Source organism: Protopterus annectens, chromosome 1.part1 (assembly GCF_019279795.1).
Source record: "Protopterus annectens isolate FY-2018-M chromosome 1.part1, PAN1.0, whole genome shotgun sequence".
NCBI classification, from domain to species: domain Eukaryota; kingdom Metazoa; phylum Chordata; order Ceratodontiformes; family Protopteridae; genus Protopterus; species Protopterus annectens.
In genome coordinates this window covers 828,946,998-829,019,086 of record NC_056726.1, presented here as the reverse complement: position 1 = coordinate 829,019,086, position 72,089 = coordinate 828,946,998, and positions in this window count along the sequence as shown.

The window sequence follows — 72,089 nt, the reverse complement described above, 5'->3', positions numbered from 1 at the left end:
TTTTCAAACCACTTTTCTGCTCCCTCCTGTTCATTTACCAATTATGTCATTCACTGATTACCTGTACCAGCACTTCTAGCAAATGCTATAGTAACATAATCTGTGAGGTGAGGGATGTTCTGAGCATTTACACTCCCGTTTACTTTCTCTAGGTGACAGCACGTCTCAGCATAAGATATGTCAGTATCAAATAACATGTGTGTGTGTGTGTGTGTGTGTGTGTGTCTGCATCATAGTAGTCAGCTTCTTTTCCCAAAAATCAAGGACAAACCAAAAGCAATGAGGGAAATGGTCCAAAATCAGGGGCATTCCTAAATATTACTATAATTCACTTAGAAAGCTGATAAAACAACATATTTTAACCAACATGCATTTTCTCAAAAATACGAAGTATGAGACTAATTTCTTGCATTGCTGACTGACTGTAATCCTTAGCGATTTACTAGAAAATAAAAAAATATATAGAGAGAGAGAGAGAGACGTCGATATATAGATAGTATTTGTTACTTATTTTATCTTTTTAGTTAAATTATTTTAAGTAACTTTAAATAGTTAGAATTGATCTATTTTGCCAGTAGTACCATATTTCAACTGGGTATTTGTACTTAGTATTTTATTTTTTGCTCATTTATTTTAGCCTCTTTTTCTTTCAAATGTGAATGGACTTTGTTTCAAAGGGATTGATTTATGCAGACAGTATTCTTGGAGGGTTTGTGCACATATTTTACATATACAATGTGTGAAGTTATTTATTTATTTTATTGTGAAAGGGAAATGCAGTCATGGTATGACTTGCTTTTCCTTTGCTTTTATCTTTAAGTTTAGATTTGCATTTTGGGAGTTGTTTAGGTATTTAAGTATAGCTTTAGGTTTGAGGGAGTCGTTTCACATATTTTAGGTTTGCTGTAGTGTTTTCTGATTCTGTATGCATTTATGTTTTACGCGTGCAGTATGAGAACTTTTATTCTTTTTACACTGTAATGAATGAGAAATGCAGTTTGTTTATTTATTTTAGTTTAATATAAGTGTAAATTGGAGTTTATATACATTGAAGTATGCTAGGGTATTTGAAGATTGTATATATATATATATATATATATATATATATATATATATGTCTGTGTTATTGTGTGTACAGTATGTGAACTTTTATGTCTTTAGTAAGTGGCATAAATATGGCAGGTCTAGAGGAATCTTAGTAGCTTTGATGTGTGCAGGCGCTGTATTTAAACTTAAGATGCTGCAACAAGAGTATAGTCGTATAGACAAACCTTTTATGATGCATGAAGAGTATAAATAAGCAAAAGATATGCATACAGTGAATCAGATATATGATGTGATCAGGCTCTTTATCTTATCTGCTATTATGAAAACTAATTATTTTAGTTTTGATTGTTTGCGGTTGTCAGTCTGTTTGTTTGCATGTATGTATGCACTTTGTTAACCAGGAAGAAGTGATTTGGTCCAATGATCCTTTTCAACCATGACCTTTGCAGTTGTTCATACACACACACACACACACACACACACACACACACACACACACACACTCACACACACACACACACACACACACACACACACACACACACACACACACACACACACACACACACATTCATGCACTTGGCATATGTGTCGACATTGTCATGAAAGCCAGCTCAACTACAGAATATAGCCTTGATTGGCCCCAGCTAACTCAAGTTCTAGCAGGGGGACTCAAGTGATGGAGGGGTTCACTGCAAAGGCATGGAAATGAATGTCTGAAACTTGAGTGCCCACACAAGACAGAGGGCTCTGTTTTAAGATCTACTGTTCAAGTTCTACCAGGCAGATGTTTTGAAGTTGCAGGAATGAGACAGACACAGAGTACCAAGAAAATATTTTAGTCAGGGGATAAGAACAGGCAGTAGCAGTCATCATCATTTGGGCCAACAATAGGCTAATACATCAGCTTGAGAAGATCTGGAAATGAAGTGGTTATGTAGAACTATTAACTGTGGACATAACTGAAATAGGGGAGATTTGCTTGGAAGTTGTGTCTTACACAGTGGTCATGTTTAATATGTATGTGTTTATCCTTTATGGACAAGATTAAACCTACTAGATTTAAAAGAAGGCAGGACTTAATTGAATAATGTTTGACTGAAAATGATTGGGTAGATTATAAGTGATGTATAATGTTTGTAACTGGGAGTGTGTCAGTATGGTTTGTGATGTAAAATGCTTGCAACTGGGATTGTGTCTGTGTGGTTTGCTTTCATTTATATAAATGCATGATTCCTTATGTCGTAAGTGATGGTTTACTAAAGATGTTTCTTGTTTAAAAAAAGGGTCAGGAATTGAATAATTTATTTAATGTTGCTTAGATTATAATATAGTAATATATGTGAAGTATAATGTTTGTTAATGTTAATTTGTTAATACAGTTTGATTACTTTTGTATAAATGTAAAATTGTTTATGTCACAACTGATAATGCAACAAACATCTGTTTTTCAAAACAAAGATTAATCCTACTAGCTCAGTGTCTGCTTTTCAGGGAAGACTCACAGTGGTATTCCTACTGACTAGTAGAAATTTGGTCATTGGGTTGGGTGGGTGTTCGAAAGACGTGCGTAAATGGGCGTGCCTTTGTTTAAGGTTGAACGTCGAACTGGCACCTCAGCGTTCGTCAAAATCTACTGCCAATCATTAGCGGACCGGAGTTCCGCTGTGGCGACCCCTAACCGTGAAAAGCCGAAAGACAACAACAACTGGGGAACTCGCCCTACTCATTGCCAGTAGGTGGCGACATATAGCATTATGGTGGCTTTAGAAGTGATTATTGGAAATAATGGTAGCCAAAGTACTGAGCAGAATGAAGATATTCTTGTGGCCACTATGCAAGAAGCTAGTCTCAGTATAGAAGTTATTGTAACTGAATGGATGAAGTGTGAATGTTGACAGAAATGAGGGGTTGTGGTCAAATACTTTAGAAAATATGTAAGATACTTTCAAAATCACCAAAATACACAACATTTTGGAAAAAAAATCCCTCACTGTGTTCTATTGTTCCCTTGTCTAGCACATTGGATATTTCTAAAAAAGGGTGATACAACTGCCAAGAGTTCATCTCTTTCTAAGAATCCTTGACACACAGAATTAGAAAGGTGGGTGAGATGAAAAGGATTTAATTTACTGATGTAGTGCTCAGTTGAAAAACTACAATGGAGTATAAGAAGCAAGGATCTCCATTGAAATAGTAGAGATAGTAATTACAATTTTGATTTATGGGTAAAGGGAACCCCATGAACAGGTACACATTCTGGACAGAGGTAATTGTTCTTGCTTGGGATCAAGATCTCTAACATATGAACTTTATTTTATTTTTCAAATGGTTGAAGGCAGTGGAACCAGTAAAACTATAGTTTTATACTCTTCAGCATGGTTGTCTGGATGACATTTTTTCTTTTACTGTTGGATATTGTTTGTCTGGGCCACACATTCAGTGCTACTGGAAGTGTTTCTTGCTCTCATCTTATTTATTTATCTTTCTGGTGAGTGTATTTATGATTTAAACTTAGAGACTAAAACTACTTTACAGATACTTGAATGTTTAAAAAAAATCTTGGCACCAACGTCTACTTTTCAAGTGTATTCTTTACATGTCAATAGGAAACAAAACTTACAGCTTTGGTTGGGAGACATTTTGTTTTTTTACTGAAAGAAGAAATACAACAAGAGCTAAAAAGTATTCTGGAGTTTTGCATTACTTATGCAAAATTAAATATGCCATGGGACTATGGACTGTGATGGGAAGGGATGGTGGCTTTCTTTATTGTTAAAGGCCATTTGCAACATATTACAAATTAATTACATGTTTATAATTGTAAATGTCTAATTCATTATGCAGGACAGCCAAAACACTGTTTTTTAGTGGAAAATTAGGACATTTTCACAAGAATTGTCCTAAATTGCTGTGCACAGAATGTTGACAAAATGGACAGAACAATACTAATTGAATAAATACTTGCACTAGATGTTGTAGCTAGCCTGTCCAATAAATAATTTTGTGAAAACTATAACTAAAGATCGTGTGTTAGATATGAATGCTTCCACAGAAGTCCTTCCTTTGCATAATACTCCTCAGTAGGACGCTGAGGTGTTGTGCTGACAAGTCTGGTATAAATGCTGCATCAGAAATATCTACCCCTATAGACTCAGAGAAAGGAAGCAGTGGAAGAGAAAGTGGAAAAGGAGTGACTCCATTACTGCACACAAGCACATAAACAAGTAAGGAAAACAAACTGTGCAATAGAAGAATGTCTTAACACATAGGATCATAGGATCATAAGAGATTACTAGGCTATTGACCCGGAGGTCATTTTAAGCCTAGCTATTTTATCCCAATGTAATACCATAGAAATACTAGTCAGTACCCAAGACTGCATTTAGTGATGACCAGGAGGGTCATGGGCTCTATCTCCAATAAGAATTTACGGTGCCCCATCCACTCTTCTAGGTTCCTCTTGAACAGTTTCATAAAGGTGCTCTTTTTCACATGAACTGGTAGCCTGTTCCAAAAGATGTGTCAGTCACTGAGAGATAAATCTGTCCCTCTAGCATGTCCTATTTAAGTCACAGGCCATATTTAGATCCCTGGAATGGGTAGCCCTAGTCCCGTTTGATTTATGGATATGCAGCAAGTTCATTAGGTTTGGGTCTTGGATTGCTCTGTAAGCCAGGCATCTCACCTAAGAAGTCTATATGATATGAAGTATAGTGACAGGGACTTTGGTCGGTCTGAGTAAGGCACATGCTGGGGCCCCTTGATCTTCTTTGTTAGAAATCTCTGAGGTCTCTCTAATTGCTGCAGGAACTTAGCATGGTACATACCAAACAGGGTGCTCTACTCAATTATGGGATGGATAAGTGCCAAGTATAGGGGGTTTATAATTTCTTTTGCTCTTGAGGTGGTGCCTTTATTAATCAAATGTGCTACATAGAAAGATTTCCTTACTGCAGTAGACACATGGTGGTCGAAGTTAAGGTTGCAGTCATCTTGTGATTCCAGGTCCTTTACCAAAATGAGTACTTAGGGTATTGTTGATTTGACAGTGTGAGGAGACAGTGTTTGTGCCAAAGGAATGAAGAAGCATTTCTTTGCACTAAGTTTGAGACTGTGACTAATACACCGGTCGTTGGTCTGTGTGAGACTCTCCTGGAGTATACTGACATCATTTGGGGATTCAATTATTGCATCTAGTTTACAGTTGTCTGCAAATTTGATTAGCCATAACCCCTTAGTTTTGACCTGAACATCTGAGAAGTATATACCAAACAGTAGGATGTCCAGCATTGACCCCTGTGGCACCCCACTGGTAGCAGGTCTGCTGATTGATGTGGAGTCACCCATTTTGATAATATGTGTCTGGTTTGTGAGCCAGTTGGCAACCCATCTTACAATGAAGAGGTTTACATTCAGTTTGATAAGTTTATTAGTAATTCCTGAATGTGAGGTTGTGTCAAAAGCCTTTGGCAGGTCGAGGTATGCTGGCTGCACAGATTTGACCTCATCAATGGCCTTGGTCACATTTTCAAAGAAATCCACCAGATTTAACAGGCAGGATCTGCCCTTCATGAAGACAAATTGGGTAGAATCCAGGGTTTGGAGATCACCTATGCCTTTATTTATGAGGTCCATAATGATACATTCCATGGTCTTACAGATAAGGCTGGTCAGGCTTATGATTCTGTAATTCCCCAGGTCTGTTCCTAGGCCACCTTTGTGGAGTATAATAACTGTTGCTGTTCTCCCTTCTGCAGGAAAAAAGCCTGTGGTTAGGCTATGATTGAAAAGGATACTTAGTGGTGATGCTAGTTCATGTTTTAGTCTATTGTACTTCCGCGGTGGTGCAGCGGTAGCATTGTTGACTCACAGCAAGAGGTTCTCCTGTTCATTTCCCAGCTGGAGCACAGGGAGTGCCTTGTGTGTGGAGTCTGCATGTCCTCCCCGCAGATGGGTGGGCGTTTGAAAGACAAGTGTAAATGGGCGTGCCTTCGCTGAAGGTTGAACATCGAGCTGGCACCTCGGCATTCATGAAAATCTACTGCCAATCATTAGCGGACCGGAGTTCAGCTGTGGTGACCCCTAACTGGGAAAAGCCGAAAGACAACAACAACAAGAAGACAGCCATAAAGTAAATAGTTAATAAACCCTTTAAGGAGATGATGATTGTCTAAACCATGTAGGGTATGTTTCTTGTAGGATGTTCATGTAGAATCTATAGCCATACAAACTTGTGTAAATGTATTTCTAGATGGCAAAGGATTTTAGGCTTTTAATAATAGATAGGTGTTCTGGAATGGTTACATTTATCTTCAACAAAGAAATAAAAATGTTCCATTATGAAATTATTGATCCTGGAAGAGTCATATATGTAGATGTTGAATATACAAGTGGAGAGTCATAAATAGTAATGCATGCACAGTTCTTTGCTTGTTTGTTTGTTTAAAATTTGTTTAGCAGGGTAGAGCACTGATCACAAGTGACTCACTTCAGTCTCAGCCTTGGAATACAAAGAAAATCCAAATTATATTTAATGAGAGACAGTAACAGTATAAAGAAAATATGCATAAGTAAAATACTATTATTAGTTAACAACAATGTTGAGAGTAGCTACAATTGTAATATACATTATTTAAAAATTGACGACAAATTTCATGTAGAAAACGACAGTGAGAAGTATGTGTAAGAATTACAGATAAGTTTTAAGTGGGAATTATAGGAGAGCAGGGCAGGGTGAAAGTTGTTAGAAGTTGTGAGTAGCTGCAATGAGAAGTTAAATTAAGAAAAAGATTACGTGAGTGTGAAGTGAAGATTGATGCAACAGAACGTGCCATATGAGGGACAGTAAGAATGTTACTATTAAGAGAAAGAGTGATGTAGCTCACATTAAGAGATATGGCTGGATGAAAAGCAATGACATTTGTCTGATGAGAGAAGGTTGACTTTTAGTGGAGTCCTAAAATTGTGGGTAAGATATGTGTCTTTTATTTGTGGGGGATACTTTTCCTGAGTTTTAGGTCTATTACAAAGAAGCAGTGATCTATACAGTGGAAGTTAGTTATGGAGGAAAGCAGACTGGGGGCAGAGTCATTTCTGAGATTGTTAGAGAAAGGTTATCTAATTAGTTTACCTGTTGGGGACAGAGAAGGTCTGAGTGACAATGACTTTGAACATCTGGAATCCTAATAAAACATCAACTCTTTCCTGAGCAGGAAGACATTTTGCTTTTTCAGCGATTTACTGTGGCTTTAGCTTTTAGGAGATTGGGTAATCAATTTACAATTTTTTGATAATTATTTGAATGTGTTAGTAGTTTGATTTTGATACTGATGCTATCGTATTCAAATTGGGAATGAAGAATACCTTCCTCTGCAGGCTTTAATAAAGAATGGGGAGATCTTAGTGGCCCAAAACAGGAAAGAGTTAACCTTTGTTCTTGTGCAGTCAATGTGAATGGAGAAGTTAAGAGAGGGGCTCAAGACAAATGCCAAGGTATTTTAAAGAGGTAGTGCTTTCTGTGAGACGGTTGTTGTTGTGGTCATAATTATGCAGAGTTTTGATTTTTTTTTTAAGTTTTTGCTTGTTGCCAAAAATCATGTTTTTGGTTGTGTTTTCGTTAAGAAAGTGGCTTTAGTTAGAGATCCAGTGGATTACGGTTAGCAATTGTGCTTGTAAGTCTCTAGAGTTTGGGTACTAATTTGTGCAAAATAATACCATATCATCTGCGCACAGAAGGAGGGGAAGATGAAGTAGATGAAAGGGAAGTTTATTTATAAAGATGGAAGATAGTACAAGAACAAGTAGTGAACCCTGTGGCACTCTTTTTTGAAGGCTGGCTAATGGGAAACCAAGGTAAAAATTTTGACAAAAAAGTGACAATGTGGGAGATACTTTTTAAACAAGGTAAAAAATCAGGACTTATGCCTATTTGTAGCACGTGATGGTGAAGGGTATTGTGGTCATTGAGGACAAAGGCTTTGTAAAGTCATTAAAGATGGCTCCAGTGAGTTGGCCTGTATCCGTAAATAATAGTTTTTCATCAGTTAGGATCCTTAGAGCAATGAGTGTGCTAGACCAGAACCAGCATGTTTTATAGGAGAGGGCATTGTAGTGGTGTATTGGGTGTGTTGAACATAGATAATTATTTCAAGCAGTTTGCCTAGTGTGGCAATGATTGAAATGGGCCTATACTGGGAAGTTTTGGTGGGGTTTGATTGTTTTGGGATTAAGCTGAGAATGAGTAATTTATATATACTTAGTACAATATTTTGCGTTAGGCAATGATTGAAGATGTGCTGAAGGGGGATTAAAAGCAAGTCCTTGCATTTGTATATGAACTGGGGATGAAGGTTATTTGCATCTGGAGTCTATTTTTATTTGCTGCAGAAGAAGGTCTAAGTATCTTGTTTTGACTTGTTTAAAGTAAAACTGAGGAAGGTAGAGTGGTGTTTTTGAAGTGGTATGATTGTTTGATAGGGTGGGTAGTTTGGACAATTCAGGGAGAAAGTCGGAGGGAGAGAATGTAAGCATTGCTGTTGATAGATTGTTTTGAATATCCCTTCCTGTGACTCAATTCAATTATTTCCACAATGTTTTGGTAATTTAGCCAAGGATGTTTGAAATGTTTTCACATATTGGCCTTTCTGTTGTCATATTGCTTGTTTTGAGAGGTTTCCTTGTTGAATATATTGTTGCCTATATCTGTGGGAGAGGTTGTTTTTCCATGCCAGCCCTGCCATCTTTAAGATCAATTCAGGAGTTACCCAATCATTTCCTTTTAGATTTTAGATTCAAGACATTATAGGGAAGAATGTTTCTTGAAGAGACCTGAGTATAGAGGTGTGAGCTTATGCAGCAATGTTAGGGTTCTTTAGGTTTAATATGAAATACCAGTCTTAATGGAGAGTGCTTTTACATTTTTTTGATGTTTGAGCCTGTCTTAGGCCTTAATGTTATTAATTTAGGGGGAATTTTTGTTGTGGGAGGTATGAATTGTGAAGTTTGCAATTGTCTCTAATGGAAGGAGGGTGGAAGATAATGTTTGATATTAGACTGAAGTTGTCAGTGATGATGAGATCTTGAAGGGAATGGTTGTTAGTGATGAGGTTAAGTTGTGTGGGTGATTGAATTAGCTGTTTAAGGTTAAAGTCAAGGAGAATTTCACTGATGTCATGCTGGATGGAGTGAAGCAGATTTAAGCTGAAACCTTCTAGGAGGAAGTGGTTGCTATAGTTTCCTAGCTGAAATGTAATTAGACGAATTAGTGTTTAGAATTTTCCAGATGTGGAAGGAGAAGGTGAGAAGACTACTGTGAGGTGCTCTTTTTGTGGTAATTTGTACAAGTGGCCAATTAGTGGCAGTGGCAGAGAGTCTGCTAGCTTTAGCTAGGTGTTGGGTGTTTATGGTTGAGTTTTACAGAGTATGAGAGTTTCATCACAATTTCTTGGACTGGGTCTAGCATCAAGAAAGCAATTCTTATCTATGTTGATCCAAGACTCGGTAACAGCTGGTATGAAAGGGTTGGGATGGTTAATGTGAGTGTCAGCCTTGTCTAGTTTTTACACAGGCTTTGTGCATTTATTATATGCCAGGGTGGGTTTCAATATTGTTGCTGGTGAGTACAATGAAAAGGATGTCTGTATTTGAACAGTGTTTTTCAGAGTTTTATTGCATGTTTGTATAATTAGGAAATTGCATAACGGTGGATAGATAGGGGTTCGGTATTTTTGTTGTCAAGTTTGGTGTTGGATGGGTGAGTTGTGCCAGTGAATGGGAAGATGGTGGTTAGTGTTGTTGAGGGGATGGCCAGGTTGTTTGCATAAGGAATGGAAGTTATAAATAGAGGGTTGAGGAGGATGTAGTGGTTTGTATGTGTGTATTGTATTCTTCTGTTAGGTTTGTTGTGTATAAGTATAACTAGACATAATATGGTGTATGAGTAGTGCCATATTTGTTATGTATGATGTGGAATGTAGTAGTTGAGCTGTGTTAGATTAGCAGTGGTATGTGATTCATAGGTTCATAGGTGTTTACTGGGCTAATGACCACATGGGCCTTTTTAAGCTTAGCCATGCATCCCAAATCTCTGACAAGTTCTGATATCCTTGATAAGTGTAAGCAGGAGCTTGGGAGATGAAACATTTACAAGCTTGGGCCTGGGAGATGAACCATTTACATGTTGCCCATATCCATTATAGACATAGGTGCCAAACAAGGGATGAATTTCCTGTTCCCCATCCAATTGTCAAGGTTGCACTTGAAATGGGTTAGGGAGGAGCTCTGCTTCACAGGGATGTGGAGCCTGTTCCAGAGACGGTGTAATATCTGGGATATATACTTGTCTGTCCAGCAGGTCCTATTTATATCACAGGCAAGGTTTAAGTCTTTAGAATGGGTAATTCTGGTGCTGTTTGTTTTGTGGATATGAAGAATGTCCATCAGAGTGTGGTTTGACAATGCCCTGTATGTCAGGCATAGATCTCTCCTCAAAAGCATGTAGGAGACAGAATACAGGGACAGAGCCTTGAGGTGGTCTGCATATGACATTTTACTTAAGCCATGTATTCTTTTAGTGAGGAACCTCTGTGTATGTTCTAATTGTTGGATATGCCTGGTTAGGTACATAACATACCAAAGGGGCATTGTACTCCATGATAGGTCTGTTGAATGCTGACCAGTGGAACAATGACTTCCTTGAACTTAGATGCCATACCTTTATTTATAAGTTGCGCAACACAGAAGGATTTCCTTACTACTATGTTGGGAGTTGGGAGGGTGGCCTAAGTTGGGAGGGTGGCCTAATGGTTAAGGTGTTTGCCTTACAAACACAAGGTGCAGGGTTTGAGTCTCACAAGGGATAATTGGCTAAGCTTAAAATGGCTCGCAAGAGCAGTTAGCTTAGTACTAATCTATGAACCTATATTAAAACCTGTGAATTGTAGTCACGTGATGGTCAAAGGCTAGATTACTATCTATGTGTGCCCCTAAGTCCCTGACTACTGGGTCAACTCTAAGGGGTGTGTTGTCAATATGATAGTTACCAGGGGTGGATGACTTCCCAAAGGATACTGTTTTGCATTTCTTGGCATTAAGTATTAGTCCATGGCTCTGACACCAGTTGTTTGTCTGTGTCAGCCCCTCCTGAAGAGCATTTGTGTCATTGTGGGATTCAATGACAGCTCCTTATTTGCAATCATCTGCAAATTTAGTTAGCCAGAGACCACTGACATTGGCCTTGACTTCATAGAAGTAAATTCCAAAAAGCAGCAGTCCAAGGATTTATCTCTGAGGGACTCCACTTATGACTGACCTCTTTGTAGAGGTGGACTCCCCAATTTTAACTTAGTGGGTCTTGGCTGAGGGCTAGCTGGCTATCCACTGGGTGCCATACGAGTTTGTATCTAACCTCTTGAGCTTGTCAAGAATGCCCAAGTAAGGTACTGTGTCAAATGCCTTGACCAGGTCAAGGTAGGCAGTGTAAACCATTTTGCCTCATCCATTGTGTTGGTTACCTTCTCAAAAAAGTCCACCAGGTTGAGTAGGCATGGTCTACTCTTGACGAAACCAAACTGGGTTGTGTCTAGTGTCTGGAGGTTTACTATATCACTATTGATCATTTCCATGATAATTCTTTCCATGACTTTACATATAAGACTAGTGAGACTTATGAGTCTGTAGTTTCCAGGGTCTGTAGATGGCCCATCTTTGTGCTGAAGGATGACTGCTGCTGTTCTCCATTCATGAGGCATGATGTCTGTTTGGAGGCTACAGTTAAATAGCAATTTCAGAGGCCCTGATAGGTCATGTTTCATGCCATTTAGAAGGCATTCTGGGATATTGTCTGGGCACATTGAAGCATTGGTTTTGGCCTTAGAGAGAATATTAAGGACATGTTTCCTCATGATACCAGGGGGAAATATATTCGATAGTATTTCCTGAGGGAAGTTTGAGGGGGAGAGAGGGTTAAAGTTGGAGATTAATTTATTGGACAGTATGTTTGCTGTATCTTCTGGCTCAGTATAGGTGGCTCCATTTATAATGAGCTCTACACACAAGTGTGTATTACCTTTGAGGTTGCAGACATAGCTAAAGATATAAACCTAAAAATAAAAAAATGCTTTTTGGGTGTCCTTGAACTGGGAGTCCAAATTCATCTCAAAGGTGGGTTTGGTAGACTTTATTTGTCCTCTCAGATATTTGTTTAGTTCAATGAGAGTGATTTGTCCTGCTGGATGCTGCACCTCCAAATTTTTGCCATGATTTTCTTCCTTCTGTTACACAGCCTATTGATTTTGTGATTCCACCAGGGTGGCTTGTTTTTTGAGTTAGATCTGTACTTCTTCCTGGTGGGTACAGCTGCCTCTATGCAGCTAGTAACATGCTTGATAGGGTTTCCTGTGAACTGTTCTGCATAGGCAGCAGTGTTCTCAAGGTTTATGGGAGCTTGGAACTTTGCAAGATCAATAGCAGGAGGTTAGCCTTAGAGTAGTTCCTGAATATTCCAGGTTTAGCTGAGGGTCCAGGTTTTATTTTTACTTCAAAAGAGACTGTTTTGTGGTCTGACCTTACCAGGCAAGACATTACAGTAGGGGGTGTGCAGCACTCTCCAATATTAGTGAGGACCAGATCTGGTATGGCTACACCGCTTGATGGTGTATTGACTATCTGGTTCAGGGAGTTTGTGTTTACAAAATCCAGGAATCTCTGTGCATGTACGTTTGGTGTCGTATAGGATTCCCAGTTAATAGTGGAAGTGGGGAAATTAAAGTCACCCATGAATATGGTTTTGGGTTGGATGGTTAGTGTTTCAAATAAGTTTAAATACATTGTATGGGTTTCCTGGGTCATAGAGGGGACCTATAGCTGGCAAAGATGCAATCTTGGATTTTTCCTATGGTGATTTGAACATGGAACAGCTCAAGTACATTGTCCTTTTTATCCAACCTTGAGACACCTCCACCTTTAGATATTGTCTGTGCAGTAGCTGATGTAAATGTGTGGAAGGCATTATAACCTTGCACTGTTGGTGTGCTCTCAGCAGCTTTAAACCAAGCCTCAGTGACCACACAGACATCAGCCTTCCTCTATGGGAAGAGTGCTTCTAGGGAGTGGAGTTTTTTGTTTAGGTTCCTAGCATTCAGCAGTAATACTTTTAGATTTTCTTGGTTTTGATTTGCTATGTCGGAAGTACTTTCAGTTTGGCACTGCCCAAAAAAGGCACTATGGGGGAAGACAATGTTTTAGCTAATTCAAAAGCCTAGAGGGGAGAGGTGCAGACCATCTCTGGCAAAGTAGCTTGATCTGTTGACCATCTCCTTCCATGCTGACAAATATTGCACCCCCTTAGAATGACACCAGAAACTAAGCCAATTATTAAAGTCAATCATCTTTTGTTTGTATTGTGGCATCATCCCCGGAGAAGATAAAATACTGCTCAATGCTGGGCTTATACCAGCCTGAGACACACATTCAAACAGCTCAGTGATGTCTGTCTTCATATAGTGTAGGGAGGTATGTCTCAGGTCATTTACATCCACGTGGACTATGAATCACACTGGTACTTGTGGTCCAGGGGCCGTTACTCTCCTTACTCAGCCTGGTGAGGAACATGAGTGTGTCTCACGATGGAGTCTCCAGTGACCAGAATGTTGGATTGTGTAGTGGCTTGCCATATGGGCTTAGATGTAGAGGCTTCATGAGATGTAGCTCTATGTGTTGATGTGGTTGCTGTTTTGAAAGAGTGCATTTGGGGCTGCTGAGGGTATTTGTTACATGTACTTCATCTAGGAGGTCTTTGTGGTTTAGGAAGGTTACATTTAAGTGCCTCAGCATATGTAGGTCTGTATGTTTGCTTTGAATTGTGTGTGATGGGTGCAGCGTGTGTACTACCGAGAACCTTACTGATATTAGGAGTACTTTTATGTTAGAGCTTTGCCTCCAGTGACATTGTGTAAATACATCTCTCACATACCATATCAGTTTGTTTGAGAATTAACTAGTTGTCAGTAAGCATGTGGCAATTTCTACGTTGGCTGAGCATACCCATATCCACCAAGAAGGTAATGGAGATAGTGGGAAAGTTTGTATCCATTGCAACAGATCCTTTTGTATTGATTAGACAGTTGGAGTGAGAATTTAAAGCAATGTCAGGAGTATTCGGTTTGCAACTCCAGGGGCAGTGCTTGTCACTGCAAACTAGTTCTCCTGTGTGTAACTAGGTACTGGAAAAATTTCAATCATGCTTTTACAGGAAAACTGTCACTCAAGGTGTCTGAGTTTGTACAGGGCATGGCCAAACACTTGAAGGGAAACTAATACATACACCCAGAAAATTTAAGGATGATGTATTTAGGCAGATATTTTAAGGTTAGAAACAAATCAAGTAGTACTTACTGAAAACAAAGAATTAGCTTGTCAAGAGTGATGACAAGAGGAGAGCCACATGAATGGCTACTGTTTGGCTACTACTAGTGTTGGTCTCATCGCAGTTTCACTCCGCTGGAATACAATACTCCTTTGCTTCTTCTCTCATCAGAAGCAAAATGTTAGCACCAATCCCAATATGAAATGTGGGCCACAGCTTGTTTGGTGATCCACAGTATTGTCCCAGATGAAGCAAGGGTCTGTATTCTGTTTGTAGCTTTCTCTTGGTAGATGCCTTGAATAACAACCAGACCAATCAGGAAAGTTAAGCAGAGACACTCACTGTTTAATGAGAAACAGTCAGGAATCAATGCACTCTCCTCCTTCTCTCACCAGGAGCAGAATATCAGCACAAATTCCAAGCTGTCACATATGAAGCAGTTATTAAGCGTTCTGGTGATCAGCAGTCTCCAGGAAATAATGTCCCTGTGCTCCTTCTTTGACCCGGAGAAAACAGAAGCACTAATCTCAAGATGATGACTGAGAGGCACAATGTGGACTCTCCAATAACTGGTGGCCTTGCAATATATGTTTAAAGGTTAATATTATAAATACTACAGTGTGCACAAAGCAATTAGGTATGAAAAAGGGGGTAACTAAAGTTGCAGCTGTCTAAGTGGAGAACCACTAATTTTAAAAAAGCAAGATAGATTGAAAGGGTGTGGACACTTTTGTTTTCTGACTCTATGGAATACAGTCAGATGGCCAATAATTTTAAATAGATTTCACAGGCATAGAGAAGGAGATATGTGGTCAAATTAACATAAGGGGCAAGCAACTAAAACAAAACAGTTGTTTTTAAGAACACAACAGCAACAAGGTGGGAGGGTGGGAAAAATTCCAAGTTTTAATATGAAATTCAAGTAAAACACAGTGTAAAGAAAACAAATCACAATATACAAAATAGAAGAAGGTAATAAAGTAATTTAAAATACAAGAAATGAAAAGCAAACTAACCCTTCCCTCATAGCAAGTTGTGTCAGAGCCTTGGTGAGCTTTTCCAGTAAAGCTTTGAAATGTTTTAATTTACCCCTTATATAGAAGGTTTAGTTCCTAGCTCCACCACTCACTTCACAGATAATTAACCTTAACTGACCTGTTCTGACTTCTGTGCATCTCCTTAATTGACCTGTACTAATGTTTGACTCAAAAGAGACACAGCTGTGCTCTCTTTCCAAATTTTAATATACAATTCAAAGCAGAATACAAGTAAATTGCAGTGTAAAGAAAACAAATCACAATATATAATATAGAAGAAGACAATAAAGTAATGCAAAATACAAGAAATGAAAAGCAAACTAACCTTTCCCTCACAGCAAATTGTGTCAGAGTATTGGTGAGCTTTTCCAATAAAAAAAAAAGAGTTTGATTGCTTTTGTTTGTGGGTAGTCAATAGGAATTGCAGTATTTGTATGACAGTGATGTGGAGTATGATATACATTTAAGGCTTGTTTGTGATATAAGCTAAAGGAGAGGAAAATGATTAATATAAATGTAGTGGGGGTGGCTGTGGATTGAGGAGAGGAAGGTAGCAAAGTGGGTAACAGCAATTAGACTTGCAGGAGCCAGTCATTCTGAGGAAACTGTTTGGTTGGGGTACAAATTTTAACTCAATGTTATTGAATGGAAAAAGAAAGAAAAGGATTTCAAGATACTACTGTACATAAATGTAAAAAAAAACTTCAACATTTCCATTTTTTTACATTCAAGAGGACCATCTGATTGCACATATAGCTGAAATGTATTTTTATCCGAATTGACTATATTTTTTCCAAGTAAATATTTATTTGAAGGATATGGTGTTATATCATACAAGCCATTTGAGTATGTTTGGAATTGGGGAATTTTTGTTTGAATACTCTAATTAAAAGTAGCAATTATGTGGTATATGTAAGGACTATATAAGATATATGAAATTCTTTTCAATTATTATAATATGAAGTCTTATATGGATAGAACATAAAAGTATTATGTAGATCTCAAATTTGCATGTCAGTCATAGATAGAATGGTGGTTCCATTTGAAGTAAAAATTATTGTCAGAGTATAGATGGTGTTTGGCCAGAGTTAAACTTAGGTTCATAGGTGTTATATAAACATGCAAATAATAGCTCTTTAGAACAGAACATTACTAAATGTAATGAAAAAAAGGTGGCATTATGGATATAGCAAATGAAATATAAAATGCATGGGTCAGAGGAGGAAATATTATCAATTAATGTTACTGGTAAAAAAACAGAATGCAGATATACAAGAAGTTTAAAGTGAGGATTGGGTCTTAGTTCATGATCACCTGTGATTTGACAGCAAGTGGAATGGTATTATACTAAGAAATTTGCTAAGCTACCTGCTGAAGTTAATTTTAATACAGTGAAAAAATGTGTGGAATATAAATAACTTAGACATGGAAAAAAGCATTTATATATTCAGAATTAAAACTGGCTTAAAAAGTTCAGCACAGATCTATGCCCAGGAAGGATGGAATTCATTTTATTTATTATAAATGTTTTGACTATTGGAATTTATGTTTAAGTATTTAATGAATGGTTACTGTAAGAAATTTCTGTTAAATTAAGAATGCAGTAATATGTGTAATTATTGACATTAATTTGGAAAGGAAAAGCAGAAGTTAGATTATTGGTAACCAGTATCGTTAATTGTGAGTTAAAACTTCTAGTGTACATGTTACAACAAAGGTCAACAATGCAATTAAATAATAATTTGAATGGCACAGTGGTGAAGTGGTAGCATTGTTGCCTCACAGCAAGAGGTTCTCCAGATCGATTCTCGTCTGGAGTGCCTTCTGTGCAGAGTCTGCATGTCTTCCCTGCATTCAAGTGGGTTTCCTCCGGGTGCTCAGGTTTCCTCCAACATTTAAAAGACATGTGACTGTAGCATTTCTCCCTGGGCCTCCACTGAAAATTGACTTTGTTCTAAGTTGGACTTTCCCGGTTAACAAATGTTAAATAAAAATAAATAAAAATTTACCCAAGGAAATGGAAGGGATAATAAGAGCATTGGCATTACCAGAAAGCAGAAGAATCAGGTTTGCTGTATTGATTAGAGACATTAAGAAATCATATGATACAGTTTCTCATGAATGTGTATGATATATAGTAGAAATGTTGGGATCTGGGACAAGGTTTATATATCAGGTTAAGAATTTAATAATACTTCATATGTTGAGCCTTTTTTGAATGGGGTTGTAGATATTCTTATAAGGTCACTGAAAAGTATATGTCAATGTTACCCTCTGAATACAATACAGTTTAGAGTATATTTAAGTCAGGTTGTATATCAGGTTAGTACAACAATGAAAAGAGTTTTCTTTGCATTTTCATATTTTGTTTGTGTATGTAATTGATATTTTAATATATGTCGATACTATTGAGAGATTTAAACTTATTTTTAGTATTATAACATCAACATTTAAAGATTTGCCATTTCAAATTAACTTAGTAAAAATCTATGGATATGGTTGGATGGAGTTCTTAAAGAAATTTCTTTCATGGCAGAATCCTTGACAATTCTAGGAATACAATTTGGGACTGTTAATATGATTTCTGATTGTTTGGAATTTGATATGATTTGGCACGACAGACAGAATTTTTTTCAATGTTGTTTTTCTTTTTCTTCTTTCAGCTTTTCCCGGTTAGGGGTCGCCACAGCGGAATGCCGGTCCACTCATGACTGGCAGTTGACTTTTATGGTGCCGAGGTGCCAACCCGATGCCCAGCCTTCAATGAAGGCACGCCCATTCATGCATGTCTTTTGAATGCCACTCGACCAAGGAGAGGACATGCAGACTCCACATAGAAGGCGCTCCAGCCGAGAATCAAACGGGAGAACCTCTTGCTGTGAGGCGACAATGCTACCACTGCACCACCGCGGCTACTTAAACTTTTTTTAAACTTTTTTTCAATAGACATCTTTATTAAATTATCATGCATGGCATAGGAAATCTTACATTTATATAAATGAAAAACAAGCAAAATTGACATGACATTAGCTGTAAACATTATAAATCACAGACATCACTGAAACAACTGTAGTTGCAAACATTATACTTTACTTAGAATCTATCCAGTCATTGTCAGTTGAGCATTATATGGCTCATTCAAATCCTGCCTCTTAAATCTCATTCCTGCTCTGCATATATTGTTCCCACAATTCCCATTTGTACAGAAGTTGTACAAATTACTTTAACAAATAAGGAGGTAGAAAAGGAATGCAATGGAGCAGTGGAATAAGCAGCAGAATAACAGGGACAAAATGATTGTGAGGCACTGAGACCTGAAAGTGCCCAAAGGTCATATGCAGCTGTAGGTAGAAGGGAGTCAGTGGAAAGACCTGAGTTTAATTTTAGGGAAAAGGAGACTTTTTATCTGCATAAAACCTAAGAATGGGCAGCCAATAAACAGGTAAATGATATGGGACACAACTGTAACTCTTTTTGGTAGCACTGTGAAACTTTTTTTCAGACTTTTTCTTCCCACGACTGCTGATTACAGGCAGCTCCAGGCTTATATCCTATAGCCCTTGAAAAATAATTTTTTGTTACTGTAGTTACTATGGTGCTGCTTACTGTGATGGATTTGAAGTCTTTTTAAGACACCCAGTCTTGCTGGCTGGATTCTGCTGAAATTAAAGTCTGGTTATAGTTGCATTTACAGTCTTGTTGCACACAGAAGCTTGCAGAATGTACACTGATAAAAGAATATACTATGCAGCACCCAACTCTGCGCAGTAACAAATAACTTTTTATAACAAACCACACAGACTAATGTTGCAGCTTCAGGTACTGCTCTACTTTACTTCTTTAACATGGATGATGTGAGAGATACAATATTACCTCGGAACAAGTGTGTGTTCCTACACAGATATCGCTGACATAACTGAATTAATACAGATCTTATATACTGTTCTAGTCACGCACACTCATATAGATTTCCTCTTGGTATTCTCTTTTGGAGAATTGCTCATCCTGTTGCAGATGCTGACTTGATGATAACAATGTCACATTGTTGCTCTTTGTATGAGAACATCTGTTCTTGTGCAAATGCTGACTTCAAAGTTTTTTACTTAATGTCATATGATGCAGATTGTTTTCCTGTTTGCCCAGCCTTTAACGAACCAGATTAGCTTTTCTCCTGGCAATGTGAAAACATACATCCTTTTTTTACATTTTTGCTCTTACTAACAATGTAATGCATACATAAGAGGTCAGTTTTTACATTTTTGCTGATTTTGTATGAAAATATGTCCATTAAGCAAGTTCCTTATTTTTCAAGCCACAGTCATTTAGTATGGATGCTGATCACATGTTACTAAACTCTATTCCTACATTTAAACGAGCTTTATTTTATACCTTATTTATGTTGCATATTTCTAGCAGAATTACTTTCAACCTTAAAACCTTGTTGAGCATAATCTTACAGCCCTGGTAGATAGTTTCAATCTTTTGCAGTTTCTGTAGTGTGACCTGCACTGGGAGCATATCCCTGTTGGGAAAGCAACATTTGCATGGAGCTCACTGACATCTCCATGGCAGGCTCTAGGATATGCACCTGGTAGCACTGTAGAGCTGAATGGGTCAATCAAGGCTCCATCATATTGCAGCCAGTAAGAGTTTTTTTTTACTGGCATAATCCCCACCTCCATGGTGATGCATACTGCGTGTGTACTGTATGGACCATTAGATGTAGCCATAGAGATAATGGAAAATGGGGAGCATTGACGTATAGAGAGTAGCAGTGTTTTTTGTATCTGTTGGACTGGACAAAAATAAGTGTTCCCAACGCAGGGAGTATGGAGATTCTGATAAAAACTGTAAATGATTTGCAGAAATTGTAATAGAGAGGGTCATTTACGTTTGATTGCACAATGTTACAGAGTGATGTAAATGATGAAATAAGTGAGGTGGAGGGAGAGAAGGAAATTAAACAATGTGCAACAATGGAGAAGATGTGAGAGGCAATGAAACAGATGAAGAACAGTATACTATTTTTAATGCTGAAATTAACAATAAATGTGATGTTTTGGTAATTAATGAAGGGAAAATGAAGTACTGCTAAAGGAAGGTGAAGCTAAATCCATTGCAATCTGTGTGAGAAACTTATACAAGTGACAAAAGGAAAACTACAAAAATAGGAAAGGGATAAATACTTACAATATCTATGAATGTTAACAGCATTAAAAAAAATTAAATAAGATAATTAATCATGTATCAGCAGTGTCAAGAAATAGAAATCGCTGTAATATGTCTGGAAGGGGTCTACTTTTAAAGCTCAAAGTTTCAAAACTTCGAATTTCTTATGGTCAAGACCATAAGACTGCAGTTTTGATACTTCGAAACTTTGAAAAAAAAAATAAAAACACTTTTTTTTAAGCTCCTGCAGGGGGGAGGGCAAGTCCCACTGCACCCCCACACCCCCTGTTAATGAAATATACCAGCTCCAAGATCGCACTAGAGTAAGGAAAATGGTAAACTTCCCATTTCATGCTGTATGGCGATCTCCATGTAAACAGTTTAGTGTTTCAATACTTCGATCTTATAGGCTTGACCATAAGAAATTTGAAGTTTTGAAACTTTGAGCTTTAAAAGTAGACCCCGTCTGGAAGACATAAGGTGTTTAGGAACTGAAAAGAAGGAACAATTGAAAAGACTATAGGGCAGCAAATAGTGTAGTGTTTTGGAAAGCACACATTTTCAGGTACAGCAATTCCGATAAAAAAATGAAAATATGAAAGTGATTGATGTTGCAGTGGGTATTGTAGGAATAATTATTTATGATCTAAGAATAAACAATATGCCATGGTAAGTAATTGTGTTTATGTATATATGATAGTGGGAGAGTTAGGGATAAAATGTTTGAAGAATGAAGACGTTTGTAATGGGGTGTATGGCATCCTAGCTGTAGGAGACTTTAACTGCAACCTTAGCAAAATAACAGGAAAACTAGCACTGGATATTAAAGAACGCAGGGAAAGGTAATGTATGGAAGACTGTATGTATTAAAATAGACATTATGTACATATGTAAAAGTATTAAAACTGTAATTGATTCCTATCAAAGGGATTGTATGAAGTACAGGGAAGCATGAAGGAAGTGAGAATGATGGAATTATGAAGGATGGTAAGGGACTAAAGAAATTAACAGATTAAATGGTTAAACCAGCTCTAATCTCTTGGGAAAATGAGGAATAATGGTATGAGCATGATCCCATGGGGCTTTTCTATAATCTATGGTAAGTATGGGGTTAAATATAGGAAAATATAAAAATGAACCTATAGGTCCATCAGAGTAATCCTATGAGCTAGGCTTGTAAGGGCTCTAGGGCCATTAGCCTAGTCCACACCTATGAACCTATAGGTGGAAGTTGACATAATGAAATGATAATCTTGTTCTTCCTCCACTGGTGATGTATACATTTCCCCAACATAACCTAGCTTTCTAAGAATGTACGAACATATTAAACAGACTTTTTACCATATGACATTTGAATAGAAAAACAGTTGCTGGGGATTGTATTTAGTAATATTTGGGTCAATATTAAACCCTATTAAATAGGGCGTTTTGTAATCTGGAAAAGATGATGAGGTTAGGTGTAATAAACCCAGTGGTATATTTGGCATCTCTCCAGTTATTTGGGGCATTGGCTAACATATGTTACCTGTTAAAGAACAGGTGAAGTTAAAAAACAGAGTAAAACATAAGATAATACATGTAAAATAGAGGAGATAATGAAGGATGTGTAAATAGAGTGTGGGAGAGTTCCAATGTGTTTAAAAAAATTGACTTTGCTGGTCCATACACTCCAGCAGTTGTAATGTGTTCCAGGGCTGTCTTTATTGTCACAGTTACACAATCTACAGTATTGATGTTATCACTGAACGTGAAATAATCACAGGTCTCATAACAATATTTCATCCCTATCATAACGCCTCCATCTGATTTTTTATTAGAATGTCTGTTGCAGTAAAAACACTTATATACTTACAAAACTGGCATCCAGTCATCATTCTTTAACTATGTTTCCAAAAAATAACAACATCAATCTTGTGATAGCAAATTTTCCACTAAAAACTTCATTGTCAATGCTTCTACCATATACAGCTATCAGAAATACATTTAATAATGCTGTCTGTGAACTGATAATTTCTGTCCTGACAAAAATCCTATCTTGTGTGAGTCAAATATTGCAATTTATCTGCTGCAAAAATGTTCTTCTCTTGTCTTCACAAGTGCACGCTATCTTGTCTAAAGACTTGTGTTCAAAATTAGGTTTGAATGCTCCAAATTTCAATTTTTTTAAATGGGCCAAATCTTTTCATGAGCACTTATTCAACTCTTTTCTATGTGTGATTTGGGAAAAATATATGCTAACACGTGTACAGTACTAAAGCTATGCTATGTAAGAGGGTTGAAAGTTCCCTACTAAAGGTCTGAGAGTCCTTACAGATGAGATAATTTGTACCAGCATGAATAAAATCAGCTCCATACCTCCTTACATTAAGGCATTCTAAGGCCTGTCTCACATCCTGTAATCCTGTTTCTGTCATACTATTTTCTTTGCAAATGTTAATTATCAGTTCATCTAAGAACTGAATCTCCAATTACAAGTATATAATTCCTGACCATATCTGAAGAAGCTTCAGACCTCCTTGCATCAATATATTCTAAGGCTTTTCTCACATCCTGTATTTTTGCTCCTAGCAAATTATTATTATTTTTTTTTTATTTTAAATATCAGTTCCTCTAATAATCGAATCTCCAATTACAAGTATATAATTTCTGATCAGATCTGAAGAATCTCCAGCTTCTAACTCTTTAATATCTGTTCTATCAAGTGTTACAAAAGAATGTTCTTCATTAACATTAGTCTTATTAATGTCACTGTTTTCATTGCTTATCACATTTGCAGGCATAGCATACAGTTCTCATCCAGCTGGCTTTGTACATCCACAGCTTGAGTCATGTTGTCAGCTCGGGCCTTTCTCCTCTTTTTTCCTACAGTACTGTTCTTCAGTACTGCGGTGGTGGTGCTGTGGTAGCGTTGTCGCCTCATAGCAAGACGTTGTCCCCTTCGATTCTCAGCTAGAGCGTCTTCTGTGTGGAGGCATACGTGAATGGGGCATGCCTTCGTTGGAGGTTGTGCATCAGGGCTGGTAACCTGGTACATAAAAATCCACTACCGATCATTAGCGGACCGGAGTTCCGCTGTGGCAACCCCTAACCGGGAAAAGCCGAAAGACACAAACTGTTCTTCAGTCCTTCCAAGTTCAATTTTGATTTTTTTTCCTTTTCACCTGCTCTTGTCTCTTTTTTTTTCTACCTTTTCTGTTAGAAAAATTATGCCATTTTCTGTAGACTGAATATTTCCTATTTAACAATGTAATCATTCATACCAAAGAAGTGTCATTTTCAGAATCAGTTGTTGCATTATAGACAATAATCAATTTATTTTTCTTCCTTATTTGTTGTGAACTTCCTCCTTTCTTTCCTTCCTTTTAATTTTCTTCTGCATGCTCTGAATCCTCGGAGTGCTGAATACTTCTATCCTGAATTCCACAGTTGCCATCAGTAGTATCATCTTTACTGACAATCGACCCTTCCTTTCTTAAGTGTTTTGTGTTTGCACTTTGTCTAAGATTGGTTATCTCATTGGCCCAGCCATTACTACATGTAACAACAGTTTTCCAACCTGCTCCAATTGCCCAAGTACAAGCATCATCAGTAAGTCTGGATTTACAACTAATAATAATGGTAAGCAAATCATCTAACTTTTGAAATGACGGAGACAGGTCACCAGTTTTATTAAGTGTTGCCTTTAACTATACATAGCATTTAGTATACTTGTGCTTTGCCAAATCATTAATGGCATACTCATTAAAGGAATTCATTTTCAGCTACAAACAAATAAAGAATTCTAAAAGAAAAGAATAATTAAAATCAGTTGCCACAGAATTCGAAGACATTTTAAGTCCTTTTGTGAGAAAATTACACAAACAATATGCAACTAAATATTAAATTAAGTAAACTAAAGTCACCAGTATGAAGTACCTCACCAGTTGTTCTAGTCACACAACTGCTGGATTCTCCTTACGTCTCACGATTGCTCACAGTCGCACCTTGTTATAACAGTAAGATCAACTGTCCCCTTTACAGTCTGTGTGAATTTAGATGACTAGGCCCCTTTGGATGGCTAGAGTTTGCCTGTCTAAAATCTATCACTTTCTAACAACAAACAGTGAAAATCAGAGGTAAACAACAAAATATAAATCAAAATAAATCTTCCTGTCTACAAGCCACCCCTCTTTTTTATACATTATGAAAACAGAAGTTAAACTAGAATATAAATAAAAAATATATTTTCTCTTACCAAGCTTTTGCAAAGTCAATCACGAACCAACACAGGATTGTTCCAGGTAAGCTCTGGATTGCTCTCTCTACAATCTGTGTGAATTTATTACTGACTAGGCCTCTTGAAATGGCTATATGTGTCCATCTAAAATCTATACCTTTTAATGATAAACAGTGAAAATCAGAGGAAAAACAACAAATAAGCTAGCTGTTAGAATCACATGACTTATTAAGCAGAAGTTTTAAGTTAATTCTCCAGATAGTGTTGTTAGTTTTGATAAAGTCCTGTCTACTGGAATAGTAGGACAAAAAAACAAAACTAGTAAATTCTTCTTTGACTGACATGTTCAAAATATGTGTGGTCTTGTTGAAGTTACTGAGGATGTCATTGTTTTTTTTTAATTGTTTATGATCATCAGGAGGCATGAAAGGTAAGCTCTAGTAGGTTTTGAAATGTAGCTTTATCTTACTTAGAGTGATTTGGAATTTAATAAGTTCTATTTGAGGGTCACAGATATCTGTCTGGAGATAATAGAGTCTCTGCAAATACTGATACTTTCCTGTAGCTAGCCCTGGGTCTGAAAACATGACAAACACCAAGCTGTGCTATACAGAGAATGCTGTCTTTACAATGAAACCATATCTCTTTTACTACACAGACACAGATGTGTTCAGGTTATAGTTAAGCTCAGACATTTATTACTTAGACTTCTGCCACTGAGTACAGCAAACATATAGACAGAATTGGGATCTAATGAGGTGTTTTTCTATATGGGAAAGTCCAGATGATGGACTTTGTCTTAAAAGACATTATGAGGCAGAAAAGTTTTGACCAACATACAGAATCCATGTCACAAAAGGTACACGCCATTCCTTACAAAGCAAGTAGACTTTTTAGTCACCTTGTCCAAAAACTGATACATACTGGACCCTCCCTAGAATGACACCAGGTATTTAACCAATTATTAAAGTCAATTATTATGAAGGGCAGCTAGCCTAGTACTTACCTATGAACCTATGAATTATATTCTCTTTGAATCTGGGTATCATTCTGACTGATGGTAGAATTCCACTCAGAACCAGTACATTACCTGCATTGGGCACCTGTCTTTTTTAATTTCTCCAAGTCATTTGGGTTTCTAATATCATGACAGGAATGGACCCCATTCCTAAGTCAAAGTATGATTAATGATCATGAAATTAGTATTATTTCAATCTTTAATGTTAGCCAGAAGCGCTCTTCGCAACACCCGGAGTGTGCCCAGTAATGGCTCCTTCTGCAATTTGTACAGTTACATGTTTTGGTAACATATCGAAATAGAATTGTAAATTCTTTTTTATAAGACCTTTTGTTCCTACTACTATTGGAACCTATCTGGATATCCTTTTTCCAAATTGCCCTTGTTTCTGCCTGCAAATCCTGGTATTTTATGACTTTGTGGCTCTCTGTATATAAGACACTGTAGTCACTGGGTGTAGCAATTTCAATGATCAATGCTACTTTTGTCTTCTTTTTATGGACCACTATATCTGGTTTTCTCGTATCTATTTTTTGGACTGTTGGTAATGGGTAATCTCATTATATAAACTGCATAATTTTCTATAATGCTTTGTAGCTCGTTTCCAGAATTTTTCAGCTACTTCAATATTATAATGCTTGCACAATCCCCAATGCAACACTCTTGCCACATTGTTATGCCTTTCAGTATACAACCCTTCTGCCACTACTATATCACAACCAGCAACAAGATGGGCAACTGTTTCCAATTCTGTTCTATAAAACCTACATTTGTCTATTTTTCCAACATGTTCAATGGACTTTGTTAACTAATGTGTATGTAGGCCGCTATCTTGGGCCGCCAATATTAACCTTTCATCTCTTCATCTTCCATTGTCAGTCCTATGCACATAAATTCTTTGTTTAAAATGAAAATCAATGAAATTCATTTATTGTATAAAAGTCATGAAAATTCATAAAAATTATATAACTGTCCACTAGCACAGCAAATCCGTGTATGCGTGTTTATATATATGTGTAATAGGACAACTTCCATCAAGAAATATGTCTTATAAAATATAATTTATATATGCTATATGTAAATATTTCGTTTTAAACGAAGGATTTCTGTGCATAGGACTGACAATGGAAGATCAAGATTTTACAATCTTAAGGACCTTAATTGCTTCAATTGAGGTTTGATGGTTTTTAATCAATTAATTATGATGGTTGTATTTAAATGCTGAAATTTGAATGTTAGAGTGAAATCTAAGGAAGCGTGCCGATGCAGCACGTGAAAGCGCTTATTTATCTACAATAAAGTTCTGGTTTTATGTACTATTTTGTGGTGGTCGTGTCCTGTTCTATTCTACTATTATTTAGTCTTTTCATTCGGGACTGGGACCTTTGGACAGTAGCGGAACCTCGTTACGTTCTTAGGTCAGGAAGAGCAAATTAGTTTATAGCTTAAACTTTGTTCCTAGATGTCAATGCTGTTTTCAGTATTAATTTAAGTCTTTGAAAATATTTGTAAGTTTTATTCACATTTGTCCGTCTTATTGTTGATCCTTCATCATTTCCCAAATATTTATACACTCCCTCTTGCACAAGTTTTTATATCACATTCCTGTCCCATACTGATGTTTTTTTTTGATGTTGCAGCTTTTCTGCTTTAAAGGTTGATTTTGCACATTTATCAAGACCAAATGACATTCTTATATCATCTGAAAAAATTTTGACCACTTGTAGTTTTGCTTTCAGTTCCTCATCTGATGAACTATACAGTTTTAAATCATTTACAGAAAGAAGATGTGAAGTCTTTACACTTTGTAGTTTTCTGGGAGCTAAATTGTAGCCATGACCTAATCTGTTAAGTAGACAGCTTAATGGGTTAAGAGAAAGACAAAATAACAGTGGTGACAAAGAGCCACCATGGAATATCCCCCTTTGAATTTTTATCCCTGGAAGAATAATTTGTCTTTTATTGTGGCTTAACTGCAAAGTGGTTTACCACTGTTACATGGTTGCTGTAATGTAATCGATCAGTGTAGGGTGTATCTTATACATTTTATCCATGAATGTGGAATACTGTCAAATGTTTTTTGTAATCTATCCATGCCATACTTAAATTCTTCCCATTTTTACAGTTTTCCATTACGACTTTATTTAACATCAAATGACCCTTTGTTCCATATGACTTTCTTTTATTATCATTTTGTTCTGTTGCCATGACGGAGTTTTCTTCTAAATGACTATAAACTCTGTCTGCATCAATTCCAGTGTATAGTTTATACATTGTCAGAAGGGAAGTTATTGGTCTATAGTTTTTAGGATAGCTTGCTGGTTCGCTCTTAAGTAGGAGTATTGTTTTTCCTGTTGTTATCCAGGCTGCTGTATATTCAAGGTGCGCATATAAATAGTTCTAGTTCTTACTTATGGCTGAAGCTTTATGTAAAGATGTTAATACTTTTAGCCAGAAGTTAGGTACTGCATCTGAGCCTGGGGTTTTCCAATTAGGAGCTTTTCTTAACTTTGTTTCAATCTCTCTCTGGCTATTACTTTATCCCACTTCATATCCTGTACATTTGAACTTCTCTCTTTTAATTCTTCTATCCATTTAGCATCTTTGTTATGTTCCACAGGATCTTCATAGATATTTCTCAAAAATGCATCTATTTATTCTGCTTTTTGGTGATGTTTCAATTCCTTTGCCTAGTTTCCCAGTTCTCTATAAAACTTTTTTGGATCATCAATAAATTGCTTACTTTGTATTTTCCTTTATATTTATTTGCATATAAGTTTTTCTGCCTGTGCTAATAGTTCTAGTTTATTATTTGCGATAGTGCATGACAAAGCCTAATCTGTTCTGACACTGAGCATTGATGTTATCACGTCTATCTTTCTAAGAACTTTTGTTGATCTGTTCCCTCTTCTATAGCCCTCTAACAGTGACACTTCTTGTCTTAACTGCTTTATAGTTTCCTCTATTTGATACTTCCATGGTGGCAGGCAATTTCTCCCCTTATTTTCCCTTACTACCCTGTGTTTTTGTGGTAAGACTTTAGCTGTTATTAAGTTAGCTGCACAGTAATATATGCTATTTACTTCTGTAATATATATATATATATATATATATATATATATATATATATATATATATATATATATATGTATATATATATATGTATAACACACAAATAAGTGCACCAAGCCAACGGAGCACGGAACCCACGAAACAAAAAATAAAGTTAATAGCCACTTCCAAAAATATCCGTGGAGTTCCAGGCAGAGATGTTGACGAATTCAACAGTTAAGACTCTTTGAAATGAAATACAACTCTATATTCCAAGTAACAGATCAGTACACATTCGTACTTGTAGAAAACTAGTTTATTTAGACACGTTAGCGCTTTCACCTACTGGCTTCTTCAGACGTACAAAAAGCAATACAGCTGCATCAATTAAATAGTCCTCCTGTAAATCCTATTGGATAAGCCAGATAATACATTTAAAAATATACTACCCTAATATTTCAACATAGATTTAAATTTATGCAATAAACATAAAAATACAGATGAAAAATAATAACCTATCTATATATTTTTTTAAAAACTCTATGTTTAAAAAAGCTCTACCTATCTACCTCATACATCTCAACTAACATAACATTACTAGTAGCTATATAATAGCTGCATAACAATATTAAAATAGCATACAATATATTCACATGTAATGCATTACAAATGAAACAACAATAAATCAATATACATATTAAAATACATATATATAATGTGGGCTTATGTGTATGCATATAAAAAAATATAAAATTGTGTACAAGCACTAACGCTATGCAATGACTAATAACTACATACTGGGACAACACATGCGGTGTTCTAGCTAAACTACTTATGTATCAATGACTATTCATGGGTTTCCTACACCTCTTCTTTCTGAGTACCGGTTTAATATTCACCCTTTCATTCAGACCAGGTAGCTTATCAGATTTGCACCTGATTATCCATTTCATTTCACATTCCAGGGTGTCATTAATCAAATCCCCTCCTCTAGGGTTCTCAAACACTTCTTGTATGACAGAAAACAAAAATGTATGTAATGGACCAGCATATTTAACATGTTTGGCTAGTGCATTTGTTTCTGTCCCCATTCTAATATGATACAAGTGTTCCCTAATTCGTTCTCTTAGTAATCTGTTAGTTTTTCCTATATAATATGAACTACATGCTGAACATCTAGCTAGGTATATCACATTCTTACTTATACAGTTCGTACCTGTATTAAACCTATAAACATGATTACTGATGGGATGTGTGAATGTAGTACTAGTATCAATGGCTATGCACTGGTTACATTCACCACAGGGAACCGTATTGTAACCACTGTCCCGAGGCTTCACCTCTTTCCTCTTTAACATTTTATAACATAACATGTTCCTCAAATTGGGTTTGTTCTTATAGACTATCTTGGGTTCAGGGCCCACCAACTCAATAATTCGTTCATCTAAACTAAGTACATCCCAGTATGTAGTTATTAGTCATTGCATAGCGTTAGTGCTTGTACACAATTTTATATTTTTTTATATGCATACACATAAGCCCACATTATATATATGTATTTTAATATGTATATTGATTTATTGTTGTTTCATTTGTAATGCATTACATGTGAATATATTGTATGCTATTTTAATATTGTTATGCAGCTATTATATAGCTACTAGTAATGTTATGTTAGTTGAGATGTGTGAGGTAGATAGGTAGAGTTGTTTTAAACATAGAGTTTTTAAAAAAATATATAGATAGGTTATTATTTTTCATCTGTATTTTTATGTTTATTGCATAAATTTAAATCTATGTTGAAATATTAGGGTAGTATATTTTTAAATGTATTATCTGGCTTATCCAATAGGATTTACAGGAGGACTATTTAATTGATGCAGCTGTATTGCTTTTTGTACGTCTGAAGAAGCCAGTAGGTGAAAGCGCTAACGTGTCTAAATAAACTAGTTTTCTACAAGTACGAATGTGTACTGATCTGTTTTATATATATATATATATATATATATATATATATATATATATATATATATATATATATATCTGTGTATATATATATATATCTATATATTTATATATATGTATATATATGTACATATATATATATATATATATATATATATATATATATATATATATACTTCTGTTACATTGCATGAATCTCTATGGACAGTCCTAGTTGTTCATTTGTTTATAAAACATCTGACTTTCTGGGTTTTATTGACTTTCTGTGATCTATTTCCTTCATTGATCTTAATATGTCTGTCCATCTCTATTAAATCAAGCAACTCTTCTCTTAGATCATTTTCTTCTAAATAAACTGAGGGCATATCCTTTGTTCTCCATTTCCTGCAGGTATTCTATAGAAAGTTCCAGACCATCTTCCTGTACCACATTCTCTTCAGTTTCATCCTGTGTTAACCTTTGCTCTTTCATATGGGAACTCGTTGGCCTATCACTCCACAACACTGACTGTGTGAAAAGTTGCCACAGTTTTCTGTTCCTTTCCTTGCTGTGCAACTCCAACTGAACATTTGTACTGTTTTCTTATGGGAAGCTCCAAAGTATCTTCATGGTTTCTCCTTAATTTGGGGATCCATTGCTCAATCCCGCTGGAATGTTGTCTGAGTGAGATTTTCTACACTAAATCTTTCACTTCACAGGTAATATATAACTACAGTTTCTATTTCTTTAACTTCTCCATTATTAATCTTCTTTTCACCTTTTCCTCTGTTTTTTTATTTTTTATATTGTAAAATGCTCAATATCTTGATGCCTTTGCCTCTATTTACCTTCAAATATCTTTGGTGCTGCTCTTTTTGTATTAATTAGTTTTGCTTTCTCCTCTGCAAATATATTGCACCGTATTAAATCTCTTTCTCTTTCCCATGTCCACATTTCTTCTTCAGATGTCTCCTGCTCCTCCTGTTTCTCCTTACTTTCGGGAATCGTTGTTCCATCTTGCTGCGATATAATTAGAAGTTATGTACTCACCATAACGTTCCATCTGAGTAGGTGTATTCATTTGTCTGCAACCTGTGGAACCTGTGGGTTATGGATCCGATATCGGATCCGAACCGGCATAGTTTTCCAGCTATGGATCCAAGCTCTCAGCTCCTCCCCTCACCCATAATGTCCTGCTCTACCCTCATGACCTCAGATCGAGTTTGCCAAAGCAACAATACCCTCAAAAGGGTAACAAGGAATATGCAGGAAACTGAAAGGCCAGGGGGATAGGAGGGCGGGATGGTTGCAGACAAATGAATACACCTACTCAGATGGAACGTTATGGTGAGTACATAACTTCTAAATCTGAAGTAGGATATTCATTTGTCTGCAACCTGTGGGACAGAGTCCCCAGCTACCTGAATCTTGGGCGGCCATCATGGAAGGATATTCCGAGCACCCATGAGCCAAAGGATGCTCTACCCTAGATGCAAGATCCAACTTATAGTGAGAAATAAATGTATGAGATGAAGCCCACGTGGCTGCTGCACAAATATCATCTAGAGGAATCCTAGCCTTGAAGGCTGCCGAGGTAGATACTGACCGGGTTGAATGGGCATGAACACCCCGGTGCGGGCCTTCCTGACGCTTGATAAGCCAATAAAATGCACTGTGAAATCCAGCGGGACAGAGAAACTTTAGAAATTGGCTTGCCCAAATTGAATTTTGCAAAGGAAATAAACAGCTGGTCGGATTGCCTATGACCAGCTGTCCTGTTGAGATAAAATCTAAGTTGCCTGTGAACATCTAGTGAGTGTAGCTTATATTCACCTTTGTTTTCATACTTAGGGAAGAAAACAGGGAGGTTAATGGATTGATTGATGTTTGCTTCAGAAGCGATTTTAGGAAGGAAGGACGGGTTGGTCCTGAGGGAGACACGGTCCGGATGAAATACCAAGTAAGGAGGTTTAGCTGATAAAGCTTGAAGCTCAGAAACTCTCTTGGCTGATGTAATGGCTACCAAAAAAGCTGTCTTGTAGGACAAGAATTTGAGATCCACTGTAGCCGCGGGCTCGAAAGGGGGAGCGGTCAAGGCCTGTAGGACCAAAGAAAGGTCCCAAGGAGGAACTGCTTGCTTTATAGGGGGCCTGAGAAGGAAAGTACCCTTAAGAAATGTTTTGCACAATTTGGCTGACATAAGAGGATTAGACTCTTGACCAATGTGATAGTGAGAAATTGCCGCCAGTTGAACTTTGACTGTGGAACTGCTGGCACCATCATTAAAGAGAGAGGTTAGAAAATCAAGCACTACAGGGAGAGGAACCGTGAAGGGATCTAGGCCTTGCCGCTCCGCCCACACAGAGAAGCGTTTCCATTTGCTTCGGTAAACCTTTCTAGTGGATGGTTTATGAGCCGCCACCAAAATAGCCTTTACCGGTGAAGAAATACCAGGAGTCCTTATCAAGAGTGGAACTGGAGCAGCCAAGCGGTCAGCTTCAGGTTGTCCAGGTTCGGAGGAGGAATGCAGGATGGATGGGATATCAGATCCGAATGGGATCTAGAATCCAAGGAGGATTCACCGAGTGAGACCTTAGGAAGGGGAACCAGATCTGTCGAGGCCAGAATGGAGCAATGAGAATCATTCTGCAACCCACCCGAGAGGCTTTCTGAAGAACTTGCAGCATCAGAGGCAAGGGTGGATAGGCATACAGAAGACCGGGTGGCCAAGCATGCACCAGAGCGTCTCTTGGGGTACCTCCGGGAGGAGGTATTAGAGCGAAAAAACTGTCGCACTTGGTGTTTGAGGGAGAAGCAAAAAGATCGCATGAAGGGGTTCCCCACCGTGCGAATATGCGTTCCGCTACTAGACAATTGAGAGACCACTCGTAAGGGGTCAGAATGGTGCGACTGAGCTTGTCCGCTAGGATGTTGGACCAACCCGGAATGTGCGTTGCTAAGAGAAAGCGATTGGTGGAGATTGCCCATTCCCAAACTCTCATGGCCTCTCGACAAAGAGGGTAAGACCTTGTTCCCCCTTGCTTGTTGATGTACCAGACAACAGACATATTGTCCGATTGAATCGCAATTGTTCCCAAGGGAAGAAAGTCCTGAAGTGCTAGCAACGCTAAGAGCACTGCTCTCATCTCTAGAACATTGATATGCAGTAAGGTCTCTGAATCGTTCCACGTGCCTTGGACTGTCCGGCCCGCAAAGTGCCCCCCCCACCCGAGGCGGAGGCGTCCGTGGTCACCGTGGCGAGAGGGGGGGAAGCACAAAATGGGCGACCCTCGTGGAGATCCGCGGAGTGGAGCCACCACAAGAGGGACCGCTTGCAAGCCTTGCTGATCGCTATGGGATGATGCATGGGGAGAGCAAGGTATGACCACTGTACTAAGAGCGTCCACTGTAGAATGCGCATATTGAGCCTGGCAAGAGGAAGAAGTGCTATCGACGAAGCCATGGACCCTAGAGCCCTCAGGACCAACTCCGCTGGAACAGAACATGAATGGAGAATGGCCCGCACCTGGAGCTGCAGATTTAGAACTCTGTCCGCAGTGAGGAAGGCTCAGTAAACTCCTTGTGTCTAGTCTGGCCCCTATGAAATCTAAGAGCTGAGTGGGTGCCAGGTTGGACTTGTTTGTATTTATTGTGATGCCCAGAAATAGAGCAAGATGGAGAAAGGAGTCTCGCGCCGAGAGAAGTAGATGCCTTGTTGGGGCGGTAAGGAGCCAGTCGTCCAGGTAGGGAAAGACCTGCACCCCTGAAGCCTCAGGTGGGCCGCTACCACTGCTAGTACTTTGGTAAACACCCTGGGGCTGTGGTGAGACCAAAGGGAAGGACCCGAACTGGTAGTGACTGGCTCCCAGCCGAAGCGGAGAAACCTCCTGGAGCGTCTGTCCATTAGGATGTGGTAGTACGCGTCCTTGAGATCTATCGAGCACATCCAGTGGCCTTCTCCCAGAAGGGGAGAATAGATTGTAGAGTGACCATTCGAATTTTTCTTTGGGGACTGCCAGATTCAAGAGAGAGAGGTCTAGGATTGGTCTTAGTTCCCCGTCTTTTTGGCACTAAAAGAACCTGGAGTAGAACCCTGATCCGATCTGGTCTGGGGAACGGGCTGGATGGCTCTTTTCTCTAGCAGATGGCCAATTTCTGCCAAAGCGGCCTCCCTTTGACCGGGTGGTACGTCTGGGAGGGACTTCATCTTTGGAAGGTGAAGGAAAGGAATGCGATATCCCTGGATATGATTTGGAGAACCCAGCGGTCCGATGTTATGGACTCCCATGCCGCTAGGTGCCCCGAACGTCCCGACTGCCTCCAGAGTAGAGCAGTCGGGCAACCCTCAGGGTTGCTAGGCGGGCGGTTCAGAGAAAGGTTCCCTGGACCCGAAGTTTCTGGGAGCCCCTCTGCCTCTAGGGCGGCGTCCTCCCTGTCCTCCTCTGCCACGGAAGGACTGGTTGTCCGGAGCAGGCTGGGACTGCTGCGACTTCGGAACCACATCTTCTTCTGACCCTTTTGGTTCCTAGAATAGGGCCTCTGGGGTGCAGAGAAGCGGATTCGACGGCAGACAGCGTCTTCCCGTCCTTCTCGCTCTGGGTCAACGTCTCGAACGGTCTTGCCAAACAGAGCAGAACCATCAAAGGGGCGTTCGCAAGCGACGCCTTGAAGGGCTCAGAAAAATCGCAGTGGCGGAGCCAGGCCTGGCGTCTAGTGACCAGTCCTGTCCCGCAGCTCTAGCGGCCCTCCGTAGCATGGGAGAGTAGCCGCATAGAAGTATTTGTGACTGACCTAAGAGTGGCCATTTTGGTGGAGTGCAGAGCTCTGTCCTCCTCGAAATGGACTCAGGGGATGCAGCGTACTCCTTAATAAGGTCTCGCTGCATCCGAATAACATGTGCCAAATAGTTCAGCCCTTACCGAGAAGGTCGCCGGACTGAACATCCCCTTCCCCAAGCGGTCCATCACCCCAGACTCCTCGCTCGGTGGGTGGACTGAGGACTCTCCTGAGCCAGTTCCCTCTTTGTGGCCGCCGCCATCAACATGGCATCTACAGGAGGCCCCTTACTCCAATGGGTCCTGTCGGAGGGCGGGCTAAGGATCCTGTCAGGTCTTTTGGGAATTGGCTCCATGGTGTCCGGTTCCTTCCACGCCCTGGTGGTAATAAGGTCCACCAGGGTGTCGGCAGGGAGACACCCAAGAGGTAGACGGGCCCGTTTCGAATGCCTCCAAGAACACGGACTCGTCCGAGGAAGACTTGGGGGCAGACCACCCCCCCCTAATACGGAGCATTTCCATGATGTCTCCGAAGGAGACATCCTCGGGGGGTGACCGTGGGGAGCCTTCCCTTCCTCCAAGTCCGTGTCTTCAGTGAGAGACTCGGGGAGTCAATGTGCCTCCTTTTGCATGTATGCTTGCGAGGAGCCTCCTCTGGGGGCTGTCAGAGGAGTCCTCGCAAACAGCAATTTGCTCCATGGGAGCAACTTGGGGCACAGAAGCGGGCTGTCCCAGGGGCCGGATGGTGGAAGCCTGGCCCAGTGCAGAGGGAGCGGGGCGGAGCGAAGCAAGTGCCGGGGTCCGGAGACCCTCAACAGAGCCCTCTCCACTACATCAAAAGCCGAAGGGGAGCCGACCTCGATCAAAGGATCCGACAATCGGCTCCCCTCGGATCCGAAGAGTGGATCAGAGCGGCGCCGAAGCACTCGGATCCGAAGGGACAGTGCGCTCCGACACAGACGGCGCCGAAGGAGCACTGATCCCCGGATCCGGCTCGGATCCAGGCTCCGAGATCGGATCCGGCACTCGAGGGCATGGTCGGATCCGGTACCAAGTACTATCGGCTCCGACCTCCCCGGCTCGAAGCTGCTCGGCTCCAGTTGCTCCGAACCCGGATAGCGGGTCGGAGAAGGAGCAATAGGCTTAAAAGGGTGTTGAGCTCCCCGAGGGGAGGCAAGAGCACTCCCATCTGCATCTGGGCCTGGATGAACCTTCTCATCATCCGGTCCAGATCAGCATCTGAAAGGCTATGGGTAGATCTCGACGAGGCTACCGAGGTAGGCCTGGAATGCCTCCTCGATAGCCTCGACGGAGATCGGGTCTCCTCCTCCTCAGGACCCGGTGAGAAGCACACAGGGGACCGGAGCCGAGAAGGAGGAGACCGGACCGACAAGGAAGCCGGGGGAGAAGCCCGCTTGGCTGGCGGGGCCGAAACAGAGGTCTCGGCCCGCCGCTTGTGGTGCTTCTCCCTCCGGTCCTTTTTAGATGCATCCCTCTCCTGTCCTGAAGCGGGAGTTTGAGTCCCAGGAGCAGGAGGGGGTGCCACAGGGGGAACAACTGCAGCCGCAGGAGTCCCCGAAGGAACGGTGGTCGGAGCCGAGTCCGGCGGTAAAGACCCGCCAAGACCAGCTTGGACCTCCGCTCCCTCAGTGCCCTGGGGTTGAACCCTGCACAAATGGAACAACCAGATGTGAGGTGTTCAACCCCAAGACACTTAACACACCGAGTGTGGCCATCAGCCGGTGAGAGCTTATGGCCACACTCGAGCATTTTGAAAATATGGACTTAGGCTGTTCAGCCATAGTCTATAAACTTAACCTAAAGTTACAGAAAAGTAACTTAAACAATAAAGAAGCACACAGGCCTCACACACACTCTACGTACCAGCGAGGGGAGGGAATAAAAATTACTACTGAAATTTAAATTAAACTAAAAACAGTCAATAATAACAGGAAACCTACAACTTTCACACAAAAATTGTTAAAGAAAGAAAAAATTCTCTATTTTTCAACAAGAAAATAGTCTACTTAGCTGAGAGCTATGTATCCACATCTAGTTACCAGCGCGGCAAACAAGATCTGAGGTCATGAGGGTAGAGCAGGGCATTATGGGTGAGGGGAGGAGCTGAGAGCTTGGATCCATAGCTGGAAAACTATGCCGGTTCGGATCCGATATCGGATCCATAACCCACAGGTTCCACAGGTTGCAGACAAATGAATATCCTACTTCAGATCCTGTGTTAGACTTTCTACTCTAAATCCTTCACTTTGCAGGTGTTCCATAACTTCAGCTTTTATTGTTTAACTTCTACTTTACTAATCTTCTGTTCTGCATTCCCACTTTGTAATTTTATGTTTTTTATTGTGAAATTTTCCATATCTGGATGCCTTTGTCTGCATTTATTTTCGAATATCTTTGAGACTGCCTTTTTTTGTGTTCATTAATTTGGCATTCTCCTTTGCATAAATATCAGATCTTTATTTCTTTCCCATGTCCATATTTCTTTTTTATACATTTCAAAAGTCTCTAGATTTTGTTCTTCATATTTTCACACTTCCTAGGCTCATTGGATGATAGGAAGTTATTGGCTATTGGCCTTGAGACCCTTACAAGCCTAGCCAAGAATTTACCACATGTTCCAACAAGTCAGCACCCTATGCCACTGCCCAGCAGGGACACAGGTGCGATCCCAGGAGTATATTTTCTGTTCCCCCTCCAGTTATCCAGGTTGTGCTTAAAAAGGTTTAATGAGGTACTCTGCTTTATGTAGAGAGTCTATTTCACAAAAGTTGGAGTCTCTGGGACACAATTCTGTCCGCCAATGAGTTTTATTGATGTCACAGACCAGGTTGAGGTCATGCATGTGGGTTACTCCAGTGGAGCTTGACTTGCGGATATGCAGCAGTCCCATCAGGGCAGGGTTTGAGATTGCTTTGTATGCCAGAGAGAGGTCACCTCTGAGGAGTCTGTAAGAGATTGAGTAGAGGGACAGGGCTTTTAGCCTATCTGTGTAGGGTAGATGTTTGAGGACCTGGATTCTCCAGGTGAGGAGCCTCTCTGGTCTCTCTAGCTGCTGCATGTGATTTGTGAGGTACATGCCAGGCCACAACTTTAACTTTAAATTCATGGCACTTGACCAGATTCAGACTAACATCAGAGGTGGCCCTTATAATTTACTACTAGAAGAAAGAGAATTATGTTGGCAGTGGCGTACCAATGCATTTGTTTATCCAGGCCTGAATGACCACTGTAACATCAGTTGTCTATTAAAACTAAGAAGTTTGAATAGGAAATAATTAATCAATACTGTGTAGAACATACTTTTTCTTCTTCCTACTAAACATTAAACTATATATTTTTGGTTTAAGCTCCTATGCTGAATATATTAGAATTCCGTTTGTCATTATTTTATTGCCCTTATTATATTTTATAGTATATTATATTATATTTTATAATATATTTTACAATATATATTTTTGCTTAAATGTATATTTGTCATTACAGCGATATACATATATTCAATAATATATGCAGCTAATAGGCTTTTTGTTTCTTGCGAGTTGACTCAGTTTCACTGGTTTACAGTTTCATATAGGTTATATGTTTTATATGTTTTTATTTGCTTTGTTTTCTTGGAAGGTTTGTTCTAAAAGTGTACATACATATTTTTAAAGTATACTTTAAGTGTATCTTCACAACATATATTTATATATATATATATTTTTTAAAAAAACAATTTTTATTGAACTAATTTTAAACAACTCTATCACTTTAACTCACAATTGATGTACTAAACACGTGAGTCTTTTAGTGATAAGAGTATAAATTGTTAATTGTTTTGTTATCTAATTGTCTGAAGAAGTTGCTCACACTGTGAACAACGAAAAGCGCTTAACAATTACTTGTGAATAAACTCCTCTTGCCCTCAGTTCGTGTGTCGTTGGATATTCTCTTTTGTTGACGTGGTTTGTGTCTCACTTGGTTTGTTTAGTTTTATTGATGTCACAGACCAGGTTGAGGTCATGCATGTGGGTTACTCCAGTGGAGCTTGACTTGCGGATATGCAGCAGTCCCATCAGGGCAGGGTTTGAGATTGCCTTGTATGCCAGAGAGAGGTCACCTCTGAGGAGTCTGTAAGAGATTGAGTAGAGGGACAGGGCTTTTAGCCTATCTGTGTAGGGTAGATGTTTGAGGACCTGGATTCTCCAGGTGAGGAGCCTCTCTGGTCTCTCTAGCTGCTGCATGTGATTTGTGAGGTACATGCCGAAGGGGCATTGTACTCAATAATGGGTCTTATAAAGAAAGAATACAGGGATGTTATGACCACCTTGCCCCTGGATGAGCTACCCTTACTAATGAAGTGGACCATGTAGAAAACTTTCTGTAGAATGGCGGCAATATGGTAGTCAAAAGTCAGATTGCTATCAACCTGGGTGCCCAAGTCCCTCACGACTGATTACATCTTTTGTACCTTATTATCAATGTGATAATCTTGGAGACATCACTCTCCCACAAAAGGGATGATGATGCATTTTTGGCATTCAGTTTGAGGCCATGTTTCTGGCACCAGTCATTTGTTTGGGTGAGACCCTCTTGGAGGATGTCCACATCACTAGGGGAATTGATGACAGCACCCAGTTTGCAGTCATCTGCAAACTTGGTCAGCCATAGCCCACTAGATTTGGCCTGCACCTCCGAGAAGTATATGTCAAACAGCAGAGGCCCCAAGACCAATCCCTGGGGTGCACCACTTGTTACAGGTCTACTACTTAAGGTGTCTTCCCCTATTTTGACTAGGTGAGTTCTATCAGTGAACCAGTTTGCTACCCATCTGATAACATATGGATTAATGCCTAGTTGAGAGAGTTTATGTATTATACCTGAGTAAGGAATAATATTGAAGGCTTTGGCCAGGTCAAGGTAGGCAGTGTGCACTATCTTCCTATCGTCTATGGCCTCGGTGGCTGTCTCAAAGAAGTCGACAAAATTTAATAGACATGACCTCCCCTTGACAAAACCAAACTGTGTGTGATCAAGTGTCTGGAGGTTGCCAATGTCCTTGTCAATGAGGCCCATGGTAATCTGCTCCGTGGCCTTGCAGGTCAATCAGTTATTTTTCCAAATGGCCAAAGGTTTCTTGGTCTATATAATATTTTTCACAAATCTGATGTATTAATGAACACAAATTTTTATTTGAAGCTTCTGACAGTTTTTTTTTTTTTGTAGAAGCTTTTTTCTTTTCTCTAATTTCTCTCTTAATCGTTTTGTATATCTTCTCTCTTGTAATTATTGGCTTCTTACATACTAGTAATAAGACATAATTTCTTTCTTATCTTCAATAGACAACTCTATGATCTTTGTGGCTCTTTTTTGGCCTATCGGTTTTTGTGATTTTTGTGAACTACTACTTCCTCCTACAACAGGGGGGCCATCTGCCCCCTAGGCCTGGCCTAGCTCCATTGTAGGAATCTTTCCATGTCTTGAAGCTTCTACACTGTCATGTTTTCCAGTCCTGACACCAGTACACCTACCAGGATTGGGCACTTTTTTATCCTGGGTCTTGTGCAGCCAGCTATCTTTTTTATTTTTTAACCTCCTTCTGTCCATGATTTATACTATATAAAATACAGTCAATATCAGTGTTGTCTTGGTGAGATTTTGTGAAAAACAGGATCATCTTGTGAAGGTATTCACCAAGACTTGAGGGTGAATTCAATTCCAGCAATACTAGTCTACTTTGCTTGCTGATGTATCATCTCTCCATTTGGACCTGCATAATGAAATTTCTCATGTCCCTCTACATGTCACCCTGGATTGAATATCTCAAATAACATACACACATACACACGCACACACTCACAAATTAGTCACTACCAGGTCATACTCATATTTGTCCAGTTTGAGGAATTTTAGAGCCCTTGTAGTTTTTTGCAATCACATCATCAATTACTAAGATATTTCCATTTGTGTATGCAGGCTTAGTTAAAATAAATGGTTTAGGGACTGCAACATTGTGATTCCCTAAACTAAGTGACTTTATATTATGCATACTAGGTGAGAATAGTGATGTTGTGTTAGTTTCAGACTGAGGTTTGTTTGTCCTGATTCCAGGAGGCTAAGGGGATACTTTCTTGACCATCTCAGGCCATGTGGCATAATGCATGTGTGCATGCAGAGGTGAGGTTGCGGTGGGCTTATATGAAGGCTGCTTATTATTTGGGTGAGAGTGAATTCCAGGTTGTGCAGATGCTTACACATCTCAAAAAAAATGTATCACCTTGATCTTGTAGTAGCTGATTATCAGTAAGCATTGCTACATTGCCTAATAATATAAAGTGTTAGAAGGATGGCTATATAATGTGTAAATGTAGACTGAACTTCTATACTGGTCATATCAATTGAGCCTGTAAAGTCAACAAAAGTTTGGTGGGTAAGGTAGGCTTTAATTAATTTGGATTTAATTAACTGCTCCTTTACTTTTGTTATAATATAGTTCATTTTATTTAAATCCTATTGGTACAGTTTTTTTGGCTGTGAATAACCCCTGTGATACAGTGATTCATTGGTCACCTGTATTTTCTGTGTTTCACTTTTTGTCTGCAGTGAATTCCAGAATGAAACAAAAGTGTTTTGATAAACATTTGCTTCTGTTTGTTTGGCACTCTTTATTATCCGGAACACAAAAAGAGTTGGGGTCAATCTTTTTGCTGTTTAGCATATGTCTGGTGTGTGTTTTGGCGCATTATCATTACTTTGCTCTGCTTTGTGAGTCAGTTTTTGATACTTCTTGACCTTCTGTAGTGCATGCACTATTCACAGCTTTACTTATGTCTGACTTTGCTTGGCTTTATAAGAATGGCTCCCTTTTCTCTGGAAGACTACTTTAATTTTGTTGTAGTTTGAATGCTGTTTTGTACCAGCCCATCTGATGGACTAGCAACATTATTCTTTGTAATGTTTAGAAGTGTCAATTCACTTGCCTTCACATATTTGCATACTTGTATACATGATATGGATTTAATGGTTATCCTTCAGTACTTGCTGCTTGGTGATGTTCTGGGTGTTTTGTGCCCCTGTGTCTTGGTGTTTTTTCTTTTTAATCACTAACCACTTCTAAATTAGTGGCTGAGGATTCCTGGCCAACTCCATTCCTGCTTCATAATCATCACACTTTATTCCTCCTCATTGTGACTCTCCGATTCAGAACTAAAGTTGCTCAGTGGCTTTTCTGTATGATGGCACAACTTGATTGAACTCTTTTGTTTTTATGCAGATTTGTGAGCCAGTGAGCAAGAATATGCTTTTTTAAATGAAAAATTAGCTACTCATGAAAATGAGCTGATCAGAAGAAAAAAGAATAAGTTAACCAGGGATATGAGGGACTACGAATGCAACAATGCATTTGAGGTAATCAAACAACCATGGACACGTCAACGCATCAGGTTTCAGGAAGAACCGGAAAGAACAGGAAGGTCTAACTTTTGTTCCTGTATGGAATATGCAGCGTCTTCAACAGAATACGAAAGTGATGACCAGAGAGAGTATCCCCATTTGCCAAAGCCAAGAAACGAGATATACATGCACCAATATTTCCATAATGAATCAAATTCAAAAGGAAGTCACAAGAGGTCTTGGAATGTACCAGAACAACACAGAGGGGATGGACATGATTCCAGATATATCAAACAAGGTAAATGGAACTGAAAATAGACATTGTGGTGGAGTTCATAGCTCCAATTATGTGGTTAATTTGTCAAATGTTAATTTATCTGACCTCATACTTAAAGTATTAAATAAAGGGCTCAAGTTCATCCCGACTCTATTGCCTAGACTGTATGAAATAAAAATAGGAATTTTTAAGTTCATACGTGAATTGTATATAGCCCATTATTTTCATAATAAGACAACTGAATATGACATGGATATGTCTGTAGAAATGGAAGAAAGTGATAGCAGTTTTTATTCATGTGAATCAGATATAACAACAAATGCATATTGTAGACTAAATACAGAAAAAGTAGCATACAAAAGTGACTACCTTCCCCCCTTAAATAATGAGACTTTACAGCAGTTTCCATCTGGAAAAAACAACTCAATTCACTGGTATAACAGTGGTGTCATGTCCCAAAAAGTCACACTAGAGCTAGATTAATAATACTCTTTTAATGTTAACTTCAGGTTTAGCGCTTTCATCTACAAACAGTAGACTTCCTCAGAACAGCATATCCAAAAACATTAGTGTTTAAATAATAACAACCTTTCAATCACATCACTGCCTCAATTAACTTCATTAATATTCAACAATTCAGGTATTAACTACTAAGATCAATAAAACTATGCAAATGATTGTAATTAATTATATACAAAGTTAATTCTATTTAAAATCACGTGAAAAATTGTGTGTGATGGAATATTAAAAGCAAATACACTAAAAGTGTAAAAATATAAAAAAACTTTTATAAAAATTGTATAAAATGTTAAAAATGTATGTAAAATACATAAAAATGGGAAACAGTGACACATTTTACAACTAAAATATTTGTATTTACACATGTTTCTGTATTTCAAGAATATAGCTCTATATCTGTAAAATAATTAATATTATTATATGTTTTAAGAGAACCAATTCAGGATCTTAATAAGGGTTTGGAGGAAATACAATAATTTAATCCTGGGGGGGGGTGATGGCTGCATTCAATAAGATTTGCCATTTCACTTCCCTCTCCCCCAGTTTAGCTTTCACATTTCCTCCTCTGGGGTCAATCTTGACACATTCTAGTATGGCAAATTTAAAAGTATCACAAGTGTCACTGGCTTCCAAATGTCTGTATAAGGCATTGCTTGTATCTTTTTTTCTAATACAGTACAAAAGGTCATAAATACAGTTCCTAAGCCTTCAATCCATTTTTCCTACATAAAAACAGGGACAATGAGTGCAGGTATCTAGATAAACCACATGTTGGGTCTGACAATTTCTCTTCTTAAACCTGATCACTGTTTTATTGATGTTACCTAGGGTGAGGGTATGATCTTCCCTCACTGCATGGCACTGATTACAGTGTCCTCATTTGCTTGTACCTTCTATCCTGTTTTTTCCTTTTTCCCTAAAAGTATCACTAGTTTGAATTTTTATTTTCAAATTCGGTCCCGTTTTATACACAAAGTGGGGTTCATCCCCTAATTTATCGTGCACCCCTTCATCACATCTCAAAGTATTCCAATTCTTATGTATGATGTTTTTCACTTCCTTTACAGCAGTTCTCAGTGTTTATGAATTATGTAGTAGAAAAGGAATATGAAATCTTCTGGAAAAGAAAAAATATTAAATACAATTTAACAAGAGAAGAATGGCAAAGTTTAAAAGAATTAAGTAAAATAAATGATCTCATCTTTAAACCAGCAGACAAAGGGGGTAAATTAGTAATTCAACATTATACATAATACCTTGATATGTGCTACGCACATTTAAATGATGAAGAAATTTATGAAAAAGGAAATATACAACAGTATCAGCAAGCTGTTCAAAATTATGAAATTACTGAATTACTGAAGAAAGGGATAAGGTTGAATTATCTTTCTGAAGAAGATGTATTACATAAGTTTACAAGTAAGGGAAGTACTATGGCTAATTTCTTTTGTGTGCCTAAAATTCACAAAAATATCTCAAACCCTCCCAGCAGACCAATTGTATCTGCCTGTGTTTTTTTTACTCACAATATCTCATGCCTGTTACACCATTGCTTGATGCCAAAGACTATTGCCTTACCTTTGTATGTTAAAAATGGATTAGATTTTAAAGACAAACTCAAGGAAATCAGGTGGAATAAGGAAAAATATTTTTTGGTAATAGATGCGACTAGTCTGTACACAAGTATAAAACATCAATTTGGGTTGGAAGCAGTTCTGTATTTTTTAGGTGATAACCCTAGAACACATTTTATAATAGAATTAATACAATCCTGTTTGGAAAACAACATTTTTGAATGTAATGGTCAACTGTATAAACAGCTGCAAGGTACGGCCATGGGGGCAGCTTTTGCCCCCATGTACGCTAACTTGTTCAAGGGACTTTTTGAGGATCTTTACATCTATAGAAACATATTTTACAACAAATATGTAGAAAGATACTATAGATACATAGGTGACTTGATTTTTGTATGCAAGGGTGGACAAGGAAATATTCCCGAATTCTTAAGGGACTTACATAATAATAGATTTGTAATTAATTTTGATGGGATTTAACAAGGAAAAATGTAAATTATCAAGACATAATGGTAGCAGGAATGGAAGCTGGAATGATTATAACAAAAATACATCGGAAATTCGAGGAAAGAGATTATATATTACATGGTGAAAGTTGTCACCTGGCACATACCATAGATGGAGAAATCCTCAAAATAAAGAGAATGTGCAGTGATAAAAAAGATTACGAAGAAGAAATGAGCAAAACAGTAGATATGTTTATTAATAGAGGATACAAACCTAATAAAATACAGGAAGTTATAAACAAGATCGATAAAGATAGAAAAAAAACAAATTATGATGCAAAATGTGAAAATAAAAACAGAAAAGCACAGATTTGAATAATGATTTGTATTTTGTGACAAAACATGCAATATTTAGTGATAAGTTAATAGAGGAAGTAAAATATGGATGGGGCATTCTGAGAAATGATAAACGTCTTGAGCATGTTTATAATAAAAAATAACATTTTCATATACTCGGGGAGAAATTTGAAAGATTTTTTGATACATGCAGTATTTAAGTTACCAAATAATGTTAGATATAAAGCAATTAGCCAACAAGGAACTTGTGGTATTTGTTCATTTATAACAAATAGATTTTTCATATATTAATAGAATAAAATATCAAGAAAAAGGTACTTACAACTGTGCAAGTGAAGCAATAATATATTGTTTAAAATGGCCATGTAATAAATATTACATTGAAGAGAGTAAAAGAAGCTTAGCAACCCGATTAAAGGAACATATACGTGATATTAAAAAAGGCTGTAATTACAGCCCGGTTGCCATGCATTTTTTGGACAAACATGGAGGGGAGCCAGGGGGGGCTACAAGTAACAGTATTGGAGCAGGTTTTAAAGGATAATTTTAGAATATTAGATGCAAAAAAAGTTGAGAAAGACGGAATCAGTATTAATTTTAAAGTTTAAGACTTTGAGTCCCACAGGACTGAATCAAGAATGTAATTGGAAATGTTTTTTGTAGTGGTGTATTTTTAAAGATTTTTTTGAAATTGTTAATTGATGTTAATTGATGTCTTAATGAGTTGACTATTTAATGAAGTTGTTTTTCTAGTGATTTATACTCTGTTAAAGGCTTGTAGGAGCCGTGGCACTAGACCAGTTACTCGGTGTGTTTTGCATTTGTTTTTTATTAAACCACTTTTGAGTATCACTGGTCTTTTCTTTCGTATGGTAGAAATGATTTTTTACTGTCTGTATCTTCTGGAACTCGGGCTGTGTCACTCCTTACAGATGCACCATTTAATTTGACCTTTTTCTTTACATATTTTACTTCCTTAAATGTAATTTTTATAGTTTTGATATAGAATCTTGCTTTTTTTATTTAATTCTTATTTTCACATTTATGAAATAGTTTAAAAATTCACTGTCCTTTGATTTCTCGTGTACTCTTCACTTAAATTTTTGAATGCTTTTGTTTTTTATTTGATTTTGAGGTGACTGATGAGATTTTGTAATGCTGCTGCATTTTTTTAATGGGTCTTAACTTTGTAATTTTTTGTCAGATCTCATTTACGTTTTGTTTGCACCTTTACATGATAAGCGTGACTGGCAGGAAATCAGGGAGATGGACTGGAGGTAAATTATAGTCTATTTTTTCTAATTTTCAGTTAGATTGGTGATCCAGAGTTGATGTCGGGCTGGGGAAGATAAAAGGTACAGTGTTTTAGTTTTTTATAAAATCAGTATCTTATCAATTCAGTGTATAATTGTAATCTAAAAAGGAAGTATGATCACAACTTATATGTGTTGTAGGAAACAGAGTAACTCTGCAGCAACACAAAGCTCAAGTGCTAACGCAGACTGACTATTGTTACTATTACATAGGCTGCTGTCTTGTCAAACATACATTTTATAAGAAAAAATAAAGTGACAAGTGATAGATTACAAAATATAGTATAATAAAAATTTACCTTTGGAAGATCTAGATGGAAAACATAGGATGTGACATCAAGAAATTACAGAACTTATAGAGTGCTAATCTTAAGTTAAACAGGTCCTGAAATATTTCATTTTGTGATCAAAACAAGGTAGGAAAGACATGTTCATATATAAGCAGTTTAACATTGGAAAAAATCAGTTTGGACTAAAGTATGAGAATTATTACCCAGTATCTCTAAATGCACATTTGTATATTTAAATACATAAAGGCTTACAATTTAAAGTACTGTAGGAGGTTACAGGAAACTTCAAATTGGGCTGGCTCATGTTGGTACATATAATTTGGAGGACTGATATTTTGATATATGATGTCACAGCTTCCAGCAAGGAATTAAAGATTCTTATGTGCTAATCCTACAGGTGGTAGTCTGTTGTTTCTGAGCCAGATGGGAGGTTATGAATCTACACAGTGCTTATTATTTTTTAAAACATTGTACTAAACAGGCAGAGCTCATGTCACAGGGGTCTATTTCAAAGTATCAAAGTATCAACCAAATTGTCGAAACCCATATGGTCGAGACCATATGATCGACAATTCAGTCTATTAAATCATTCTGACTGAGATTGTGGTATAGTGGGGATCAGAGAATGTGCCCCTTTCCCCCACTGTAGTGCTATCTCAAAGTTTATAAATATAATTAGCAGGGGGGTAGGGGATGCAGGGAGGCTTGCCCCCTGCAAAAGCATTATTTCCGTTGTTTGTAGATGTTGTTTGGGTTTTTTGTCGACAGACTGAATTGTCAATCATATGGTCTCGACTATATTCAATTCGGCAATTCAGTCATTCAATACTTTGAAATAGATCCATCACAGTTACTTGTTTATGAGGCTTCTCACTGACTGACAAAAGAGAAACACAATCAAAATAAAACAAGACTTAGATATAAAGAAGTTATTATTGTTGCTAGAAATAATGTGCGGAAAAAAATGATAAGATGCAAATTATCAGGGAAGTATAGGATATTATTCATTACCATAAGGAAAAGACTTAAATGTTACCATCTCAGATTTGTTGCCATTCCAAAACTTTCTGGCTATAATTTTAAAGAAATTAATGTTATAATCAGTAAACTGAGTATGTTGATACAAAAATGAGGTGAAACAAAAATATATGAGAAAATATTATTTTAGACCTGCTTTTTTGCAAGAGATGGAATAATTCTGAGATGTAATAGAAATTAAATAGTAGGGTCACAACAGCAATAGCTGATTATATATTTTTAGGGATCCCACTTATCAGAATTTAGATTAGTTTAAAGTCAAAGAAAGAAATATTAAATTCCTTTTATGCAGTGCAAGAGTCTTGAACAATAAAATACTGATTCTGGAATGTATGCTGTCAGAAGAAGTCGCTGATGTAGGTATAATAAGCAAAGCATATTATGGCTAAAATAGCCCCCCCAATAAATATTTATATTTCTGTGGGATATCACAACTACAAAAAAAAAAAAAAAAAAACTTATGGAAGTGTCTCATTGTGTGTTTGGACAGTTTGTGTTGTCACTTCACAGCAAGAGGTTCTTCGGTTCGATTCTCGACTGGGGTGCCTTCTGTGTGGAGTCTGCATGTCCTCCCTGTGTGTTCATGTGGGTTTCCTACTGGTGCTTCGGTTTCCTCCCATGTTACAAAAACATGCATCTGGAGCATTTCTTCCTGGGCCTTGGCTGAAAATTGGCTCATTCCAAGTCAGACTTTCTCAGTAAACAAATGTTAAATAAAATAAAATACAATTAAAAAAAAAAGCAACTTCATTCATCAGTGATATTAAATAATTCCTCAACAGAGATGGTATCTATCAAGGCTGTAGCAGAACACTGGTCAATTAGTGTAGTCAACTAGTCTGTTTTCTTCCTTTACCATTTTCTACACTCCTTCCAATGACAAGATAACTTTTACATAAACTAAAAACTTAAATAATTCCTCCACCCCTAGCGCATTCCACAAATTTCTCTAATCCAGCTTAAAATGCCATTACTCCAATGTTCTGTGTGATGTCCAGTAACTATTGTACAAGAGCCTAAATGGGTGCATGAATAACCTAGGGAAAGATGAATGCTCTGACAGAAGGCTCAACTGTAGTTGCACTGTTCAGCTTTTTTCTAAACTGGGAAATATATCTGTATGTGTCTGAACCAATTTAGTAACAACCTTCGTCTGGTAGCCTAAAAATAAGGAATATATATATATATATATATATATATATATATATATATATATATATATATATATATATATATGTGTGCTTGGTCTTCAATGAAGAGGTTCAAAACTATAGCCTAGTAGTTTGTAAAAACATATATTTTATATTACCGTAGCTATTCACTAAACAGTATCTGTGTGAGGAATGAAAGACAGTTTGCCTGATTTGAAAGTATCTCCAGAATTCCTCCTAAATAGCCCACAAGTTTTATGCACATCTAGACAGGCAAATGACACAAAGCACATCTCAGCACCCATACTCTGAAACATAATAGCTATTTAAAACCCATTAGTTGTAGTTTGGCACCAAGTGTAACACATATGTTTCAGAAACTGTTTTTCAGTGGGTTTGCTGCAGAAATATGGAAGGGGACAAATATCCAAGGAATAGATAAGGGAGGAGATAATACAGAATCGAGGAGCTACAGACCAATATGTTTAACATGTATCTGGGAAAACGTATTCAAACGAATACTGGTGATGTTAATTTCTCAGAGTATGATTGAACACAAAAATATACATAAACATGGATTCTGCCCTAGTAGATTGTGTTGTATAAATGCAGTGATTTTTTTTTTATTTGGGCAAAACAGCAGAAAACAGCAACGGTAAACTGAAGCACGACTTGTATCACCATTCAGTAAAATAAAATCACATTTATTTTCAGGTAGGTAAGCACTTTCACCACAAAATGTGGCTTCATCAGACCATTTACAAGTAAAAGTGCATAAACTGCCAAACAGTTCCATTTATACATAACACCTCCCCCTAATTAACTTCAAATGTTTGTTGTAGCAAATCAATTCAGCACAAAATGCCCCCTAGTTGCTTGACATCATAAACCAATTAAAACAGCAACAAATTAACTATTCGTTGCTCATACTTAAATGAAATGGACATTATAATACTGGAAATTTATCATATAATAAAATTGTATGCACGCTCCACTTTAAAATATATACATATCTCATCCTTTTTATTCTTCTTTCGGCTTTTCCCGGTTAGGGGTCACCACAGCGGATCATCTGTCCGCTCATGATTGGCAGTGGAGTTTTACAGCGTCGAGTTGCAAGCCCACTGGCCAACCTTCCACAGAAGGCACACACACATGCACACACTCACACCTAGGGCTAATTTAGAGTGTCCAATCCACCTACTGCATGTCTTTGGGATGTGGGAGGAAACCGGAGCACCCAGAGGAAACACATGTGACCACAGGGAGGACATGCAGACTCCGCACAGAAGGCACCCCAGCCAAGAATCAAACCGGAGAGCCTCACATATCTCATCCGTAGCAGCATAAATTATATTGTGCATCTATAAATCAACTAGCTGTCTAGTTGCTTTTGTTATATATAGATTGTCACACAGTAATAAATTTATATCATCGTGACATAACATTTCCTACTTGTTATAACTGATTATATGGTCAAGCACTCGCTCAACTCCAAAACCCAAATCATTCAAGTCAATACATCATTACTTACACATTCATGGATTGAGTCATATTACACACATTTAAATATCCCTCCAAGTCTATCCTGTAGTGTAGCTAGGTCCTTTCAAATGAAAGATATAATACCATCAAACAAGTGAATACATAATCGTTCAGCTTACAGCCCTTGTATGCTGTCAGAAATCAATAAAGAAGTCATTTCTATTTTACATCGTTCAGATAAACAGTTTACTGTACCTTCTTAAACAGAGATGGATGATGAGCCTATTTATCTATATATCCATGCTAGGTTCCAAAATGCAGTTAAATATGCACTTATCCGGTTTACTTTTGCAATAAACTTCCTTTTTTAGCATGAATGCTGTTAAGCACTCACTCTATTTACTTCGCAAAAGCACTGCTAATCGTGACATCATCTTGCTATGCCTCTGTTCCTTAAAAACATAGCCATCTAAATAGTTCACTGTTCGGCTACCTACAAAGTGCATTTCCTATAACATAAAGACTATATAACATCAAATTTACCTAATACTAAGTCCTCATGTATATATATATATATATATATATATATATATATATATATATATATATATATATATATATAAACTTTAAAAAATCTTTTCACAAACATGAGCAGTTCCATTATATATTCAACATATATGGTATTATATAGAATCTATGCAGCTCTTCATAATATGCCCATATAAGTATATTATTGTACATCCATCAAATTGCTACTAATATTGGCATCAATCTACATCTTCAAACTAATTTCGTCTAACAGGTACTTATATAGAAACAGCAGTAAAGAATGACAGATCACAAATGTTTTCTCCCACCCACTGACAGTTTTTTTTACTTGCTTTCTTTGTTGTGTGTGTGGATTTTCCAGATCATAGACGATAAATGCAATTCTAAAAACTAAACTGCACTTCATATGAAAATATTTATAGCTAGCCAAAAAATCATTTATCATTTGAGCTACATATACTAAACTGTAAGACATGTTCTAAATATATATGATATCATGATTGATACCACGGCACAGCTGTTGTTGTATATAAACTATAAAGTGCATGTCATAGTATATAGCCAGATATATTTAAAAAATGTGTATGTATGTATATATATATATATATATATATATATATATATATATATATATATATATACAATATATATATATATATATATATATATATATATATATATATATATATATATATATATATCTATATATATATATATATATATATATATACATATATATGCACTTCTAGCCCAAGCTATATGAAATAGTCTTAACATACATAACCAACCATTAATTCCTGTTACGTGCATGTTCATATAAAACTGACCATAGAGTTGCATAAACAGATGCACTTATATACATACTTCTACACATATTACTAAATATTACTTGGTCCAGCTACAGTGTAGGACCAATTTCATGTTAGTATACTGTAGTCTAGAAAGTAAATGTATAATATTCTTCCTATACTACCTAATGTATATGTGTGTATCGCACTATTTATGAGGTAACCCCCTCACTTCCAATACACTTCTCATAGATATCCTACCATTAATACCCAGCCCTTTTTCAGCTCTAAGTTTTAAAATCCATCTAAGTTCACTCTTTTCTGTAAGATTTATAATATTCCCCATCCTATTTCCAGGACAAACCTGTTCTAGGCCTATAAATTTGAAATTGTGGTTTACACTACTCATTTCATTATATCTGGACAATGCACTAATAGAGTCCCTATACTTTATACTATTGGTAAGTTCCCTCATACGCTCCTTGAGTGTTCTATTAGTTTTGCCACATAGAATCTTAAGCAGCAGTCACATTGACAATGACAGGAACTAGGAAGTGCGGTCACTGCAACATGTGCCAATTTATTAAACAAACTAATCAGTTTGTACATCCTGAAACACAAGTAGTATATAAAGTGTATAACCTGATGGATTGTAATAGTAGGAATATAATATACTTGGCACAATGTGACTGCTGCTTAAGATTCTATGTGGGCAAAACTAATAGAACTAATAGAACCTCTGAGCCGATGATAGTACAAGGTGCTGAATTAAGCCAGTATATTCAAAAAACACAAATACGTAGAAAACCACAAACACTAAAAAATTGTCATTAACGCAATTCACAACACACACATTTTCATCTCTCCACTACAAGACTTCATCAGAGGTACCTTTTATGTGTGGATTATAGTTTTTATTGGGTGCCTGTCCTCTTTTGTTTGGTTTATAGGTGGCAGTACACTAAACACCGAAAGTGTGATAAGAGACTTAGGGACACAGGTGGACAGTGGTCTCACCTTCGATAACCACATCAACACAACAGTCAGGAAATTCTTCTATGTGGCACACCTCATCACTAAGGGCTTTTCATCCAGAAAAAAGGAAGTCATTGTCCCACTATACTCATCCCTCATTAGACCCATTATAGAATACAATGCCCCGTTTGGTATGTACCTCTCAAGACATCTGCAACAACTGGAAAGGCCACAGAAATACCTCACTAAAAGAATCACAGGCCTAAAGCAGATGCCCTATGCTGACCATCTAAAAAAACTCCAGCTATACTCTGTCGCATATCGTCTACTCAGAGGCGATCTTTGCTTAACATGCAAGGCCATGTCAAATCCAATCCCAATCCCTCAGAGCCACATGCTCCAGGGATCTAAGCCTTGTCATAACAATGAACAAAACATGCTGGAGGGATAGGTTCCTGACCCAGAGACTCCCCAAACTCTGGAATAGACTGCCCATACATGTCAAGCAGAGTGCCTCTTTGACCCTCTTCAAAAGAAACCTTGATGATTGGATGGGAGATAGGAAATTCACTCCAGGGATCACGTTAGTCGCCCTGCTAGACAGGGGTCCAGGGAAGTAAATATTGTGGGAAGGAATAGCCAGGGAATTGTTATGGCTAGGCTTGTATAGGCCCTAGGGCCGAAAGCCTAATACCAACCTATGAACCTATAATCATATTATATAAGTCAGAAGATAAAAAAAAAAAAATGAGTGTATTACTGCATATAATAATACAATAAATGTTTTAGTGACTGGTTGATTAAGTAAGGATTTAATTATAAAAAGTGGCATAAGATAAGGTTGTCCATTAAGTAGTATGATATTTATATTAGTAACAAATGTTTCTAAGTTATATAAATCAAAAGATGAAAGATGTATGCTGCATAATATTATCTTATGCAATGATATTATAATTATCATGAAAGATGCAGAAGGAATGGATAAGTAATAAATTATTCAAATTTGAATCTAAATGTAATAGGTTTGTTCTTAAATAAAGAAAAGAGTAAAGACTTAGGACATAACAGAAAAATAGAAGGGACCAAATTCAATATGCATGAAATAATAGTTTTAGAACTAGGTTTTGGTGGACAAGAAAAAATGGATTACAATGACAAGAGATGTTAAATAAAATAAGAAATATGTGTAGGTTATGGAGATGTTTTAAATTATCATTAAAAAAAGTATACTTAAACTCATATTTTAATGGCCAAAATGATGGATTTAGCAAGTTTATTTAGTTTTCTTTAAAATATGAAAAGGATATATATATATATATATATATATATATATATATATATATATATATATATATATATATAGATATATATATATATATCTACAGTGGATATAAAAAGTTTACAGACCCCTGTTAAAATGCCAGGTTTTTGTGATATAAAAAATGAGACCACAATAAATCATTTCAAAACTTTTCCCACCTTTAATGTGACCTATAACCTGTACAATTCAATTGAAAAACAAACAAATATGTTAGGGGGAAAAATATAAAAAATAAAAAAGCATAGAATAAGCTGGTTGCATAAATGTGCACACCCCTAAATTAATACTTTGTTGAAGCTCCTTTTGATTTAATTACTACATTCAGTCTTCTTGGGTACACACCTGCCATCAATTAACCCAAAATAAAGTTCAGCTGTCCTACTAGTATTTTCCTGACATGTATTCAGTTGCCTGCTACAGCAAAAGCCATGGATCACAAAGAGCTTACCAAGCATCAAAGGGATCTCAATGTTGAAAGGTATCAGTCCAGAGAAGGGTACAAAAAAATCTCCAGAGCATTGGATATATCATGGAACACAGTGAAAACCATCATCGAAAAGTGGAGATAATATGGGACAATAGTGATGCTGCAAAGAACTGGACGTCCCTCCAAAATTGATGAAAAGACAAGATGAAAACTGGTTGTGTATTACATGTGACAACAATCTACCATATTCTCCATATGTCTGGCCTATTGGGTAGGGTTGGAAGATGGAAGCCTTTTCTTACACAGAAAAACATCCAGGCCTGGCTAAAATTTGCAAAACAATACATTGTCTCCCAAAAGCATGTGAGAAATGATGAGACCAGGGTTGAACTTTTTGGCCACAATTCCAAAAGGTATGTTTGACGCAAAAACAACATTTCGCATCATCAAAAGAACACCATCCCCATGGTGAAGCATGTTGGTGGCAATATCATGCTTTGGGGTTGTTTTTCTTCAGCTGGAACTGGAGCTTTAGTCAAGGTGGAGGGAATTATGAATAGTTTCAAATACCAGTCACTTTTGGCCCAAAACCTTCAGGCATCTGCTAGAAAACTGAAGATGAAGAGGAATTTCACCTTTCAACATGACAACGACCCCAAACATACATCCAAACCAAGAAAAAAATGGCTTCACCTGAAGAAAATTAAAGTTTTGGAATGGCTCAAGCAGAGCCCAGACCTAAATCCAATAGAAAATATGTGGGGTGACCTGAAGAGGGTTGTGCACAAGAGATGCCCTCCCAGTCTGACAGATTTGGAACACTTTTGCAAGGAAGAGTGCCATGCTGATAGACTCCTACCCAAGAAGACTGAATGCTGTAATTTAATCAAAAGGTGCTTCAAGAAAGTATTAGTTTAAGGGTGTGCACACTTATGCAACCAGCTTATTGTACGTTTTTTATTTTTTATATTTTTTCTCCCAACAGATTTGTTTTTCAATTGAATTGTACAGGATACGGGTCACATTAAAGGTGGGAAAAGTTTTGAACTTGGAATTTTAACAGGGGTGTGTAAACTTTTTATAACCACTGTATATAATATTTTTTTTTCATTCATTTGGGGTTTGAGGCTCAGTCCTGTGAAAAAGAGTATACTGTATGTTACAAAATAAGAAGGGGGGTTAGGTTTAATCAACCCAGTAGCGTATGCAGCTTCACTGAATCTGTATAAAGTCTTGACATGGATGAAATAAACTATGGAGGGTTTAATAAATAGAATATTATGAGCAAAGCATTAAAATGAATAGGAAGCAATGCAAAGGCCTAAAAGAGAAGGTATACATGACAAGTTTAAGATTTATCAAGAGAAGACATTAATTTGGAAAATAAACATACTGAAGACGAGAGAAAAGTATGGTACAAAAATATCATGATTAACTATATTTATGTATATCCTTGGAGAGATTTAGAGGAAAGCAAGATAAGGGCAATAAAATTGCGAATTGAAAGATGTCACAATATGATTGAATGCCAGGACTTTTTGTTGAGAGGGGTAATTAGGAAATTGTCAGTTAAAGCAAATATGCTATATGAGAGAAGAGAAGATTATGTAATTACTGCAAGGAGATTGAAATAGTTGAACATGTATTTTTAAATTATATAGTATTTGGAATAATGTGAAAGAAATTAGGACAGCTGAATTATTTGGAGGACGTAAGGGAGACAGAAGATGTAGCCACGGACATTATTGAATATGTTTTTTTATAAAACTAAGAACAAAGAATATGTACACAAAATGGATAAAAAACATTCAGTGTTATATGGGTTGTATGGAATCAGAGAGTAAAAGAAATAATGTTTAATGAAAAATGGGATTTAGCAACAATATTGGAAAATATAAAATTTTGGTTGTGGAAAATAGAGTAGGGTCCCAAAGTATAGACTGAAACTAAATTTGTAGAACATGAAGAAATGTGTCAAGTATAAAATATTGTAAATAATGAAATACTGTATGCATTGTAAATATTGTCTGATTAATACATTTTTTTAAATAAAGGACTCCTGCTCTTTGGAGCTGCTAGATGATGCTCCAGGGCTCCCACAGCAGCATGGAATAGGAGAGAAAAGATATAGAGAGTTTGGAGGTCAAAAGTGAGAATTTGGAGAAAAAAAATAGTTTGTTATGGAGATTTAGGATGTAAGCAAAGACTTCTGTGTGGTGGATGCTACAAATAAGCAATGTTTAGCTGTCTCCTTGAACAAAGAAGTAAGTAAATTTGTGGAAGTGGTACAGAAAACAGAAATTGCATCAGGAAGGCTTGGAGCTATATTCTGTTAAAAATATTAAACCAGGATGATCCAGCTGTCAGTTCTGCTGCTTCATGGGATGAAGCGGCTGATAACTATTTCAGAAGGGTGGAGGGTGTGAAATAGGACCCAGGTGAAGTGGCAGCAGCAAATGAAGCAGTAAATGAAAGTAAAAGAAGAAAGCAGCAACAAACTGTGAAGGGCTCTCATTTGTTGGCAGCAGATAATGGAGTAACTAAAACATATGCAGCAGTGATAGAAGGAAGAAAGTAAAGCAGCAACAAACTGTGAAGGGCTCTCATTTGTTGGCAGCAGATAATGGAGTAACTAAAACATATGCAGTAGTGATAGCAGGAAGAAAGTAAAGCAGCAACAAACTGTGAAGGGCTCTCATTTGTTGGCAGCAGATAATGGAGTAACTAAAACATATGCAGCAGTGATAGCAGGAAGAAAGTAAAGCAGCAACAAACTGTGAAGGGCTCTCATTTGTTGGCAGCAGATAATGGTGTAACTAAAACATATGCAGCAGTGATAGCAGGAAGAAAGTAAAGCAGCAACAAACTGTGAAGGGCTCTCATTTGTTGGCAGCAGATAATGGTGTAACTAAAACATATGCAGCAGTGATAGCAGGAAGAAAGTAAAGCAGCAACAAACTGTGAAGGGCTCTCATTTGTTGGCAGCAGATAATGGTGTCACTAAAACATATGCAGCAGTGATAGCAGGAAGAAAGTAAAGCAGCAACAAACTGTGAAGGGCTCTCATTTGTTGGCAGCAGATAATGGTGTAACTAAAACATATGCAGCAGTGATAGCAGGAAGAAAGTAAAGCAGCAACAAACTGTGAAGGGCTCTCATTTGTTGGCAGCAGATAATGGTGTAACTAAAACATATGCAGCAGTGATAGCAGGAAGAAAGTAAAGCAGCAACAAACTGTGAAGGGCTCTCATTTGTTGGAAGCAGATAATGGAGTAACTAAAACATATGCAGCAGTGATAGCAGGAAGAAAGTAAAGCAGCAACAAACTGTGAAGGGCTCTCATTTGTTGGCAGCAGATAATGGTGTAACTAAAACATATGCAGCAGTGATAGCAGGAAGAAAGTAAAGCAGCAACAAACTGTGAAGGGCTCTCATTTGTTGGCAGCAGATAATGGTGTCACTAAAACATATGCAGCAGTGATAGGAGGAAGAAAGTAAAGCAGCAACAAACTGTGAAGGGCTCTCATTTGTTGGCAGCAGATAATGGAGTAACTAAAACATATGCAGCAGTGACAGCAGGAAGAAAGTAAAGCAGCAACAAACTGTGAAGGGCTCTCATTTGTTGGCAGCAGATAATGGTGTAACTAAAACATATGCAGCAGTGATAGCAGGAAGAAAGTAAAGCAGCAACAAACTGTGAAGGGCTCTCATTTGTTGGTAGCAGATAATGGTGTAACTAAAACATATGCAGCAGTGATAGCAGGAAGAAAGTAAAGCAGCAACAAACTGTGAAGGGCTCTCATTTGTTGGCAGCAGATAATGGTGTAACTAAAGCATATGCAGCAGTGACAGCAGGAAGAAAGTAAAGCAGCAACAAACTGTGAAGGGCTCTCATTTGTTGGCAGCAGATAATGGTGTAACTAAAACATATGCAGCAGTGATAGAAGGAAGAAAGTAAAGCAGCAACAAACTGTGAAGGGCTCTCATTTGTTGGCAGCAGATAATGGAGTAACTAAAACATATGCAGCAGTGATAGCAGGAAGAAAGTAAAGCAGCAACAAACTGTGAAGGGCTCTCATTTGTTGGCAGCAGATAATGGTGTAACTAAAACATATGCAGCAGTGATAGCAGGAAGAAAGTAAAGCAGCAACAAACTGTGAAGGGCTCTCATTTGTTGGCAGCAGATAATGGTGTAACTAAAACATATGCAGCAGTGATAGCAGGAAGAAAGTAAAGCAGCAACAAACTGTGAAGGGCTCTCATTTGTTGGCAGCAGATAATGGTGTAACTAAAACATATGCAGCAGTGATAGCAGGAAGAAAGTAAAGCAGCAACAAACTGTGAAGGGCTCTCATTTGTTGGCAGCAGATAATGGTGTAACTAAAACATATGCAGCAGTGATAGCAGGAAGAAAGTAAAGCAGCAACAAACTGTGAAGGGCTCTCATTTGTTGGCAGCAGATAATGGTGTAACTAAAACATATGCAGCAGTGATAGCAGGAAGAAAGTAAAGCAGCAACAAACTGTGAAGGGCTCTCATTTGTTGGCAGCAGATAATGGTGTCACTAAAACATATGCAGCAGTGATAGCAGGAAGAAAGTAAAGCAGCAACAAACTGTGAAGGGCACTCATTTGTTGGCAGCAGATAATGGTGTCACTAAAACATATGCAGCAGTGATAGCAGGAAGAAAGTAAAGCAGCAACAAACTGTGAAGGGCTCTCATTTGTTGGCAGCAGATAATGGAGTAACTAAAACATATGCAGCAGTGATAGCAGGAGGAAAGTAAAGCAGCAACAAACTGTGAAGGGCTCTCATTTGTTGGCAGCAGATAATGGTGTCACAAAAACATATGCAGCAGTGATAGCAGGAAGAAAGTAAAGCAGCAACAAACTGTGAAGGGCTCTCATTTGTTGGCAGCAGATAATGGAGTAACTAAAACATATGCAGCAGTGATAGCAGGAAGAAAGTAAAGCAGCAACAAACTGTGAAGGGCTCTCATTTGTTGGCAGCAGATAATGGTGTAACTAAAACATATGCAGCAGTGATAGCAGGAAGAAAGTAAAGCAGCAACAAACTGTGAATGGCTCTCATTTGTTGGTAGCAGATAATGGTGTAACTAAAACATATGCAGCAGTGATAGCAGGAAGAAAGTAAAGCAGCAACAAACTGTGAAGGGCTCTCATTTGTTGGCAGCAGATAATGGTGTAACTAAAGCATATGCAGCAGTGACAGCAGGAAGAAAGTAAAGCAGCAACAAACTGTGAAGGGCTCTCATTTGTTGGCAGCAGATAATGGTGTAACTAAAACATATGCAGCAGTGATAGAAGGAAGAAAGTAAAGCAGCAACAAACTGTGAAGGGCTCTCATTTGTTGGCAGCAGATAATGGAGTAACTAAAACATATGCAGCAGTGATAGCAGGAAGAAAGTAAAGCAGCAACAAACTGTGAAGGGCTCTCATTTGTTGGCAGCAGATAATGGTGTAACTAAAACATATGCAGCAGTGATAGCAGGAAGAAAGTAAAGCAGCAACAAACTGTGAAGGGCTCTCATTTGTTGGCAGCAGATAATGGTGTAACTAAAACATATGCAGCAGTGATAGCAGGAAGAAAGTAAAGCAGCAACAAACTGTGAAGGGCTCTCATTTGTTGGCAGCAGATAATGGTGTAACTAAAACATATGCAGCAGTGATAGCAGGAAGAAAGTAAAGCAGCAACAAACTGTGAAGGGCTCTCATTTGTTGGCAGCAGATAATGGTGTAACTAAAACATATGCAGCAGTGATAGCAGGAAGAAAGTAAAGCAGCAACAAACTGTGAAGGGCTCTCATTTGTTGGCAGCAGATAATGGTGTAACTAAAACATATGCAGCAGTGATAGCAGGAAGAAAGTAAAGCAGCAACAAACTGTGAAGGGCTCTCATTTGTTGGCAGCAGATAATGGTGTCACTAAAACATATGCAGCAGTGATAGCAGGAAGAAAGTAAAGCAGCAACAAACTGTGAAGGGCTCTCATTTGTTGGCAGCAGATAATGGTGTAGCTAAAACATATGCAGCAGTGATAGCAGGAAGAAAGTAAAGCAGCAACAAACTGTAAGTAAAACTGTTGCTAAAAAGAAGAGAAAACCAGCTGTGAGAATAAGAACAAGAATGACACTGTAATAGGTAGAATTTATGTATGGGACAATTTGGTAAGTGTCCTGAGTTTTAAAGCACAAAAATTTCTGACTTTTATACATACTGGAACAGGAAGTTTTGTGAGTTAACATTTTAAACTGATGGACTGATAACATTTCTGGATCTGTGCAACAAAAATGACATTTATCCATGGAACAATTATTTTTTTTCTGTAGTAATATAAATGTTAAAAAAATATTACTTTGCAGTTTAGAACTAATGAGATGGAAGCAGGCGATGTTAAAAAATGCATTGAGGGTCTGTGTGAAATTTTTGATAATACTGTAAAAGTTAGAGATGAGAGAAACTCATGGAATGGAGGGTGTATACTGTGTAAACAACATGGTGAAACACTTGCCAAGTGTTATTTTTGTGGCTGGTCATAGAGGGACATTAAGATATACTGGCCACCCTAAATCATGTTTCTTTTGTGGGGACTTTTCTCATTTAATTAATGATTGTGACAAGGTACAATGTAACTAGTGTGGAGAGAAAGGACACACTCCAAGAAGGTGTGTGCCTGAATGCAGGTTGTATAAAAAGGGACACTTTTTGATGGATTATCAAGAGTAAGCAGTAAACAATGAAAAAGAAGGATAAAGGGAAAAAAGATACACTAGGAAGGACAACAAAAGATTGGTGGAGAGAGTGAAAACATACACGAAGAAGGACAAGAAGAAGCTGGAAGAAAAAGGTGAACTAGGTGAATAAGAAGCTTTAGAAGAAGAAATAATATGGAGGGAGAAATGAGAAGAGAGAAAGAGACAGTGCATGCAGGAACAGAGGTCAGGAAAAGGGATTGATACAAATTTTTTGAAGTTATAGTTAGTGAAAAATCTGATTCTGAGGATCGAGGATTATTTGTACATAAACCCAGGAAAAATATTCGATTGGGGAAAGATTAAAAATAAGAAAATTAAAATTTAAAAATATTTTCATTAAACTTAAAAAGAAAAAACAATTTTAGAGTATTTTAGGTAAATGCAAACAGTATTAATACTGTAAGAAAGATAGATATACTGGAATTTTGTGCTAAATATGGTATATAGATGTTCTTCTGTTAGAGAATATAAGAATCCGGACAAGAAAAAAAAGACTGCAAACAAAAATAATGTGGGGGTAGAAATATAATATGGAACTTAGGAAGTGAATGTTGTTCTGGAGTGACTGTGTTGTCTAACAAAACAGTGAAAATATTAGGTATAACTGATAAGGATGGGAAGGTTAACCCTTACAGATATGAGGTGGAGAGAACATGTTTATAAAATATGCATATATACCTAGCAAGGAAAGAGATAATCTGTTTCATCAAATAATGCACTATTTGGTGGTTGACATAAAAATGCACGAAACTATCAATTGTGATTTAGGGAGTACATGTAAAAAGAAAGGAAAATATGTTAAAAAATACAAGAAGTGACAACATGTGGTAAATAAGCTGTGTGGAACAAAAGTTAAATGACTTTTAGAAGGGGGCACTTGTACGAACTTGAAAACTAAAAGCATAGGGACACCTGATTGTAGTGAGGCTAGAATCACACAGTTCTTTGCTCAGTCATAATTCGGATACGTTTTGTGACTATCATATGAGGTATAATCAACATAATGGTGGTATATAGCAGTCATATGTGGCATATGGCAGCCATCATGTATATTATAACTGGTAGAGCAGTAATTACAGATGTAGGATGACACCACATTATATGGTGGATTCTGCTATATATTTATTACAATGAGGATTTAGAGGGATTGCACTTGAGACACCCCTGTATTCTTGTATTCTTATTCTCCTTTCATCTTTAGATCAAGGTGCATCAAGGGAAAAAGAATGAATCAGCACCTGAGCTAAAATGGCTCCACCACATCTTGAAGAATTGGTCAGTTAGATGAAAAAAGTGATTAACGTTTCAACTGAAAAAAATAGTGTTTCTCTTTTGACTGGGAGAAGACACCTGTGCCACCATAGCCCTCCACCCCACCCCCACCCCCCACTTATATATGCTAACCTTCAGACACATAACAGTGGAAAAATAAATTAAACAAAAACTTTGGTTCATTTCCTGTGCACAGTTAGAAACTATGCCAGCAGTGACTATCTGTGGAGAAGAGGGATTGATATGTAGCATATTGGAAAATGTGCTTGATGCGTAAAAAGCTCCACCAATTTCGACTTGAACAAAAGTAGGACTGCCATCAAAACATTCATGCTTATATGAGACTGGTTAGAGGGATATTGTGAGGAAGTCAGCACATCACAACATTTGGGCTACAGGCTAGCTCAGAGTGTTTATCTGTATGTAACTACTGGTGTGGCTGGAAAGGTTATCATCACCAGCATCCACCAATCTTTCTTTGTCAACATCTGTCCTGTCATGGTAAACACCACTCAGTCCTTGGAATTTCAATCTGCAGAGTTTGCTAATAGGAGGCATTAAATATTTTGGTTTTAGTTGAGGCTTGTTCTTCTTGTGAGGGGAAGGGTTATGCATTGTTAAACTTAGTGGTAGTCAGTACATGTTTCACATATATAGTAGTAAACAGGACATTTACATATTAATTTGAGTTTAGGTTTATTTTTATTATGGCTGGGATAAATTAATATGCTAAGTTAAAAGTGGTTTCACAGAACATTAACACATCAGTGAACTTGATAGTCATATTAAAAAGGCACATTTATATCATCTTCTAAAAGTAATAAAACCATGAACTGTGTGTTTGCAAGAATTACATTTTGTCTGGTTGAGCACCAAAAGCTAGCATGTTTAGAATAGTCTGCTGTTAGCTCTTCATCATATATTAAAGACTGAGAAGTATGATGGGGATGTCCATGCTGACAAGCCAGGTTCTAACCAGCGACAAGACAGGTTCTAACCAGCTTTTCTAGTACAGGCCACTATGATAGATGTAAGAAGGGAATTATGTTTGGAATTTGGAGTAGGAGGAAGGGAAATGACACTCTGTTGTGTCAGTTAATCCATGCAAGTGGCCCAGCAGATAGTGTCCTTACCTTTGATACTGGAAGATCAAAAGACAGTACACCAGGTGCATGGATTCATTTTCTCATAGTGACAATGCAATACAGCATAAGGAGGTGATTCACTCCTATGTGCACTGTCTCTCAGAAGAGAATTTACACTGAGTACCATCTACCCGTGTTGGTGGTAACTCAGGTGTATGTAAAAGATCCCATGGCATTTATTGAAAAGAGTGGAGTACTTTATTTATATTCTACTTTATTTATATTCCTTTGATATATATATATATATATATATATATATATATATATATATATATATATATATATGCATATGCGCTACAGAATCCTGAAAGCCCAAAATCCTGAAGACCAAAATCCTGAAAGTTCAAAATCTTGAAAACTAAAAATCCTGAAAAATCCAGAAAACACACAGGATACCAATACTTACTATATTCCAGCGCAAGTACATACAGAAACATATTACCCTTCAACTATATGCAGGGGTGCAAGACCCCCTGCACCCCCCAGGTGGTGGGGCTGTGCCCCCCACACCCCCTGCTACTTAAATATAACAACTCCAAGATTGCATTTCAGTACAGTAAGTGTAATATCAGAGTTGATATACCCCACATGGGGGTGCAGGGGGGCTTCCCCCTACTTATACTTGGAGAAGAGTAATATGGTTTGTGTCTTATTTGTTTCTGTATGTACTTGTGCTGGAATATAGTAAGTGTTGGTATCCTGTCTGTTTTCAAGATTTTGAGTTTTCAGGATTTTGAACTTTCAGGATTTTGGGCTTTCAGGATTATGTAGCACTCCCATATATATATATATATATATATATATATATATATATATATATATATACATATATATATATATATATATATATATGTGGTCTATACTAAATCATCGAATGCTTAGAAAAGCGAACGATGATTTATTGACCCCATGTAAGTGAAAGCTTACAAACTCAAACGCTTAAAACAGCGATTCCAAAAAAAAACAATACACTTATAGCATAAAGTCCCCACACCCCCCTACTTAAATATACCAACTCCGAGATCGCACTACAGTGATGAAAATGACAAAGTAACAGACGTGTCCAAGGGATTTCTTTCCCAGGGAAAGAATTCGCTTATATGCCGCGTCGTCATTTTGCCTTTTCGTCTTTTCAAGTTCAACCAAGATGCATTCGAAAGAATGCATCTTCGGTCATCTAATAGGAACCCTATAGATATATATATATATATATATATATATATATATATATATATATATATATATATATATATATATATATATATATATATATATACATATATACATATATATATATATGTATATGGATCTACTTCTAATTCCCAAATAGCCAATTCGTCAAACAATGGAGTATCGAGACGACATTACCAGAAAGTTAATTTTGAGAACACCCAGATCACTATAATTTAACTCCTGGAAACTAACTACTTGGCCACTATGGTGAACTTTGCCCTTTTCTCCACTATAGTGCGATCTCAGAGATGGTATATTTATTTGGGAGTGTGCGGCCTCCCTAGTGCGATTTCAAAGATGGTATATTTATTTGGAAGTGTGCAGCCTCCTGCATGGGGGTTGTGGGCGGTGAAGCCCCCCACTTGGGTAGGTTTAATTTGCTTCTGTTTTGTTTTAAAGTGTTTGTGGCCAAGTGGTTAGTTTCCCAGAGTTAAATTATGGTGATCTGTTGTTCATAAAATTAACTTTTTGGCAACATCGTCTCGATGTTCTGTTATATACCACCAAACCAGGACCGAAACACTAAAGGTGGAGGAGTGTCAATATTCACCAAGGATATTCACACCACCAGGCTAGTTGGCCAACACAATGTGTCTGAAATTCTCCAAGTGCAACTAACACTAGGTAAGACTGCAATCCAAATTGTAGCTTGCTACAGATTCCCCACCATATCCCAAGATTCTCACTACACCTTTCTAAACATACTGGAAAATATTAAGATAGAACCAAACATCCTAATACTGGGTGATTTTAACTACCCTGCCATTAACTGGGAAAACTACTCATGTCCCAACACCTTTGCGCAACGGTTCTTGGAATTCATAAATTCCAATGCCCTGGATCAACTAATCCATAGTCCCACCAGGGGCTCCAATATCCTAGACCTGGTCATTACCAACATGGGAAATCAATGCTCCATACCTATGGTCACCCCCTCGTTAGTCAGGTCTGACCATAAGCTAATCACCCTTAACATCCACATCCCACCCCCAACTCCCAGTAAAAAAACCACCATAAAAAAATTCTCCAAAGCCAACTTCATGCTACTCAAGTCAGAAGTGACAAACTTCATAACACCCATGCAGACGGGAACTGAAAGTTCAACTGCTGAATCCTACACTAAGGCACTGTACGAGCACATCCACTCATGCATGAATCGTGCCATCCCAAATAGAACCAAAATGCTCTCATCCAAAAAAAGGAAGCCAATCTGGTGGTCCCCTGCCATAAACAAACTTTACAACAAAAGGAAGAAACTTTTGCAGAAAAGAGGAAAATCCCAGGATGCAAAAAACTCCCTTACTAGCCTCAGTAAGAAACTGAGATGTCTCATAAAATCCTCCAAAGCTAGTTACGAAAATAAAATTGCCAAAGATTCCAAAGACAACCACAAAGCATTCTATAACTATGTCAAGAATCTAAATGGCAATGCTCAGATCTGCTCTGAGCTAAAACAGAATGGCATTAAATATACTGATCCAAAGGATATTGCCAATATCCTGGCAGATCGATTCAGTGCCAACTTCACCCCCTCTCACCCCCTAAATGGCCCATCTCAATACCGGAAGATTGCCAAATTCCAGTAATAACGGCCACACAGGTACAAAACGCACTGTCTAAAGCCAAGAATACAGCATCCATGGGACCAGATGACATCCCGGGCTGTGTACTACATGAACTACAATATGAACTGGCACCTCACCTAAGTGTCATGTTTAATCATAGCCTCACCTCAGGTTTCATGCCCACTGAGTGGCGCAGAGCTACAGTTATCCCAATCCACAAGGGGGGATCCACCTTGGATCCTGGAAACTATCGTCCCATCAGTCTGACAAGCCTTATCTGCAAGGCCATAGAGCAAATTATCATGGAACTTATAGACAAAGACCTTGGCAACCTTCAAACACTGGACCCCACCCAGTTTGGGTTTGTGAAGGGCCGATCTTGTCTCCTGAACCTGATTGACTTCTTTGAATCAGTCTCCAGAGCCATGGACAAGGGTAAGGTGGTCCACACAGCCTATCTAGACCTTGCCAAGGCCTTTGACACCATCCCCCACTCTGGAATCATAGATAAACTTACTAAGTTGGGCATTAATCCCTATGTCACCCAATGGGTTGCTAAATGGCTTACTGATAGAACCCACACTGTAAAAGTAGCCGACTCCAAATCCAGCTCCAGACAAGTGACAAGTGGAGTACCTCAGGGTTCAGTCCTGGGGCCGCCCTTGTTTGGCATCTACTTCTCTGAAGTACAGGTCAACACTAAGGGACTCTGGCTAACAAAGTTTGCAGATAACTGCAAACTGGGAGCCATTATTGAATCCCCAAATGATGTGGATACTCTACAAAAGGGCCTTACAGAAACAGATGATTGGTGCCAGAGCCATGGGCTCAAGCTCAATGCCAAGAAATGTATTGTTATCCCCTTTGGGAAAAAACATGTATCCATGAATTACCATATGGGTGGCAGTACACTAAACACAGAAAGTGTGATAAGAGACTTAGGGACACAGGTGGACAGTGGTCTCACCTTCGATAACCACATCGCCACAACAGTCAGGAAATCCTTCTATGTGGCACACCTCATCATGAAGGGCTTTTCATCCAGAAAAAAGGAGGTCATTGTCCCACTGTACTCATCCCTCATTAGACCCATTATAGAATACAATGCCCCATTTGGTATGTACCTCTCAAGACATCTGCAACAACTGGAAAGGCCTCATAAATACCTCACTAAAAGAATCACAGGCCTAAAGCAGATGCCCTACGCTGACCGCCTTAAAAACTCCAGCTATACTCTGTCGCATATCGTCTACTCAGAGGCGATCTCTGCCTAACATACAAGGCCATGTCAAACCCAGAGCTGTTGGACATGCTACACTTAAAGAAATCCCAATCCCTCAGAGCTACACGCTCCAGGGATCTAAACCTTGTCATCACAATAAACAAAACATGCTGGAGGGATAGGTTCCTGACCCAGAGACTCCCCAAACTCTGGAATAGATTGCCCATACATGTCAAGCAGAGTGCCTCTTTGGACCTCTTCAAGGGGAACCTTGACGATTGGATGGGAGAAAGGAAATTCACCCCAGGGATCACGTTAGTCACCCTGCTAGACAGGGGTCCAGGAAAGTAAATAATGTGGGAAGAAATAGCCAGGGAATTGTTATGGCTAGGCTTGTATAGGCCTTAGGGCTGATAGCCTAGTACCAACCTATGAACCTATGAACCTATATTTATATATATTGGTTTATTTCATGTATTTACATTGTATGCAACATATGTGTTCCAGCACATCCACAATTTTATATGTTTTAACACATGAGCCTCTTCCCATATCTTATAGAGCAACAGTTCTTGCCATTGTGCTTTGCATAGATTCCATACAACTGTAAAAGTCACTTTGTCTGACTTTTCATTCCTCTCCCTATATATCCTGTTGATAATGTCTATATAATATCATGTTCATATTTAACATTCTGCATCCAAACAATATAGTCCATGTAAATGGTTTATTCCATAAATTCTTAGTTCTTTCACTTTATAAAAACATGTGTTTTGATGAATCGTTACCTCATATGTATGATATAACTTTTCATATATCACTTTATAAAGCAAAAACGAAAGGGAATTTCCTCAGTGCTGTGGACAAAGTTCCCCTAGTCACCTGGAACCTCCTGCAAATAGGTGATAGTCCTAGTGGGACTATCTCAGACAACAAAACAAAAATACATGAAAATAATATATCATCCCTTCTGCCAGTCACCCTCGGGGTCCCTCAGGGCTCTATTCTAGGACCACTTCTTTTTTCACTATTTATCAATGACCTCCATGTAGCAATTCCTCAAGCCATCTGCATTCAATATGCAGATGATTCTACGCTAGTATGCTCAGCAAACTCCCCATCAGAACTACATTCTCTAACTCATAATGTATTTAACATAGTAGAAACATGGTTCTCAAGATGTTGCCTCCTTCTCAATGCTAAAAGAAACTAAGCTCCTTCTCTTTACACCCACCAGTAAGTCCTCCCCCATAGATTTCTCAGTCATTTCCAATAATGGCACTATTATATTCCCCGACTCTACCACTAAATTGTTAGGAATTACTATTGACAATAACCATACTTTTGATAGCCATATAAATAACACCATAAAAACTGTCAACAGAAAAATAGGCTCCTTATATAGAATCAAACCTTTCCTAATGCCGATAGCCAGAACCAAGATTGCTCATTCCCATTTAATTTCAACTCTTCTGTACGCCTCACCCATATATACTAACCTAAAGAAAACTAATCTTATCAAACTAACAAATTCCTATAATAACATCGCCAGATTTGCCATTGGCAATCCCTTTACAACTCACCACTGTCTGAATCTACTGCAGCTAGGCTGGCTTGAACTTCAAAACCATCTGATATTCTCCCAACTCACTACTGCCCACAAGATATTTTACCAACCTAACAGCACTCCTATGCTCTCCAATCTTATAATCCCCTACAAAAACCTAAATTCCCTACGCTCTTCTAGCAAACTTCTTGCTAGCATAAGCAAGTCTAACAACATGGCTGTAAATTCTCTGTTTTCTAACACAGTGGGAAAAAACTGGAACCTACTGCCCAATGAACCAACTTTACTTTCTTCATTGCCTCTCTTTAAACAAAACCTCAAAAGACACCTCAAAACACACTGGTTATGCCCCTGCAGCAACCCTGACTAATCTTTTTTCACTACTGATATTTCTTCTTCCTACTAATTTACCAAAACCTTAATGCTTACTCCTTGGAAGCAGGACTGTAACTGGTGAACTCAAATCAACATACTGGTGTAATCTATCCTGTTTGATGTACTGAAATTCCTCATGAATCATACTGTATAATAATTTATCCTATACCTATTGTCACTTTATCTAGTGTAAATACCTATTCTATTTTATTATTACTTGTTGTATTTTTTATTGAAATCCTTTCATTTACTATGTAACATCATTATTTTTCATTTCTATTTGCTACTACTGGAGCTTTTCTCCCCGGGCCTCTACTGAAAATGGAAATATATCCAAATATATTTGTTAGACTAGCCCGGTTAACAAAAGTAAAATAAATAAAATAAATAAATAAATGAATAAAGTGGTGGTTATATACAGGTTCCACAGAGAAAAAACTACGATCGCTACATAATCTGATCTTTCATTTCATAAAAGGTCATGTGATTGTAGTGGGGGATTTCTCCTGTGTCTTTTCAATAAAGGACACTAGTAGGTAGGCTTAGAAGAGGCATTACAATAGCTAAATCTCCCATAGTTGTGTTGTGTGGGAGGTAATAATAGGTTATATGCTCATCACTTGGCTGTGCACAGATCTTCACCGATGATGTGGTGATTGTTATCATATCTGCCCTGTACCTCCACCTTTCTGAGTTCAGGGTGACATTTACAGCACTGCATGATTACTTACATTTGCTGTGCTCTACAGGTAAGGAGAACTGAGGGTTTCTTTAGAATGTCAATAATTATTTTTGTTGATACTGTTCCTACAGGCCATCTGGCCAATTACAGGGACTATGCCAATTTTTCCTTACTGTGCCTGAGCCAATTGTTGAATAGCCATCATTCATACAGCCATGAAGTGATCTTGTAATGCAAAACTGTACTCTCTCACCAAACCTAGTGGTGCTGCTGGACTTGGCATGCAATGGGTGTACTGATAGGCTGTAACTTACTTCTTTAGATGATGTAAGCCTGTTGTTTTTCCAGCCCCTTGGAGCAGATACCTCCATAAATTCACTGGTCTCCACTGAGGAACTCATATTAAGTCCCCATCCCTGAACACATATGTTCCTCGTCCCCTATGAGGTGTGAGTGGGCACAGCCTTTTCACTTCTCTCACACCTACTCTGTTCTAGAACCTTGGCACCTGGATCGTAGTAAGAACTCTGTCCCCCTATATTGTGGGAGGTGGGGGGGGGGGCTATTTAGAATTTGGCACTTTCAGAGCTTTTATACAAAACTTCCATGCTTTCATTCCTAGCCTGATGATAAAAGACATGATTTGGGGAAAATAATGATACATTGGAGGTTGCAGTTCAGATTAAGTGGGTTGCATATATTTATGAAAGAAGAGGAATTCTGAGTTCT